Here is a 64,428-nt window from a genome sequence, read left to right on the forward strand (position 1 = left end):
TCACATACACATGCATCTCTCTCTCCCCTTTTAACCATCCCTTTCTGCCATCCTCTAGAGTTGAGAGACTAAAAGATCAGGGCTGCCTCATTCATTCTCCTGCCTCTGGGGAGATGGACAGACCGAGAAAAGAGAGGGGGAGGGAGGGGTACGTTAGAGTGCGAGAGAGACCGACATGTTAGAGGGTGACAAAGAATAGAGGGAGGAGTAGGAGGGTGGAGAGTGAGACTGAGGGAGTGAGAAAGGAGAGTAAAGAAACAGGAGTAAAAATGATAGAGGGATGAAAGTGGGGGAGAAAATAGAGGGGGAACAAACAAAGACAGGAAAGAAGAGAGCCGGGGAACAGAGACAGGAAAGAAGAGAGCCGGGGAACAGAGACAGGAAGAAGGGAACGGAAAGAAGAGAGCCGGGAAGAGAGCCGGGACAGAGACAGGAAAGAAGAGAGCCGGGGAACAGAGACAGGAAAGAAGAGAGCCGGGGAACAGAGACAGGAAAGAAGAGAGCCGGGGAACAGAGACATGGAAAACTGATTGAAGTCTGTTTTTTTCAGTATTATTTGTGATGAAATTACATTCGCGGTATTGAATTTTGCATGGTAGAGAAAACGACACAGACAAGACTAGCTTTTAATGAACACCTTTTCAGCTTTTGATCAACAAATACAGAAGCGAAGGTCTTGCCAAGGTCTCGCTAGGCTAGATTAAAAACATTTTCTTCCAATATTTCTTTTGTTACGACTTTATGAAACATTTTCAATTAATATTTCTTCTCTGAAATTCCTGGTGGTCCACTTAGAGAAATCCCAGATAGCCGAAGGACACCTTAACGACACAAGTGATGGTTGTCATGGCTACGTAGCGAGAGCTAGACCTTTAGACAAGGATTGTAATGCGACTGTAAGGACTATTGAATAGGGCTCTCACTATCAAATTTTCCAGTCTTTATGGGAGTTACAAGAGTGTTTTCATCCAAACATATCTTTACTATCGTGATACCACAGTCACACACCCATATAAATATAGACCTTTAGACTTATTTTCATAAATTGATGAAGCCAAATAATATATATGGATTGTGTTTTTTGGACTGGTGTCAGGTGACTGGTGTCAGGTGACTGGTGTCAGGTGACTGGTGACTGGTGTCAGGTGACTGGTGTCAGGTGACTGGTGTCAGGTGACTGGTGTCAGGTGACTGGTGTCAGGTGACTGATAGTGCTCGGTGTCTCCTCCCCCTCTAGGCGTGACACGTCTGGACGACCAGATCTTCATCAACCGTAACCCTGGCGTTCCCTCCGTGGTCAAGTTCCACCCCTTCAACCCCTGCATTGCCGTGGCAGACAAAGACAGCATCTGGTGAGAGACGTATGCGCAACGCCTCAGCTATATTTGTAGCACATTATTGACTGTCTCATATGATTCTGTCCCTGTACATAATGCTTTACTTTGGCCAGAGACAAACAGCGCCTTCAGAAACTATTCACACAAGGAGCACTGCAGTATATGAGAAATAGGAAGCCATTCGAGATGTGTCCATTGACTGTGTTTGTTTGCTGATCTGAGAGGACTGGATATGTGGGAACAAGCCATATGGTGTGGGTTATTTGTGTTCAGAACCAGGTCATTCAGACACATGCTGTAGTGGCAGCCCTGAGAAAAGTCTGTCCCCTATCAGGGCCATGACAGTCCAGTGACACACATAGAGACATAGCTGGCAGTGCTACAGACACTTGGTTTGATATATAGTGCCAGAAGTGGCTGAAGTGGCTGAAGTGCTGGAAGTGCTGGAAGTGCTGGAAGTGCCTGGAAGTGCCTGAAGTGCCTGGAAGTGACAAGTGCTGGAAGTGACTGAAGTGTATGTGTGTTCTGTAGTTTCTGGGACTGGGAGAAGGCGGAGAGGTTGGACTATTTCTACAACGGGAACCCTCGCTACACCCGCATCACAGCTATGGAGTACCTCAACGGACATGACTACTCCCTGCTGCTCACTGCTACAGGTCAGACACACACACACCTATACACTGTACACACAGGCAGGTAGCCTAGCGGTTAAAGAGTGTTGGGCCAGTAACCAAAAAGTTGCCGGTTTGAATCACCGAGCCGAAAATCTGCCGCCGTGCCCTTGAGCAAGGCACTTAACCCAAATTGCTCCTTTAAGTTGCTGTGGATAAAGTATAATATAAATACACACACATGCGATCATCTCAAAAATACGCACATACACCCAGACTCAATTATCTTGCACAAACATATGCAAGCACACACACGTAAAAAAAAAAAATTGAACAAACTCCCAAACAGTCAATCACTTCAGCATCACCCAATCGAATTAAATGCAGAAACTAAATAGACCCTAGTTGCCTCAATTCAAGGACACCATCATTTTGCAGTAAATAAATGTGCATGTTTTCTCTCTCCTGGACATTGAAGTCTTAATAAGCCAGCCTCAAACGCCTGACTCACATCCTCAGACAGGAACGCGCACGCACACATTGTTCCCTGGGTGAAAAATGCAGTCTTAAATAATTCTAAAAGGAATTAAGTCGGCAGCATTATGTTGAATTGCTGGAGAGCGCCATTCTGTTCACTTTATTTCTCTCGTGTGAAACCAATTATCGCAGGGCTGTGTTAAAATGCTTTGCGGCTCCAAAGTCATATACAGTCATGTGGTTTTGTCTGTCATTTTAAACATTGTCATTCATTCACCCTGGTTTGCAGCCCTGTCTGAATACTTTCAAAATACATCCGTATTTGAAGTTCTTCCCTACCGTGACGTGAAGGATCGAGCACGATCAGTCATTACTTCTAGGAAGAAAGGAGTGTACATAAGTGGTTCAATACTGAATGTTCTGGGATTCTTTGGCAGTCTGTTCAGGAGGACAAGAGAAACAAGACCCTGTTAACACGACCTTGAACTTAGTTTCAGTTTAGTTTGCGGTGCCTTTGTGCAATGAGTGGCAGGGAGCATGGTATTATATTTGTGTGTGTAGGCTTGAAAGCATTGGGAAGGTACCAGGCTTGTAGGAGAGGCACAAGCGCGTTGTATTGTACATATGAGTTTGTAAAGCTGGAGGCTGTAGAGACGAGGTCAAATTGCTTGAAAGTTGCTTTGTGTCGACCCGACGTAAGAACTTGTCCGTTATCTCTTTTGTTCAGAGATTTGTTCAGAGACGTATGTTATGGGATAGGATACCTCCCAAATAGCACCCTATTCCCTGTATAGTGCACCCATAGGGCTCTGGTCAAAAGTAGTGCACTATGTAGGGAATAGGGTGCCGTTTGGGATACTGCCATAGACTGTGCTCCTGTTGTGTTCTTTCAGCACTCTTAGGTCACGGACGCGCTCGAGGCCGTAGCGATTAATGTTAATCCATGTGCACACGCTTTGTCTCTCATGGGCACAGAGGGGGGGGACGTGTTTCTGCAAGTGTAAATGTGGAAGTTGTTTGTGACCTCTAACCTTGTATGATATCTGTTTTTTTCTCTTTACTTTTCCTTCCTTCTCTGTCACCCCCCTTCCTTTCTTTCTCCAACCATCCTCTCTCCCCCTCCCTCCCTCTAGATGACGGGGCGCTGCGTATCTGGAAGAACTTTGCGGACCAGCGGAACCCCGAGATGGTGACGGCGTGGCAGGGCCTGTCCGACATGCTCCCCACCACCCGAGGTCAGCCCTCCTCCAGCGCCCACAGTAAAGACCACGCTATTTACCCCCTCTAGACCCCCTCCGTTTATCAGCCTAGACCCTCAGTGTACCTCCCCGTCGGCTTCAGTTTTACCTCCCCCCGTCCCACCACCACCACACAATACAACTTTTACCCCATTCCCATCCACCCCTCTACCCCAAACCCTCAATCCACCTAGTTCTAGTGTCCACAATCATTCAAGTCCCCCCTCCTCCCCACCTGCTCAGAATTCAGACCACCATCTCCCCACGTCCCCTTTCCACCAACTCTCCAACCCCCGCATATTTCCCACTCTACATCTGCCAATTGCTTGTCTATGTTCCTCTCCTGTACTTCTCTGACGTGTGACCGTTCAGAGAACTATAGGCTATGCTTATGGATGGCAGGTGCAGGAAATTGGCTACTTCATACTGAATTCATTCATTCATTTGAGATTGTATCAAATCAACGCTTATTGGTCGCATACACAGTTTAGCAGATGTTATAGCGGGTGCCGTGAAATGCTTATGGTTACTAGCTCCTAACAATGCAGTAAAAGGTAAAGACAGAAAGAAATGAATACACGTCGGGATGAATCTAATTAACAACCCAAAAAGCGCTGTAACAGTAATCCAAATGCAATCTATACGTATGTACACCGGATGGATTTACACCAGATATACGAAGAATGCTATGTACAGCACTAGATATATTAAGAGTGAGTCAGGAATCCAGTATATAAATAAATATGCGGTGAGTATAAACAGTGTAACTAAAATGTACAGTAGAAGAAAAGTGTGTGAGTACATACAGGTCAAGGATGTGCTGTTGTATGACATTCAATACATAGCTGAATCACTTTCAATTACTATCTGTGCTGGGTGTGAAGGAGGACAGGCAAGGGAGCTAGCTAGCAGGATGTTAGCTCTGACAGCTCTGTGTAGAATCATGGAATGAGACACACTCATTCTATTCTAATGAGTGTATGTGTGCTCTGACTGACAGTACAGCGGACCACCAGCTGTGTGTGTCCCACCTTAACAAAGATGAGCAGCGTCCCTGCTCAGGGTGCCTGCTGAGAGGTGACACAGTTAACTAGCGTCACAGGGAGAGCTGTCATACACACACACATCCCTGAAGATTTCAGAGTAGGGCAGATGTCACAGTCAACAACAAGGTATTCAGCAATCAGGATTTACCAGGGTAACGAACCACCACTTCACCTTGGAGGTAGAGAGGGGGCTAGAGATGGTCTGCACAGCTCAAGCTTGCGTTGATACAGCTAGCGCACTTCAAATGAACAGATGCCATCGTGAGATCATTGTTGGCACCGATTGTAACTGCTTCAGAAGCACACACACACATTCCAAATCTCCCCTATCTCCATAACACGCGCTCTCCCCTCCATCCAGTAACGACTTGTTGGGTGCAATTCCTCCTCATTTTGTCTCATTTCATTGAGATCCTCCAACTCTGTCTTGCTACTTTGCTGCTACGTTGACTTTGGTTGGTTTTATGTTCATCTTCCTCTAGCAGAACAAGGCTGCCAGCTCCCCTACACTGTAATAGTTGGTGTTAATTGTATCACTATGCTATATGCAGTTATAAACTGTGTACAAAACATGCTCTTTCCACGACATAGACTGACCAGGTGAATCCAGATGAAAGCTATGATCCCTTATTGATGTCACTTTGTTAAATCCACTTCAATCAGTGTAGATGAAGGGGAGGAGTCAGGTTAAAGAAGGATTTTTAAACCTTGAGAGAATTGAGACATGGATTGTGTGTGTGTCATTCGGAGGGTGAATGGGCAAAACCAAATGATATAAGTGCCTTTGAACGGGGTATGGTTGTAGGTGCCAAGCGCACTGGTTTGAGTGTGTCAAGAACTGCAATGCTGCTGGGTTTTTCACACTCAACAGTTTCCTGTGTGTATCAAGAATGGTCCACCACCCAAAGGACATCCAGCCAACTTGACACAACTGTGGGAAGCATTAGAGTCAACATGGGCCAGCATCCATGTGGAACGCTTCCAACACCTTGTAGAGTCCATGCCCCGACGAATTTAGGCTGTTCTGAGGGTAAAAGGGACTGAAACGCAATATTTGGAAGGTGTTCCTAATGTTTTGTACACTTGGTATACATACATGCGTACGTACACACACACTCGTCTTCCCTGTGGTACAGGGGATTTAGACTCCTCTGCCCTCTAGGCTTTTAGATGAGATATGCATTGCCTCCCAAATGGAACCCTATTCCCTATATAGTGCACTACTTTTGGCCAAGGCCGTAGGGTGCATATATGATTTAAGATGGAGTGTAGCTATCTGGAGCCTGTTTTTAAATGCACAGCCAGTAGTTGAMTAGTGGAATATCTCTCTTAGTTTTTGATCGGGGCGTATCAGCGGTATTCATTTGGAAGATGTCATGCTGGGGAAACTGCAGCCTTGTTCTTCCGCTGCTCATTGTGTGTGTGGCTGTGTGCGCTTATGTGTCTATCTGTCTGTGTGTCTGTCTGTGTGGGAGTCAGACTCACACAAACAAATACACAGAGAGCGTGCGTGTGCGAGACTGCATGTATGCGTCAGAGAGTGAGTGAGTGAGTGTGTGTGACCATGCATGCGGGGGGTACTTGCTAACAGTGTGAGGTGCTGGGGCTGATGTGCTTCTGACTCTCCCTCCCCCATCTCCCTGCCTCCTCCTTTCTGCTCCTCCCCTCGCAGGTCTGGCCAGGCGGGTCTCCATCTGTCTTGACAGGAGTAAGGGACAGGGAGGTGAGTGCTGCCGTCGTCTTTTCCTCTCGTCTGACTCAGTGTGCTGCACAAACTCCAGCAGTCTGCCCCTGCGCTACTACTTCCTCCTGTAACCTGACCCGTCCATCCCTCCATTCGATGATGCTTCCTCACCCCCCCCCCCCGGCCTCCCTTTCGTCAGTAACCCTCTCTCCACGGGACAAAGCTGGTACCGTGTCTTCCTACCAGTGGTCATGTACAAAATAGACATGGAGGGGGACAAACTCTGCCCAGACAACTCTCTAGTTTTAACTGTAAGCTTTCACAAATATATTAATATATATATTATTATATTAAAAACTCAGATTTGTCATTTTAGTTTATATGAATTGGTTACTTGTTTTACCCTGATGAATAAATGARAATAAAAACAGTTTGTGTCGACGTAGTTAGAGCAATGCTTCAACTCRGATGTGAACGTGTCGTTTCTGGGTCTATCGGCTCAGTATCGTTGCAGGGTTGGAATTACAGGAGTTCCAGTGGGAGTACTGCACTAATCAGGGAACCCCCATTAGTCTTACAACTGTCAACACGGCACCCGCTATATTATTTTTCACGGCATCCTCAATCATCTACAGTGTATAATTAGAGGCCTGCTGGTAATGTGGGATGTTGATAGTAGAAATAATGGACCTCCTTCCTCTAGCCCTGAGGCCCTTACTCCAGACTCTACAGTACCAATGATTAGTTCCCTCCACAGCCAAGCAAGGGGCCTTAAAACTGTCTTCATCCAGACTTGGGTTTTTCCTCTGCAGCTGAATTAGCATGTAATGTGTGTCAGAGAGAAGACTAGAGATTGGGAAGGAGGGTATAGAGAGAGATGGAAGGGATAGGGAGAGAAAGAGAGGCGAGAGAAAGAGGAGAGAAAGTGATGGATTGACCGAGAGAGATGAGAGAGGGGGGAGAGGGGGGGAGAGAGAGCCTGCCTGCCTGTTTGGGTGCTGTTTATTTTCTATCTGTTGTGGAGCAGCGCCGTCTCCCTCTCAGCCCTCATTACACCCTATGGAGTTATCATTAGTGTTTGTTTAGCATTCCGGAGAGGGAGACCCACATCGACTGCCCGTCCACACAGACAGAGCGCAGACCTAATTAAGTTTTCATGCAAATGTCGTTTATAACATCTTGCGCTCCCCCCCCCTCTCTTTCTCTCTCTCATTCTCTCTCGTCTATCGCTCCCCTCAACTCTCACTCTCATTCTCCTGCAGCAGCTTGAGGAAGTTTTCTTTTTCTCTGACTAGACTGGGGAAGTTTGAGTGAAAGTAGGGCAGTCCTGGGGCTGTCCTACTCCACATACGCTGGATGGCTGGAGGCTTGTTAAAAAGGCCTCTGGGAGCTAGTGGCTGGGAGATGTAGGACTAAAAGAGGATACGTACACAGAGAGAGAGGAACAGAGGGGGGCGGACAGCTAGACAGAGAGAGAGACTAGGAGAGGAACATACAGAGGGGGACAAACTAAAACAGAGACTGAATATGAGAGAAGGCTCAGATGTCTCAGCGACTCAGGACCCAACCAAAATAACTGTGCCAAAGTTTTTAGTCATCACTGCTCTAATACTCAGACTCCCTTAGCCTGTAATACAGGTTAAATACAGGCTCCACTCTAGAGTTTTATATCTCTCGTCAGCTCACAGGTCAAGTAGCCTAGCGCCAGAAGCCTCATAAACTACCGGTGTCCGTGTCCATCAAATCAACCCCATCCATGGTGACGCCCTCATCGTTAACTACAGGCTTGTGCAGCGTAGTCCTAGTTAATTCCATCACCGTGGTCCTGGAGGACACTTTCAAAGCAAACACGATTTAAGGGAATCAAAGAGAGAGAGGAGGGAAGTTGAAGTCGGGGCGCAGTCTTTAATAAACTGCGGCGTGTGTGAGAGCCAGTCCATCAACAGGTGATAATGGTGTGGAATGAGAATGCAGAGGCAGTGCTGGTCTCCTAGAGAGAAATAATGAGTGATGGGAATATAAAGTGAGACTGAGGGATATGTAGGGAGAGCTATAGAGAGAAGGGTATTAGGGAAGAGAGCCAGGGGCAAAATGAATAGTGGAATGGGGCTATCGTAGCCACTGGAGACCGCTAACGCTAGTTTATGCGAACGCTAGCTATAGGGATAACCTAATTGCGCTAGCAGCTAGCACCTATACGCAACACCCACGCACAGGCAGCCCCGAATATCCATTCCATTATGCAGTATGCTAATGCTAACTAAATCATTAGCCGCCTTTGTAGTCGTTATTAAGGAGAACAATGGGCCTCCAGCACTACCTCACATCCACTCCCTCAGTCAGGCATCTCCATCTATAATGTCGCTATTGTTTTATGTGTGGACTTGTAAGATCCCTGGTTATGCTGCTGATTCTCTCATTTTAGGGAAGTTGACTAGTAACATTTTGAGTCTGTGTAAGAACTCAATGCATTGACCCTGATGTGACCTAAAGCAAAGGAAATCTTTAAACTTCTGAGAAATGTTTTTGATTGGAGTTGGTTCGGGATGAACTGTATGGAGTGGGAGAAGAAAAAAGATGGGATGGGAAGAATGAGAGATGGGGTGGACCATTTTGTTCTCTTATTGTCCTGAGCAACAAAAAAATGGTGCTTCTGTTCAGAACGAAACGATTGGAAATTTTTGGGATTTCCAACCCTTGCTTGTGAGCATTGACTTTAGTACTATCTGCCTGGAATAGTTAAAGTTCTAATAAACAAGATTAGGGTTTCTCTGCTGCACTCTCTTCCTCTCCCTCTCTCCTCATCAACAAGAGATGGGAATTTCTCACTAACACAGAGCTCCATACTTCAAAGGAATGCCTCATCTCCCTCAGTCTCTGAATGGGGCCAGTCGTTCTGTTTGTGTCCACGCGTGTGTTTGAATGTTGTTTCTGTGTGTGTGTAACGGGGGAATCACAGATGTTCGTGTGTGTGTGTGAGGGTCCCAGCTCTGTGCGTAGCTGAGTACACTCTGAAGTGTTCCCCCACGCGTCTGCATGTGAGCCAGAGCTAGCTAACAGCCCGCGTAGCTGTGACGCCAGAGCTAGCTAACAGCCCGCGTAGCTGTGACGCCAAAGCTAGCTAACAGCCCGCGTAGCTGTGACGCCAGAGCTAGCTAACAGCACGCGTAGCTGTGACGCCAGAGCTAGCTAACGCCCGCATAGCTGTGACTCCGGAGCTAGCCACGCTGGGGCTTAGCCTCAAGGTTAGGCTACGCCCCCGGCCCTCTGCCAGGTGTCACAGAGCGATTTATCAAGTACGGTTGAGACGCGACCACAGTTTAGCTCTGTGACTCCCACTCTCAGTAGCAGCATATGGAGTTGCCGAGGGCTTCTCGCGCTTTCTCTAATCTCTCGCTCTCTCTATCTTTCTCTCTCGCTCTCTCTAATCTTTCTCGAATCTGTTTTTCTATCTCTCATCTCTCTCTCTTTCTCTCTACTCTCTCTTTTGCTCTCTTTCGCTAGATTCTCTCTAATCTGTCTTTCTCTTTCTAATCTCGCTCTCTGTCTTATTCTCTCTCTCTCGCTGTTTCTCTCTCTAAATTCTCTCTCTCGCTGTTTTTCTCTCTCTAAATTCTCTCTCTCATCTCTCTAACCTCTCGCTGTCTTTATCTCTCTTTATAATCTCTCTGTTTTATTCTCTCTCATCTCTCGCCGTCTTTCTCTCTCTCTAATCTCTCTCGCTCTCTCATCTCTCTAATCTGTTTTTCTCTCTAATCTCTCGCTGTCTTTCTCTCTCATCTCTCTCTCTCGCTGTCTTTCTCTCCAATTTCTCTCTCGCCAATCTCTGTCTTTCTCTCTCATCTCTCTCTCTCGCTGTCTTTCTCTCTCTCTGTCTTTCTCTCTCTCTCATCTCTCTCTCGCTGTCTTTCTCTCTAATCTCTCGCCAATCTTTCTCTCTCTCTAATCTCTCTCGCTCTCTCATCTCTCTAATCTGTTTTTCTCTCTCTAATCTCTCGCTGTCTTTCTCTCCAATTTCTCTCTCGCCAATCTCTGTCTTTCTCTCTCATCTCTCTCTCTCGCTGTCTCTCTCATCTCTCTCTCGCTGTCTTTCTCTCTAATCTTTCTCGCCAATCTGTCTTTCTCTCTCATCTCTCTCTCTCTCGCTGTCTTTCTCTCTCTCTCGCTGTCTTTCTCTTTCTCTCTCTAATCTCTTTCTCTCTCTCTCTCTGTCTTTCTTTCAATTTAATTCGATTTGCTTAATTGGCATGCTGTAACTAAAGCTTACTTTGGATATTTACAATATGAAAATAATAAGAACCAAATTGTCAACGGGACATCTTTCTCTCTAATCTCTCTCTGTCTTTCTCTGTCTTTCTCTCTCTAATCTCTCTGTCTCTCTCTCTCTCTGGGTGTGACACCCTGTCACTGCAGCCTGCCAGTAGTAACATCTGGTAGAGGAGTTGGTATTTTTGTTTGTTTGTTTTTTGACCCCCATTTTTCCCCTCCCAATTTTGATCTTGTCTCATCGCTGAAACTCCCCAACGGGCTCGGGAGGCGAAGGTCGAGTCATGCGTCCACCGAAACCTGACCCACCAAACCGCGCTCCTTAACACCCGCCTGCTAAACCTGAAAGCCAGCCGCACCAATGTGTCGGAGGAAACACCGTTCACCTGACGACCAAGGTCAGCCCGCAGGCGCCCGGCCTGCCACAAGGAGACGATAGCGTGCAATGAGCCCCCCCCCACACCGCCGAACTCTTCCCTAACCTGGACGACGCTGGGCCAATCGTGCGCCGCCCTAGAGGAGTGGGTCTTTTAACCTCAGCCTGTTGCGAGTCACAGGGTTGGCAACCGTTTCAAAGGCTTTTGTCCACTTCCAAATCGACCCCTAGCACCCTAGGGTATTAGTGATATCCTGACGGCTGATGACAGTGACCCTTCATTAGACCCACAATTGACTCAGATGGTGTGTTTCCTGTTTACATCCGCCAGTCTGAGTGTGTCAGAACTTTTGGCAGATGCTACCAGAACCCATGCTCAGCTGGTAGATCATGCCCCCGAGTCCCAGGCATTGACAGCTGGGTCTTTGTCAATGATGTTTCCGCCTGTGTGTGTTCCCTTGTATCTTTCTGTCTGTGTGTGTTACTAACCAGCGTCCTCTCTTAGGTGCAGGCATGGTGGTGGACTGGGAGCAGGAGACGGGGCTACTGATGACATCTGGAGACGTGAGGGTCATCAGGATCTGGGACACGGAGAGGGAGATGAAGGTCCAGGTGAAGAGAAACACACTGAACATAACTAACCTGTTTATCAATGACGTTGTTTTGAAATGTCACAGGTGCCTCTGCACATCCATGATTTCTCAGGTGACAATTCTCAAATCCTTTCTACAAGTTTTGACCAATAGGTCCATTGGGAGCATTATGACAATCTATGGAACTGTGGGTACTTTCCCCTTCTTTCTTGCATGTCGGTTTACATACTTCAGAAAGTATTCACACCCCTTGACTTTTTCAAAAAAAAAATGGTGACGTCCTGAATTTAAAATGCATTTAAATTGAGATTTTGTGTCACTAGCCAATGTCAAAGTGGATGTTTTTTTTTGAATTTTTTACAAATTTGTCTTGAGTCTAATTATTCAACTTATTTAGGCTTGCCCTTTGTTGTGGCAAGCCTAAATAAGTTCAGGAGTACAATGTGCTGAAGTCAAATAATAAGTTGCATCGACTCTGTGCAATAATAGTGTTTTACATGATTTTTGAATGACTGCGTTATCTCTGTACCCCACACGTACAATTATCAGTCGAGCAGTGAATTTCAAACACATATTCAACCACAAAGACCAGGGAAGTCTTCCAATGCCTCGCGAAGAAGGGCACCTATTGGTAGGTGGGTAAAAAAACAAAAGCAGACCTATCCCTTTGATTATGGTGAAATTATTAATTACACTTTGGATGGTGTACCAATAAACCCAGTCACTACAAAGATACAGGCTAACTTCCTAACTCAGTTGCCGGAGAGGAAGGAAACCGCACAGGGATTTCACCGTGAGTCCAATAGTGACTTTAAAACAGTTAGTTGAATAGTTGTAATAGGAGAAAACTGAGAATGGATCAACAACATTGTAGTTACTCCACAATACTAACCTAAATGAAAGTGAAAAGGAAGCCTGTACAGAGTAATGGGTGAGAAAAAAAAATATTTAATTTAATTTAATATTTAATTTGAATTCAGGCTGTAACATAACAAAATGCGAAATATGGCCAGGGGTATGAATACTTTCTGAAGGCACCGTATGCATCCTGGTATTCAACACCTGGCTCAACATTATCGGTTGTATTTCCATTCAACCTGTTAACCCTTTATTTGAGAGACAGTAGTATGGGAAGTATGCGAGCCCTGCCCTGTCTCTGGCTGTATTGACGGCAGAGCCCAGACGGCATTCTCCATCAGTCAGCTGTAGACGTGATTGATCGAGTTGTTAGCCAGTTACTCAATGTTTAATGAGCGCCGTGACAACCACAACGTTCGTTATGTCACGGCAACGACTATGTAATTACGTTTTTTTCCCTCCACATTGCTTGAACTAATTGTGTGTGTGTGTGTGTGTGTGTGTGTCTACCAGGACATCCCAACGGGGGCAGACAGCTGTGTGACTTGCCTATCATGTGACTCACAGCGGTCCCTCATCGCAGCGGGGCTGGGCGACGGCTCGGTCCGCCTCTATGACAGGAGAATGGGCGCCAACGAGTGGTGAGTTGTCTCACGCGCACACACGCAAACGCACACACGCTCGTGTGCTCACCCAAATGCAGACACACACTTTTAATGCTGCCTCCACACCTTGACTTTCATAAAGGCTTCAACAATGAGTCATCCCTGCACGCACACGTACCTCGTCACATTATTCTGTCTAAAATGTGACTTGAGGTTAACGTGAATGGGCTTCTAATCTTCCTAATTCATTACTAATCATATGGTTTCTTATTCCCAGTAGCACAAAGAGAAGCTGTGTGTCTTAATGTTTTATGAAACTCTCATTAGCATCAGATATGTTTTATCCCCTTAATTATCATCAGACACAATGTAAAATCGTATGTGCAAAGCAAAATAGGTAAAGCTATTAATATTTTTTTTTCTTACGTCATCTCATATACACTTACCGGACAGTTTATTAGGTACACCAATCTAGTACTGGGTTGGACTCTACTTTGCCTCCAAAACAACCTAAATTCTTCGGGGCATTCTCCAAGATGTCGGAAAACGCTCCACACGCAGATTGGACATCGGTACGTTCTGATGCTGTATTGGGTTGAGGTCTGGGAACTACGCAGGCCACTCAAGTAAACTGAACTTGCTGTCATGCTCCAGGCAATGTTTTTCCACTCCTCGATTGTCCAGTGTTGGTGATCACGTTCCCACTGGAGCCACTTCTTCTTGTTTTTAGCTGATAGGAGTGGAACCCGGTGTTGTCGTCTGCTGCAATAGCCCATCCGTGACAAGGATTGACGAGTTGTGTGTTCTGAGATGCTGTTTGGCACACCGCTGCTGTACTGCGCCTGTTAGCTTGCACGATTCTTGCCATTCTCATTCGAACTCTCTCATCAACAAGCTGTTTTCGCCAACAGGACTGCCATAGAATGGATGTTTTTTGTTTGACGCACCATTCTCAGTAAACCCTAGACACTGTTGTGTGTGAAAAGCCCAGGAAGGCGGCCGTTTCTGAGATACAGGAGCGTCTGGCACCGACGATCATAACATGCTTAAAGTCGCTTAGGTCACTCGTTTTCCCCCATTCTGATGTTCAACCAAACTGTAACTGAATGCCTTGATGCCTGTCTGCCTGCTTTATATAGCGAGTCACAGCCACGTTGACTGACTGTCTGTAGGAGCGATCTAGTTTCATGAACGGCGTGGTGTACCTAATAAACTGGCTGTTTATTTGAAGACTCATATCAGTGATTTCTGCTGTATTCTCACCTGGGAGCTCCCAGCTCTCCTGCCACATCCTGTGTCTACACGGTCGTGCGCATCTTCAAATGCCCCCCCCCAGCCAAACATTATTTTAGTTCACCCCAAAGAGAAAACAGGGCAATTAAGCCGTAGTGTCCCATAAATCTTTAACTAATGTTCATTTAAGAGCTTTCCCTCAGGCACTGAGACTGTAGAACCCTTTCCCTTTGTGCTCTCCTTTAAAACCAGTAGGGGGCTAAGCAAACACACGCATCGCATACACACTCAGGCGAACACACAATCATGCACACTCTTACAGAGTTTGTAACTATTTTCGCCAAGGGAACAGGGATAGGTTTTGGTCCTCACTTTGGCTTTCTGATTGCTTCTTACTGCTGGCCCAGAGTCAGGTTTGTTTTCTGCGTCTTAAAGCTAGGATTTGAGGTTAGGTCATCTAGAGCCTAGATCTGTGCTTAGGGGTCAACTTCCTCCTCAATCTTCAATCACAGTGTCTTGTCACTCAAGGATGCTGTTACCATGGAGACGGGCTGTCCAATAGTGCTTATACCCATGTACTTATGGTGACACCCAGTGGCCATATACACACAATACAGCCTTGCTTACTGTTTGGGGTTTTAGGCTGGGTTTCAGTATAGTACTTTGTGACATCTGCTGATGTAAAAAGGGCTTTATAAATACATTTGATTGATTGATAACTTAGACTCTGTTCAACACAACGGCACTGCTTTAAATTCTCATACACCGGTCACTTTTACACTGTGTGGCGTCTTGCATGTTGATGAACTGCGTTGGAGTCCATCCACTCACGCCGCTTACTTTTCACATCTGCCTCTGTCTCTCCTGTGAACAACAACATGGTTGTGGGTGGACTGAAGTTGATGATGCTTTTCCTCTGTGTCTCCCCACAGTCGTGTGATGACGTACCGGGAACACTCGTCCTGGGTGGTCAAGGCCCACCTGCAGAAGCAGACGGACGGCAAAATCATTAGTGTCAGGTAGTGCTCGTTGATGACTGATTGAATGGTTGGTTGATGGATGGATTATTTCTGTGACGGTCGGGTGTCCAGATTTGGTCAATCTACTATTCTTGACTCTCACACGCTCTAGTTCCCTCGCTGTCTGTGGCTCGGTCCAAGACCAGCGGCCCTACTTCCTGTAGATCTAAATGGATGTGATGACATGTCATGTACTGTTTGGACTCCTTCATCCTCCTCCCCAGTGTCGATGGAGACGTGCGGTTCTTCGAGCTGCGGTCGCCGGACTCTGTGAACGTGCTGCAGACGGTGAAGGGGTTAACGGCGCTGGACATCCATCCGCAGGCCAACCTGTTTGCCTGGTGAGTTCACAGGTTTACGGCACGTGGCAGAAAGGGCCTTCATAATTGGTCTAAACCATAGAGTTCGATAGAGGACTCCAGATGGATATAACCCATTTTTTTAACCCTCTATCAAACTCTATGGTCTAAACTCACTTTGAGGAATTAAATGTGGTCAATACTATATCAACGGATAAAGGTGGGGGACGGTCTGACGATTTCAACGTTTGCTACATTTGGTATAGCAGCTATGAAACTAATTTCTCACTCTTTCCTTCATTCTCTCGTTCTCTCCATCCTCTCCCAGTGGATCGATGAACCAGTTCATAGCCGTGTACAACTCCAACGGTGACGTGATCAGCAACATCAAGTATTATGACGGTTTCATGGGCCAAAGGATCGGGGCTATCAGCTGTTTGGCCTTCCATCCCTACTGGGTACTATGCCATTCTTACTCTCTTCATAGTAGTCTGAATCTCAACTGGATAACGTAACATGGGAACTACGATTTGGGTGAATAATGCATTAAAGTGAATAAGTTGCGTGGGTACAAGGAGTTATCCCTATGTCTCTTAAACTATACTCTGCAAAACCTGTCTTTTCATCACACCTAATTACACTAAATGGTTTGGGAAATGAATGTTTTTACACCTGTCTTTAGGAGTCCATTATATTCTTTCTCTCTCCCTGTGTCCCAACAGCCCCACCTGGCGGTGGGCAGTAACGACTACTACATGTCCATCTACTCAGCGGAGAAGAGGCTCAGATAACCCCTCAGCGTTAACCCCCCCGAACTTTACCTTTGACCCCTGACCTCTCACCCTCGGAGCCAGGATGTAAATTACTTCTAATGTACATATGCAATTGTTACTACCCCTGAATGTTCTATAGTGATGGCTGCTGAAACACTCGTGTTATGATGTTGACTTATCTGATTATTCTTGATCGTTTTATTCATATTCTTATTATGAAGCTATTGATTGTAGACTTGGCAGTGCTGAGGAGCGTGTATATTTAATTGCGTGTATACAGAGATGAATAATAGGTCTATTTTAAAGGTTCCAGCCTTGGCTGGGGGAGACAGGCGGTGTCGCTACCTGAATGAACTCGGAATGACCTCTACATTACCTTTCTATGACCTCTATGCATCGGGGTCAAGAGGCTATCGAGAGATGGACAATTCCCTCTCTCACACACGACTCTGGACATGAAAGGCGTGGCTCACGGACGCCCGCACGACCCTTATTAAAAGCCCCCCCCCCGCTGTAGCTAATAGACTTTCTCTCACTGTTCGCGTACAAGATGGTGGACTACAGGCGCTTCCTCTGAAACGGCCAGGCACTTTGACAGACGGGGCACGTCTGGTGTGAGAGAAAGTGAAATGTAGAACAGAGCACAGATGAGCCCAAAGTGGGCCCACAGCCTTGGACACAAACCGATGCCCATACAGATGTCCACTACCATGCTATACTGTAGGACTAACCAGACCTTGCATCCATGCACCCTCACCCAATTGTGCTAAACTCACCAACCTCACCAACCAAGCCATTCATCTCCATTGTCCTATGCCCAAAGGCTGACCCCATGTCCATAGCGCAATGGGTGACTACTGCTCAGCTCTAATCCCAAGACTGATGCTACTTGTCTGCCCTACCTGCAAAGCAATAATGAATTAGCTAGGAGCTCTACAGCCTCCAAGCTTCTGCTGCTCCAGCTCCAGACCCCCCCCCACTCATCAGCTGAGCCATACCCGCCTGTGGAGCCTGAAGTATCAGTTCCAGAGCTCTGGCTGAGGCCCGCTTGACCCATGCCCATCCCCAGCCAGAAGCACCCCGAGGCTGGACGAGAAGAAACACAGCGCCCACTGCATCCCCTCGTCCCCATTGACACCAATGGGGAAGAGGGAATGGGGTTCTGCTGCTACTTTGCTGCATCCTCGCACACAGGCTTATGAGGACTTTATAAACTGTGTATGGACTGTCCCCAGAATCACACACACCAGCCCTAGGCAGCCCTTTCCCCTGTGTGCCAACTACCAACCTCCACCCTGCTATCCGTTACCCTTTTTGGAGAAAAGTCTGCGGCAATTTTCTTCTATTTTTGTTTTATTTCTTTTAACCTTGGTTTTATTTGCCAGTCGTGTTTGGTTTCTTTAGCAGAAAGGGAGTTTCAAGAAGATTGGGATAGAGAAGTTGGGTCAAAAAACAGGAGTGACTTCAGACCTCACTTTGTGTAATACAGTGCACTGGTAAATACACAGTAACGCTCCATAGCACTTCTTCAGTTCAGTGTCCTTGTTGTCAAAAGCCACAGCTCTCCTGTCAACCTCCAACACTAGCTCAGGTACCTCATGAGCCACGATATACCACATAATACCGCGGCGTCTCTGCATGGTAGACTCACAGAGGTCTGACGTTACTCTTGATATGACGAACTAAGATGGTCAAAATACGTTCTGTGAGTCCTGAGGTGCCTTTTTTTTTAAACAAGGGTTACCCCTCTGGTCAACACTCGCTACAAGTGCGGTATCGCCATTAATGTGCCTCTATTAGGGGTCGCRTTTTTGGTTTGCTCTGCATTACCTTCCTGTTTTTCTTTGAAACTTTTTTTTTGCTCAGTTTTTTGTAATTAATTTTTTTAATTTGCTGGTGTTTGTTTGCCTTGGACCTCAGTGGGATGGAGAGATGGGAGAGGACTGTTTCTCCCCCTTTCACAGACGCTCTCACCCACACGGTGTCTCTCCTCATACAGTACTCCCCCCTACCCTCACCTTTTTGCCTCTAAAGTCCTCAGCTTGGCTATCACCCTAGAAAGGAATGGACAATAATGCTTTGCCTGTGGACTGAACCGGGCAGGGTAACCGGTAACACATGCCATGCATTCTGTAGAAGCGGCTGCACTCGCGGTCATAACCAAGCCCCACTACGCTCAGTAGCTCACCCTCTAGGGTACGGAGGAGGTACTGCAGCCTCCACTGCTTTCACTGACACCTACAGCAAAACCCCACAACGCTGTCTGTCAGCCATGCTCAGAATCACATCTCTAGATATCCTGCTTTGAGTTTTAACATTTTAGATATGGAAACAAAAATAAACTTTGAATACTTAGGAGAAATGAAAGCAATCGGGTGTTTCTCTGTGACGGAAGACTGCTTTGCTGACTAGTTTATAGGACAGGAGATGAAGTCAGTAAAATAAACCAAATACACAACAGCGCTGGTTTTCCTGGTGTTTTTTTGTTTTTGGTGTGTGTTTTCATGTTTGTGTTAATGTTCATGCTCTCATTATGAAGTTCTACATGTATTGTGTAAGACAAATGTATCTGCTATTGCGTCACAATATTCATGTCATCATTACCATATCGATTCATCTGGAATTAAWWWTTTTTTTWWAAAGTACACTTTTTTCATCAGGCATATTATCCTTCTCACCAGACCGCTTCAAAAAGAATCCCCTGAGGAGTGAGTGTCTGTGATGTGAAAATCAGTCCTGGTATGAATTTCATAGCAAGGAGATGATTCAAATATTTTTCATGGACTTAATTAAGCCTGATATTCGAGGTGCTGCTTGCTACATTTTGTTTTAGTTTTTCATCCGGAATCCTTGTATTTATTCTTTGTTTGGTATTTTGTGAATGTTCTGAATAAAAGCAGATTTAGGGCTCTATCCAATCCGTATCGTGGAAGTTACAGAGCGATTGATATTATATGGCAATTTTTCTACTTTAGCGGACACTGCGTTCACCATAAATGCTGCATATCTCGGCTCAATAGGAAATGACCTTCACATGTCTATCGTACAATCTGTAACACTTCAGCGAGACGCATTGAATAGAAGGCCTTTGTTAACTGTTTCTCTGTTTGCCGTGACATTGGTTTGTCTATGGTTAAATGTCAACAAAGCCTCAGTATAAAGAGAGACAGTTTAATTGATAACAACCAATGACACTTGCCAACTAGCAGTCCCCTATCTGAGTTTAGACATGGAATAGAATCCTACTGGTCTGGAAGTACAGATAAGTTTACCTTAACTGGAGCCAGGGCAGGAGCTAAGATAAGTCCAGTCTCACACTGTCTTGTCCAGTTGGATATCAGGCAAAAATTGTAAAGTAATCTGATTATAATAATTTTGCTGGTAGTGTAAAATATTAGTTTGTTTTGTAATCAAATTACATGTAATCAGTTAGTCCCCAACCCTGCTTAAGGGGGTATAAAGAGTTTGCTGGTTCTTAAGTGAAAAAATACAAGGACACCTTTCTGTTTTCTCAATGACATTCAAGTCAGCATTGAAAAAAATGCAAGTTTATTCAACCTGAGCGAGTCAGAGACCACTATGATGACATACCAAATGCGTTTGATGTATCCTTTTTGTCTTCGAATGCCTCTTAAAGGGAAAGTAATCCGAAAGTAAGTAATACGATTACGTTAGTTATGGTAATCCAAAAATGTAGTTACTTTTTACAATTTTGGACAGGTAACTAGTAACCATAATGGATTACATTTTGAAAGTAACTTACCCTGCCCTTAAGAAATGTACATTTACATTTTTGTCATTTAGCAGATGCTCTTAACCAGAGCCGATTTACAGTAGTGAGTGCATACATTCTAATATTATTTTTTATTTCATATTGGTACAAAGGTAAGAGTGGTATATCATAGTCAAACTGTTTATTTTGCTCTAATAAGTTCATCCAATAAGGTATAATATGTCTGGCGGTAGGTAGCTCAGTAGAAGTTAAAACAAACAAAATCGTAACTAGGAGCTTAAGCTAACAGTAGTTTGACAGCTTTGAAGGGCATGCTGGGATTTACGACGGTGTAAACTGTAACGAACGAGCACAATGTGATATCCTATCCTCAGGAAACAGGTTCTCCTGAGCACAAAAGCAAGGGTGCCCCACTCCATGTTACCCCATAGTACCTGTAGAGGCCCAGACACTTGGGGGGGCAAAGGTTGGCTCCTTCCTACTGCACCCTAAGCATGCTGAGCAGTGTCTATGACTACACACACAGCCCAGAAAGAGAACGTTCCAAAACAGCAAAGCGCCAGCAGCTCACACATCCTGAGGAAACAACAGTCTCTAACTGGAAAATAAAGCCAAGTCGAGGGCTCTGCTCGCTGTGATAACCAGCGGCCCACTCTGTGGCTGAGGTAGAGCACCTCCCCTGTCCTCTCCCCCCCCAAGTCAGTCTTCAGCCTCCTAACCTCCAGTCGCATCAGCCCAGGACAGCCACCACCGATGTGGGAGCTCCAGCAGCCCTCAGTCAGGATGGTCACCCAACTACTACTGCTAACCTCTGTACTCCTCTCCACCTGTAAGGAAGTTTGATGATAATCTACCTCTGGGAGGGTTTTGGGTTGGGTGGGGAAATAAGGAAGTATGGATTTTCTTTTCGTTGATGTAGTGTGATTTTTTTTTTCCCCTCCTGTTCCATCCAGGCCAAGTGGCGGAATCGCAGGCGCGTATGTATTAAAGTGTTTTTGAAGAGATTCTTAAAATAGGATAGTCAAGAGTGCAGTGAATGCAGTTTGCAAAACCGGGGAACTCGGTGTATTTCAGGTTTTTCTTTTGGAGTGGTATGTATTATACTGAGAGGTGACTGATTTACCCTAATTGTAGTATTAACACAGCTAAAACTGTATTGACACACAGGAAATCCTATGAGAATGGTTCCTGGATCTTGTTGTCTTATCAGTGTTTTCACACTTTTGGAGTCCGAGACACTGGAAAAGTTGTGGAAGGCTTTGGGAACTCATGTGTTAGCAGTGTCACACGCCGCCGCCTCCTGTTAGGATAGGGGAGTAAAAACCTGGCACTGGGCAGAGGAATGAGTCCAGCTAGCCAGTGGTTGATGAGTGCCTTATCCTGACCATACCGAGATTAGCAATTCTGTGCTTGGAATAGCAGAATACCACTATTCTAAGCAGGAAAGTTGACTCATTGGCTTTGCCAAGACTGGTCAGGGTTCACACACCCTTTCTATGGGGGTCCGCTATGGCTCCATACCGTCTGCCCCCCCGTCAGTGGTTTTCCCCTTGATGGCGCTGGGCCCTGCTGTGTGACATTGGGTGGGGACGGCAGTGTCTAAAATAGCGATGGGTCCCCTGGGAGGGCATCTGTTTGCCTGTTTAACAAAATGTCTTTCCTTCCTCTGGTTGGCGGGGGCCTGTTTACTGGGACGTTCCCCTTGGGACGGGAGCCCCCCGGACTGGGGGTCTCAACCTGACAGAACTGTCCGCTCCGCACTAGACCCCACTGGGAGGCCCCTTTATCTAAAGAAGCACTCTGTGGAGGACAAACGTGGGGAAACAGTTCGCGATCAGCATGCACTGAATCAAAATACCTCTTGTGTTGTTTTTGTTGAGGGTCTGTGTTTCTGTCCAATTCATTGGTGTGAGTGATTTCATCTCCTGTGTATCTTGGAGCTGGAAGATGACTAGCTATATAGCACTGTGATTTACTGCACTGTTCTCTTACTATGGGGATGGCCTCGGTGAAAAGATTAATGCCACTACCAAGTGTGAATTCACAAAATAATGTGCTTTGGTACAAGTTCACAAAGGCTGGTTTTCTAGAACTTTTGTTATACAGAGCGTTTGATCAGTCGGAGCATTGACGTTGAGTTCTTTCTCCAGTGTTCACAATCCGAAGTGTCGAGCCCAGCAACGCCGTCTCCCAAGGTACCAACGTGACGGTACGCTGCCAGGCCTTAGTCAGCAGCTCTGGGTTCCTGAACCGTGAATACACCATCTACAAGGACAACACCGTGGTGTACACGAAGAGTACCACCACCACAGAGGACCTCCTCTACTCTCTGCGTATGGCCAGAGTGGCCAACACTGGGAAGTACGAATGCAAGGTGAACATACAGGGCAAGGAGCCAAGCACCAACTCTGAAAAACTGACTGTGACAGGTTAGTACTCTGTCAACTCTTCTCTATTGTGGACTGAAAAGCTTGCAAGTTAAGCATAACTCTGTGTCTATGGCATGTGATTTTTATCTGTGTGACCGCGTGCTTTCACTCGTACTCGTGTCCYTCCAGGCCTGCAGACGCCAGTCCTCAGCGTCGACAAGCGTGTGTTCAGCGAGGGAGAGGAGGTGACCGTTTGGTGTAAGGCCCCCGAGGAGTCCGGCGCTATCGTCTTCTACTTCTACAAGGACTCCAAGGACCTTTGAGGAGAAGGTCAAAGTCAACCATGTGTGTTAACCTTAGCAAGAACACCCAATATTTTTTTACCCCCACTACAACTTATTTCACAAACATCAATACTTCAAGTAGCAAGCGCACACGTTTACTTTTCTAGTTAACATTGTTGTATTATTATGACCAACCAGGTGGAGACTAGGCTGTGATTCAAAAACGCTTGCGTCCAAAAGCTACACTGTGACTAGAGGGTCATACTGCTGCCAGGCTCGGTCCCGTCCCCTGCCAGCAACAATGTGGTGGTCACTGTAAAAGGTGAGTGGAGCCCAAAAACAGAACATGGTGGTGAACATCTAGGGCAGGTTTCCAAGACACAGGTTAAACCTAGTCTTGGACTGAAACACACATTCAGTGGAGATTCTCAGTTGAAATACCTTTTTAGTCCAGGACCCTACTGTTGTTCTCAATCTCAATTCATCTCTAATCATTTTAACCATGTCCGAAACTTAATAGAATGTGTCTGGGGGAAAGTCTCTTGATTTCAACCTTCAGCTTCCAGACCAATTTTCCTCGTTTTGTCCTCCAGAGCTGCATCACACCTGTAATCTCTGTCCAACCACACGGATCAATGATCATCGAAGGGGAAAATCTGGACATCTGCAGTGTCATTGGTAACAGCTCCGGGCTCAAAGTCTACCTGAGCAAGGAAGGGACTGATTCTGCTGAGTACTGGTCAAAGTAAAGCCAACCACAGCATGAGAGCCCTGGCCGAGCACTCTGGGGAGTTTGAGTCCAGTTTGGAGATGGGAAATGTTGTCAAGCAAGCAATGGAAAACGTGAACGATTACAGGTGAGTGAATGGATTTTCAAGGAATCTGAAATGTACGGTAGAATGTGGTGTTGAAAAAAGCTTATCAAAAAAGCTATTATCTGTTCTATCAGTGTATAACCAAGTCCAGGCTAGGGTTAAATTCTGGTGAACTTTCCGTTAAATTCCTAGGTTTTCCAGAAATCCTGGTTGGAAGTTTCCTGGAATCAGGAGCGAATAAACAGGAAATCCAGAATCCTCCAACCAGGATTTCTGAAAAACCTGGGCAAGCCTATTCACATCTATTACCTTATCAATGTTCATCACAACATTCCTCGTGAATGTTCTTACATGTACTCAGCCTCCAAGAGTGTTGAGTAATCAATGTTGGTTTTTTTATCCACCAAACAGAACTGTTTTCCCAGCCAGTTCTGACCATGTATCCGACAGAGGTGTTGTAAAGCAGACGCCAGGATGATCTCCAAGTACAGTGCAACGCTACCTGTCCAAGCAAAAGGTACTACTACAGCCCATAAGGCTTTTATGTGTGACCCAAAGTAAGTCAATCTCGCTTGTCTTTGAATAAATTCATTTAGTTAATCACCAGCAGCATAACACTCCACATCCCACTGCTGGTTTGCCTCTAAAGCTAAGCAGGGTTGGTCCTGATCGGTCCCTGGAATATGAGACCAGATGCTGCTGGAAGTGGTGTTTGAGGGACAGTAGGAGGCACTCTTTCCTTTGGTCTAAAGAAAAATATCCCAATGCCCCAGGGCAGTTATTGGGGACATTGCCCTGTGTAGGGTGCCGTCTTTCAGATGGGACGTTAAACGGGTGTCCTGACTCTCTGTGGTCATTAAAGATCCCATGGCACTTATCATAAGAGTAGGGGTGTTAACCGCGGTGTTCTGGCTAAATTACCAATCTGACCCTCATACCATCATGGCCATCTAATCATCCCCAGCTTCCAATTGTTTCATTAATCTCCTCTCCTATGAACTATTCCCCAGGTTGTTGCTGTAAATGAGAATGTGTTCTCAGTCAARTTACCTGGTAAAATAAGGATATTCATAAGGATATGCTGAGAACATGTATGGATGCAGTATCTGTCACAACAATATGATATTAAAGGGGAACTCCAATCAAAAATGTTAATGTGGGAAATTGTTCTTTTAGGTGAAGAACACCTGTTTTAAATGGCATTCTTGACTCAGATACAACCTTTGAGTCGAAGTGTAGTCATACTTGTAGCTGTTAAGTGTGGTCATACGGGTAGCTGCTAAGTGTAGCTGCTAAATGTAGTCATACGTGTAGCTGCTAAGTGTAGTCATACGTGTAGCTACCGCTAAGCTGTAGTACTACGCGATTAGCCTGATCAAGTCACATGCTAAGCTGCTAAAAATAGATCTTATCGTCGTCGCGCTGCTAAGTGTAGTCATACATGTAGCTGCTTAGTGTAGCTTGGTGGCTAGCTTGCTAAGTGGTTGTAGTCATACGGTAGCTGCTAAGTGTACTGCTAAAGAATAGTAACCGTGTAGCTGCTAAGTGTAGTCATACGTGGTAAGCTGCTAAGTGTAGTCATTACGTGTAGCTGCTAAGTGTAGTCATACGGGTAGCTGCTAAGTGTAGTCTGCTAAGTGTAGTCATACGTAGTAGCCTGCTACAGTGTAGTCATACGTGTAGCTGCTAGTGTATCTATACGTGTAGCTGCTAAGTGTAGTCATAGGGGGGTAGCTGCTAAGTGTAGCTGCTAAAATAGTCATACGTGTAGCTGCTAAGTGTAGTCATACCTGTAGCTGCTAAGTGTAGTCATATGTGTAGCTGCTAAGTGTGTCATACGGGTAGCTGCTAAGTGTAGCTGCTAAAAATAGTCATACGTTGTAGCTGCTAAGTGTAGTCATACATGTAGCTGCTAAGTGTAGTCATACGTGTAGCTGCTAAGTGTAGTCATACGGGTAGCTGCTAAGTGTAGCTGCTAAAGTGTAGTCATACGTGTAGCTGCTAAGGTGTAGTCATACGTGTAGCTGCTAAGTGTAGTCATACGTGTAGCTGCTAAGTGTAGTCATACGTGTAGCTGCTAGTGTAGTCTACGGGTAGTGCTAAGTGTAGCTGCTAAGTGTAGTCATACGTGGTTAGCTGCTAAGTGTAGTGCTAAGTGTAGTCATTAGTGTAGCTGCTAAGTGTAGTCATAAGTGTAGCTGCTAAGTGTAGTCATACGTGTAGCTGCTAAGTGTAGTCATACGTGTAGCTGCTACGTGTAGTCATACGGGTAGCTGCTAAGTGTAGCTGCTAAAAATAGTCATACGTGTAGCTGCTAAGTGTAGTCATACGTGTAGCTGCAAGTGTAGTCATACATGTAGCTGCTAAGTGTAGTCATACGTGTAGCTGCTAAGTGTAGTCATCGGTTAGCTGCTAAGTGTAGCTGCTAAAAATAGTCATACGTGTAGCTGCTAAGTGTAGTCATACGTGTAGCTGCTAAGTGTAGTCATACGTGTAGCTGCTAAGTGTAGTCATACGTGTAGCTGCAAGTGTAGCCTAAGTGTGTCATGCTGTAGCCGCTAAGTGTAGTCATACGTGTAGCCGCTAAGTTGAGTCATACGTGTAGCTGCTAAGTGTAGTCATACGTGTAGCTGCTAAGTGTAGTCATACGTGTAGCTGCTAAGTGTAGTCATACGTGTAGCTGCGCTAAGTGTAGTCATACGTGTAGCTGCTAAGTGTAGTCATACGTGTAGTGCTTAAGTGTAGTCATACGTGTCTATCTAGTTGTAGCGTTCTAAGTGTAGGCTTCATGCTGTGTAGCTGCTAAAGATATGAGTTTGTTGATGTGATGATAGGTACCTGTCTTCGACTATTACAGTCCATTGAATTGTAATTTCACGTCTCACTTTGCTCCATTGTATCTATTACATTTAATCGTCTCGGTTTTCATTTGATTCAGTAAACCTGGATGTAACGGCCATTGGGCAGCAGAAATGGTTGTGGGAAAAGCCCTTCCAGGTACGCTGATCACTCAGACCGAGGCAGCCTACCCATCGACGTACACCTATGTGGAAGAACGTATTCTGAGGTTAACTCGACCACCGTGCAGCAGCGCACCATCAGGCCCATTTCCCTATCACCGTCCAGCACTACAGCGACACACAGGACTATAACATACGAGGCAGAACAACCCAAAGTCGATGCGTTGGTCAGCCAACAAACACTGCAGTCATAGCTGCGCTGTTCAAAAGTGATGGAATGGTATACAACTTAAGCACATTCATGGCATGATTGTAGGCATTATGTGCACACTTAATTTAATCATCAGAACTACCCCTCTCCCAGTGCCTCTGTCCAATCCAGGACTCCATCACCCCACCAGACCTCGGGGGTCGCAGGAGAAGGAGATGAGATGTACCTGATCTGTGGAGGTGGAAGGTTCCCGCCCGATCACCAATTTAAAGTCGGATACCGAAAGTGGTAACCGTCCGCCGCTGTTCACCACCTCAACCCAATGCCAGCGCGTCACACACCGATCACAGGGAGGGGGAATGACGCCACAGTGGCACCAAAATACTACTGGCAAGGCCTTCAACAACTAGCCATGGATCCAGAGTCAGCACCATGTCACGTAGATGGGGAGAGTTACACACACACACACACACACACACACACACACACACACACACACACACACACACACTCTGAGAAGATCGAGCAAGGCCCTGCTGTACTTATCACAATAGGTTGAGAGACAAACAGGCAAACAGCACACACAGCGGGAGTCCACACACTCCACCATAGACACACATTTGTTTACTGCTCTTACTGGATGCACCAGTCTAGTTTAGTTTGTGTTCTCAGTACCACTTGTGTAGAAACGAAAGACCCTCCTCTTTGGACCAGCAGCGACAGTTTTGCTCTTCTCACAACAACTGCTTCAGTGACATCTGACAAGTTTACTTCCATCTGATCTGATCCCTCCTCCCCAGTGCCTGCCAGCAAGGTTATCTGACCCCACTATTAACGAACCCCAATGAGCTCCTCTGCTGTGGCGTTGATTAGCATGAGCCACGCTAAATTCCCCGCCGCTAAGCTAACCTTTGCCCGTAGCCACTGCCCTCTATGTCCTGTGGTGTGGTTAGTGCCGACGGCTAACGCGAGAGCACAGTCAATCCGGATGCTAGTGGCAACGCAATAACCTCCCATGGGTTGTGACTCCTCAGCACGACGTGGCTAGCACTCATCAGCCAGAGCAATTAGACCCAGCCTGCTTCCCCCCCATATTGGCACTACGGCAGCTACAGTGGCAAGGCAGAAGATAGGGGGATGAGGAGGAGAGGGGGAATGAAGGGGACACTTAAGTTCAGACCCCAAGAGGAGGAAGCAGATGGACATTTGACTCTGAACTTTAAGATTGACTTTCTCTCTCTCTTTCAACCATCCTTCTCTGTCCCCTCTCTCCGCTCTGTCCTCATCTCCACCCACCCTAACTGTCTTTCAACCTTTACCATTTTCCTCTCACAAACACCCTGCCTACCTCTCCTCTCTCCCTACCTCTCCCACTCTTCCTCCCTTCCTCTATCTCTCTACAGTGAAGATGGCAATGTGGAAGAAATGTTTGATCGTGGCCTGCTGTCTGCTAGTGGTGGCTGTCCTGGTCCTCGCCTGTGTGCTGCGCTACAATTCCAAGAGAGGTAGAGAGACCTACAGTCCCCCAGTAACACAGGCCTTTGCTGGTGTCTGACTATGAATGAACAACATCTTCTCTCTCTCATCCCCTTCTTCTTATTGTATAGGTAAAAGAGAGAACGCAACTGAACTGTCAGTGTGAGTTGGCTTGCCTATTCCCTAAGTAGTTTTCTGTGATAGTGGCTATCTAGGATGAGTGGTCTATTGACGAGATTCAACCATGTCCCATGGTATCTGTTATGTAGATCCGGCCATATGCCTCAATCCCAAATAAATGTGAACGATAAGCACCATTTCATTTTAAGTGTGATCTGAAAAAAATTGAACAACCTTTGATTGTCCCTTTAATAAGCTTTAAGGGTCCTAGAATTAAGAAATGATCTCCTGTTGTGTCACTGCCAACGTTGACTTTATGTTCACCATTTCTCAGAAAGCCTTCGAGCCCTAAATCAGATGACTCTAACAGTGAGTCTTACCCACAGCACTATGGAGGTTTATAACCCACCCGAAGGTAGCCCGTTCTCCTACTCTCTCCTGTGTGTTCCATCTTGACCTATCGTCATGCTTCGAACCATAACCAACATTCAACTGCCACCGTCTGTCTCACCCCCCATTCATGTGTTCCATTTCATGCTAGCCGTTAGCATGCTAGCTGCTTGTAGCATGTTGGTGTCAGAAGTCGTCATCCTAAGGTCAGTCCATACCATGACACCCATACGGTGTGCATGTAGGGGTCTCTGAGGTGACCTTAGGTGACTTCTTAAATCTCTGCATCTCCTCTCATATTTTCCTGTTAGAGGAACAAAAATTAATTGTCTTACCGTCCAGCTGTAGATATGTGTGTGTGTGCGCGTGTTTAGACAGGAAAAGTAGCTTAGTTCCTTATATACAAATCGATACAGGTCTTAACAATTGATGTTTTACTTCAGCAAACATGCCTCATTAGATGTGCAGATTCTGCAGTGGTTTGCAGGATGTAGCTGGCTACAGGGCAGCTGTGTTCAGTAGTGATTGTGTCAGGTGTTGAGTGTTTGTTGAGTGGCCATATCATCTTATTACAGACGCAGCGCCACCCTTTGACGGCATGGAGGGGAGAGCGACCAATGGGACGCGAGATAGTGTGGCATCACTTCCTGCTGGCATCAGCAACAGGAGCAGCTACAGTCTCCCAGCAACAGTGTAGAGAAACCCCACAGAGGGAGGGACTTTTTTGGTTTGAAAAAAAAAAGAACATTTTGCACCACTTGGTTGAATAAAGGGATATATGGGATGAAAACCAAGGATAACAATTGGAACAATGGCTCAAACAAACAAAATCCCCACTGACATTTTAGAGAGGGAAGAATGGCCAAAAATGTCTTCCTTTTGAGAAAATATGACTTATTTGTTATGTGTTGTAGATGTAATATCAGAGGGTACAGGTGTAGTGGACTCAAGATGGCTGACACCAAGGGGCTTGTTGCCAACATCAGTCCCAGTGACAGACAGTTGAACTGGCCCCATTGCTCCCTCTCCTCTCCTGCTGCTGTCTGGAAGAGCTGTACTTTCCTGTCATTATCAACATACTGTCTTTGTCCTGTGTTCTCACCTCACTGTGTCTGTCTGCCTGTCTGACTGCAMGTCTATCGAATGATGGAACTAGCCCATTTGTCTAATAGTCTGTTTGTCCAAAAACAATGTGTGCGTGTCTAAATGCATAGATCTGATTCTGTATATACAGTACACTAGTCTATCATCAATAGAAATGTGTGTATATATTTTGGGTTTGGTTAATTGATTGATTTTAAAGAGGCACTTTTACAATAAAACTGTTTTTTTAGCAATGTGTCAATAGCGAAAATTTTGTTTTATGAGATACCAATGAATGTCTATAATGCTGTATAGCTACACTGAGTATACCAAATATTACCACCTGTTCTTTCTGTGACATAGACTGACCAGGTGAATCATGGTGAAAGCTATGATCCACTTCAAATCAGAGTAGATCAGGGGTTCTTACTTCTTCAGCCTGGGACCCAAATGAGAAAATCTATGTTTTCCTGGGACCCAAGATTAGGAAAATATGCAACTATACGTACATTTCATTGCCCTTATGCCTAAAACAAATGCAATATAGACTAAAACAAATAACAATTAAATTAAATATCCATATAAATATGTATTAATGTTTATTTTCCCCCATTAAAAACATACAGTGGGGAGAAGAAGTATTTGATACACTGCCGATTTTGCAGGTTTTCCTACTTACAAAGCATGTAGAGGTCTGTAATTTTTATCCTAGGTACACTTCATCTGTGAAAATCCAGAAAATCACATTGTATGATTTTTAAGTAATTAATTTGCATTTTATTGCATGACATAAGTATTTGATACATCAGAAAAGCAGAACTTAATATTTGGTACAGAAAGCAGGGATTTTGGCCCACTCCTCCATACAGACCTTCTCCAGATCCTTCAGGTTTCGGGCTGTCGCTGGGCAATACGGACTTTCAGCTCCCTCCAAAGATTTTCTATTGGGTTCAGGTCTGGAGACTGGCTAGGCCACTCCAGGTCCTTGAGATGCTTCTTACGGAGCCACTCCTTAGTTGCTCTGGCTGTGTGTTTCGGGTCGTTGTCATGCTGGAAGACCCAGCCACGACCCATCTTCAATGCTCTTACTGAGGGAAGGAGGTTGTTGGCCAAGATCTCGCGATACCATGGCCCCATTCCATCCTCCCTCAATACGGTGCAGTCGTCCTGTCCCTTTGCAGAAAAGCATCCCCAAGAATGAGTTTCCACCTCCATGCTTCACGGTTGGATGGTGTTCTTGGGGTTGTACTCATCCTTCTTCTTCCTCCAAACACGGCGAGTGGAGTTTAGACCAAAAAGCTCTATTTTTGTCTCATCAGACCACATGGACCTTCTCCATTCCTCCTCTGGATCATCCAGATGGTTCATTGGCAAACTTCAGACGGCCTGGACATGCGCTGGCTTTTGACAGGGGGACCTTGCGTGCGCGGCAGGATTTTAATCCATGACGGCGTAGTGTGTTACTAACGGTTTCTTTAAAGACTGTGGTCCCAGCTCTCGTCAGGTCATTGACCAGGTCCTGCCGTGTTAGTCTTGGCTGATCCTTACCTTCCTCATGATCTTGATGCCCCACGAGGTGAGATCTTGCATGGAAGCCCCAGACCGAGGGTGATTGACCGTCATCTTGAACTTCTTCCATTTTCTAATAATTGCGCCAACAGTTGTTGCCTTCTCATGCAAGCTGCTTGCCTATTGTCCTGTAGCCCATTCCAGCCTTGTGCAGGTCTACAATTATCCCTGATGTCCTTACACAGCTCTCTGGTCTTGGCCATTGTGGAGAGGTTGGAGTGCTTTTTATTGAGTGTGTGGACAGGTGTCTTTATACAGGTAACGAGTTCAAACAGGTGCAGTTACTACAGGTAATGAGTGGAGAACAGGAGGGCTTCTTAAGAAAAACTAAGAGGTCTGTGAGAGCCGGATTTCTTACTGTTGGTAGGTGATCAAATACTTATGTCATGCAATAAAATGCAAATTAATTACTTAAAAAATCATACAATGTGATTCTCTGGATTTTTGTTTTAGATTCCGTCTCTCACAGTTGAAGTGTACCTATGATAAAAATGACAGACCTCTACATGCTTTGTAAGTAGGAAAACCTGCAAAATCGGCAGTGTATCAAATACTTGTTCTCCCCACTGTATCTGTCTAGGTTGGAACTGTTGCTGTTAAAATACAATAAATATTTTTTATTCTGAACTGGAATAAAGTGATTGATCACATCTGTAGACCAGAAAACAGACACAGTCCTAATGAGAGCAGGTCTATTCTGGGCTCTGTTTTTGACAGTACAACACTGAGGTCATGCTCAGCCTTGAAACAGTTTCTGTACATGTTTGTTAAGTATGTCAGAGTTGAGAACCCTGACTCACATAGATATGTAGTGACAAACTGGACCAGAACATCTACTGCTTTCTCAGTCAGGCAGGAGACCGCTTCCTGCTGTAGATGATCAACCCAGAACTGTGTGTTTGCCCCAAAAAAACATCTTGCTTCAATCAGTTTATTCCAGATAAGAATAACAATTATTATTGTATTTTAACAGCAACAGTTCCAACCTAGACTAGTTTTCAACAATTTCTACAGTAGGCCTGATCATTTTTCATCTGTACTGTTACTAGGGTTACACTATCAGTAGCTAGCTTGCTTTGGCGAATGTTAGCTATTATCTATGTACAAGGCCAGGGGATTGTTTGAAAGAGAAACTCACATCCACTACTATGAGAGTTAGTTAGTACTCCCTTATTACTGCTTATCGCCTGTGATGGGGAGAGCAGTGCAGTGTCTAATAATGAGCCTGATGTGGAGTACACTGAAGTGGTACACTGTCAACCTGTGGACCCTGCCAGAGGTGACTACACACACACACATCAGTTTTTCACTCCGGCTACCTCTCCCTCATATTCCCTTGATCTTGCTCCCCTTTTCTCCCTCCCTCTCATAGCTCTTTCTCTACCTCTTCCCTCTCTCATTCTGTCCCTGCACTCATAGCGAATCATCACAAAAGAGTTTGCTTTGCCGTCATTATTTCAGCTTATAAGACTCAGCGCCATTTCCTGGGGGGGGTCTAATTGGCCACAATTAAGCCGTCTCCACAGTAACCTGTGTGATAACCATGGTGATCAGGCTTCCAGAAACCTCTTCTGGCGAATAAACAGGAAGGGCTGAACTAATTGCCAGGTTACTCTCTATGGTACCAACCCCCCTCGATTAGTATACTCTGTTGGCCCCCATGGGTTTGCTATGGCAGTTGGTTGAGCTTATCGTTAAGCAGGGGCGCAACTTTGGTTTTAGAAGTGGGGGGGACATAATATTTATTTAATTATTATCCAGTTGGATAAACACTAAACAGCCTACGCGACCGCTCGGAGACGTCCACATGGTCCTAAAGCACACCTTTGCCTCCTTTTGTATCGCATACCAATGATAAAACTGGTGGAAAAATAATGCAATTTCAGAATGTGGGGGGGGGGGGGACATGCCCCCCCTCCCCATCCCCAGTGAAGGTTACTCCCCTGTCCTTAAGTATCCAGTACAATGATTTGCCAAGAGATGGAGCATCTGCTAAGAGACTAACAAGTAAATGTTCGTAACAAACAGTTGTAATGAAGGGATATGTGATGATGGTTATCTAATGTGTGTGTGCCCATGAGCAATGTTTAAGTGGTACAATTATGTAACAATTAAACATATTACAATTATGTAACAAACATTGTTACATTAATTTGTTTCTATGTTTTGCAGTTCCTCTGAGAAAAGGCACAGAATCGGTGTACAGTGAAGTCCAGAACTCCCCATCCGGTGAGCCCAACACCTTGTAAATATGGGTTACATTTATAAAGTGCTTTAAACTAGGTCTCAAAACACTTGATGTTGCCATGGGGATAACTCACCTCATCCACCAGCAGTGAGTAAAAGGAGGTAGAAGGTGAGGTATTCATTATTGTATCCAGACCTGCCGGACCAGCGGGGTCTGTTTGAAGGTGACTATTTCCTCTTGCTGTTAGCAGGAAGTTCCTGTTTTTAGACACCATCCAAGTTGAATTTGTCAGTGAAGCAGTCCATGTGGAAATGTACCTTTTATCAACCCAAATTTAACATAAAACCCGTAACATACCTTTTGTTTGTAACTCTCATCTCTGGTGAATTGGTGAGTGTTAAGGATAAGGGTGCGTGTTTAGGATAAGGGTGAGTGTTTAGGATAAGGGTGAGTGTTTAGGAAGAGGGCAGGGACTGCACTTGTTGCTTTTTGGCATAGTTATACCCCTGCTGTGATAAAAAAAAAGGGGCTCTGCTTCAAGGGAACCAATGAGTCAGCAACTAGGCCTGGGTGTCATAACTGTCAAATGAGTCATCATGATGAATACATTCAGAGAATGATTATTATTCAATGCCCTCCGAATGTGGTCTAATGAAAGAGGAAAGGGAGGGTGATATGCACATCCTGAACTTGAGAATACTGGTGCTGGGATGAGAAACAATACACATAATGGGAGTCCCTCATTCCTTTATCAAATGAAAGAGTACACACACAGAGACACAGGTTATACACTATGTCATCTCTGTAATGGACTAGAGGTTGTCCTTCTTCCCTGATCCTGTGTCTTGTTTTCCCAGGTGCACCTGGTGACCATTATAACTATGTAAGTAGTTTGAGTCTCCGTGTCTTACATTTTACTGTCTGTGACTGAGGCACTGTGAAAACAAACGCACACGGCTAACACACTCAGTAACAGCAACTGACCTTTCCTCCAGCCGACAAAAAAGGCTGAGGAGTGACATAATCAAGGCCACAGGGCACACCTTCTCCTTCCCTCTTTCCCTCCCTCCTTCCCTTTCCCAACCAGCCCCAGTCACTCTGTGGGCTGAGGCTCTTGGGTACTAGTAATTTCCCTGTGCAGGAGAGGGAAGCTGTGGTCAGAGTTTCCAGGCAAGAACAAAGGGAATTTGGGCTAGGGCTTCCTTCCCAGTGAGATCAGCAGCCAAAAGGCCCAGTCAAATTATACCTCCATGCACAGCTCAAACTCAACCACCACGCTGTCCTCCTCTGGCTACTCACCAAGACACATCAGTGATTTACAGACAGCTCGTTACAGTCCACACTGTTTTCTCTTACTTGGAGCTGAGGGACTAAGGCCGGGTTATCTGTTTTGAAGGGGAATTTGACATAATGAGTCAGGATATGACATGATGGTCTAAACTTAATTCACTCCTTGATGGGAAAGGAGGAGCAGCCAAGATTGTGGTGAGGTGTTTTTTAGCGATAAAGGCATTTCATTGTGTGTTTTTGAATGTATGCAGCTACCCCTGGAGAAATATCGTTTCGTATTCTGTGAAGCCTTGGTGAAGTACGGTGTAGTATTCTGTGAGGACCACTTTCAACAGTTGCGGATGGATTTTTCGCCTGCCTTGAGAGAATCGGATTGTGTTCCAATGTGATGGTATAGAGTTGTGCTGTAATAGTTTTGATTTGGGTTGCGTTACGGTGTAGACTTTTCTGTGTGTGATGGTATTGAGGCTAGTTACGCTGTTGACTTTGGTTGTGACCGTGTTTACATAATTGACACTGTTGAGCAGTGCAGTGTGTCAATATTCAGTAGGATGGATCTCTGTCTCAGCAGGGTTCAGTGGAGTACGCCTATCTCAACGGTGACCAAACCGGAGGTCAACCAGGACATGCTGGAGGTCAATCACCAGGACCACCATGACCTGGAGTAAAGGTTACCTCTGATCCCTCGCGACCCCTCACACTAGGACCACAAACTAAATTCTCCCCACCTCTGCCCCCGACCTTAACCACAGTCCTTATTTTCATATTGTTCTTGTATTCTGTACCTTTTCCCTACAAGGAAAATTGTTGACTCGTGTAAGCTGTAGATATTTTGCATAATTTTATAGCCAAGTAAAATCACAAATCCTAATTAGGACTTGCTGTATAGTTCTAACATACCTTGTAGACTCTTATCTTTGTTTACCTTTTCATCATGTCTCATAACCATAGAGGTTGGTACAGAGTTCAGTTAGCCTGGCCCCTCCCTCGAACGCAGTTCTCTTTGATCTCCTAAATGGACAGCATGACAGTTATGCTCTGTCATGATGGCWAAAAAAATCCCCCTTTCAGACTTCCGTTGCAGGGCAGTGTGAGTGGGCTGATAACCTCTCTACTGTCACTAGACTGGGTCCACACCCAAACCAGGGCACACTCCTGAATCACACTATGGCAATAACTATGGGGGAAAAAGAGTGAATGTAAACAGAGGATCTGCCTGTCACCAGCTGCTCAGCCTGATGGTATATGGTGTTTGTGATGTCACATCCTGACAGGCTGTGTCGAAAGTTGGAGGTAGAACAGTGTCAGGCCTGAAGTGACTCAGACATACAGAATTGTACATGGTTATAAATTACCTTCTTACTGCAGTAACTGTTTTTCTAACACACAAAATTATCCAAGTAAAGTCAAGGTAATGTTAAAAAAAATAATAATAATCTATTGTGTTATGCAATACGTTATATTAATAGAGAATGGTTACAATCGTCCTGTAAATTACAACACCATTGTAAGGGCTCCCGAATGGCGCAGCAGTCTAAGGCACTGCATGTCAGTGCTAGAGGCATCACTACAGACCCTGGTTCGATTCCAGGCTGTATCACAACCGGCTGTGATTGGGAGTCCAATTGACCCAGCGTCATCCGGGTTAGGGTTTGGCTGGGGTAGGACGTCATTGGAAATAAGAATTTGTTCTCAACTGACTTGCCTAGTTAAATAAAGGTTAAATAAAAAAGTAACCAATATCTAATATAGTGGTCTATGATTGTTGTAATATTCAGCATGGCCAATAGAGGGCAGCATCCTCTTAAAAATACAGTGACGTGTATACAAGAAAGTTACTGCTGCCTTATCCTCCACACAGACATTCGCTGTGGGGAGTTATTGTTGTGTGGGTTCCGCCATCTTGTGACTAAAAGTAGTATGTGTCAGATAGTTTTGAATCATAAGAGCGATAAGAACACATATCTCCAATTCTCAGCTTAGTAGTGCTGATCTAGGGTGTCCATAATGTTATTTATTATGATTTTAAAAAGCTATAACTGATCCCAGATCAGACATCACTCCTACTCTGAGACGCGTTTCAAATACATAACCCTGATTCTGTTTTTGTTTATTTTGGAGAGGAGAATCCTATTTGGTTGTTTTTGTGAAACTATAATAAATGTAGGCCTATGCCATCTTAAACTTAGAGCACTTGCAGAGTAACTAACTGTCTTCTTAGAAACAGATAAACACAATTTTCACACCTTAAAAACGCGTTCATACAACTGTGACGTCTTCGTAGCCCTCCCTCCACTGAGTGTTGCTTCCTCGAGGATGGTGCATAATGTCTATCCTGCGTTGTTTACGAACATGTCAGCTAACACCGAGACATACCCTCGTAATCATCTCTCGTTGTCTCGACAACAGAACCTACCGTCAATTATCTATCTAAATGGTCATTTCCTCTCTTTGATAACCTCAAGGCCATTGTGGAACTGTAATGGCAGCATTGGCATGACAACCACAAATAAACTCTCTTCGATCTAAGGGCCATTTACATAATGTCCCCAGTTATCTCTCTCCCACTCTCACACTCACTCGCTCACTCACATATATATATATCGTGGTCAGAAGCCTGTTAAAGACTAATTAAAGGAAATTACCGGAATGGCCGTAACATCGCTTGAGTGCTTCGATTGTTGGCCTGTGTTAATGGAATCATGACGCTGTGCTTTTGGATGAATAAATTCGGTTAATTTGTGCGCACCATTTTTCACATCTAGAATGGGAAGTGGAATAATATGTTTTGCTGGATCAGACAAGATGAGAGTAGCCTATAATATGATAGTAATATAACTGTTATGTAGCCAAATAGCATTGTTTTATAGCTCAAACATATAGTATCATTGGCCTAATGAAATGTCGGGGACCAGGGTAACAGTTAGTGCTCATACATCCTTCTATTTGAAATATAATTCGCATATTGACTTACAGATCAAATAAAACAATAGATAAACATCCTGCCACCCTTCACGCCCAATTCTATTGTTCCTGCCCTGCAGGCACTGTGAGTGTTGCTAATACGGGCATGTGGTGATTGGGTGTGGAGAGAAACCTGTATATTTGTTTTGTCTATCTGTCATTACAGAGTAGCCGACTTAGTACTTAGTGTGTTTATATTAATGGAGGGAGATTGGACTGACTGTGAAAACAGCGCGGAAAATAATTAACTCGCATGACAGTAGTTGAGATGGTGTGGACAAACCAAGTGTGAGCGGAGCAACTGTCAAATCAGTTCATCAGCCAATCGTGTGACAGATTAGATGACTGTGAGAAGAGCTGGCACCCTTTAATGCGATGTTAGTCATGACACCTACTAGTATTTGTACATAAGCAGAAAAGTTGTGAATTTGTGTTATCTGTCTGTGTTTGGAAGGAAAACACATCTATGTAAACAGCATTATGGTGCCAAACATTTAAGAATTCTATTATCTGAAATTAAGCAAGGGAATGCAATTAAACGGCCTATCGTGCACTGTAACTAATAGACAGGTGTGAATTACACCTCTTAGATCATGCACGTTATTTCTTTGAAAGGGTGATGAAAAGTCTTGTCATCTGGGTTCAAAATAAAATTCTGGGCAATAGCAATGAATACAAGAACTTAACATAGGCTGAAACCTGTCTGAAAGAAGTGCCCTGTCTGCTCTTGCCCATAGGGCAGAGAAAGAATACCAGTTTGTCACTGGTATGCTGGCACTTAGATTGTTTGCACGTCCTTATCTGGTCTATTGGCCTTTATGCAGCTCAGCTGTTAAAATGGACTTTGTGTACGCTTTATTTGCCCTAAACCATCTTTATTAAATATATGCTGAAAATGCACAGTTTATGACTGACTCGGTTGTAGAGTATGTATGTCATCAGTGTTTCAGTATTGACCAATACTGTGACCAGCTTTTAGTGCACTCAAGGACGATACATAGCCAATTAGCCGCAGAGGTTCTGTTAGTCATCACCAGCACACTGTCACATTCATGCCTAAAAGATCACAAGAAAATCTAGGTCTAAAAGGCTTAGTGTAGTGTATTTGTCGAAAATCAAAGGTGAGGAATAAAAAATAAATAAAAGGTGTCCCTTTGATAAGAGAGGTCAAGGAGCACACAGCACTTGTCTGTGGATATAGAACATTTGACCTATCACGGGAAATATTCATCCAAAATCAGTTAAATAAAACATTTCAATTCCAATAGCCTACTATGGACGAGGAGACACATCTCGGAACACGCAACTTATATAGCTACTGCTGTGTACAGCTTTTCAAGTTTGAATGTCACGTGCACAAGTACAGTGAAATGCCTTTCTTGCAAGCACCAAACCCAGCAATGCAGTAATCAATATGATTTAGCACTAAAAATAACATAAGGTAGAACAAAAACACAAAAATAGGAAATAAYAACAAGAAAGTAAGAAGCTATACAGGGTCAATTATCTATTCATATACTGTCCATATTGTCTATACACACCATTATATATGCTCTATATTCATATTCTGGTCTCTGACATTGTTCGTTCTGATATTTCTTAATTTAAAGAAAATGACGTGTGTATTCTTTTTTGTTGTTGTTTATTGCTAGGTATTACTGACTGTACTGTTGGAGCTAGAAACACAAGCATTTCACTGCACCTGCTGTACCATCTGCAAATCTGTGTAGACAWCAAATAAACTTTGATTTGAAGTCTAAGAAACAGGTTTACAATGACAGTATCAAAAATAGTGTAAAAGGTTTTATGCTAGTTTACCGTAAATGTAAACAATATAATACTATATTATATGTTACCTCATTTTATATTGTACTGTATAACATCAAATGTCAGGGTTACTGAATGGAAACACCATGTATGAATTAGAKATTTTTTCATTATTTTCAATTCATGAAATTGAAACTGACAGTGTTGAGTTAAGTTTAATTAATTACAACATTGCTGGCCATAATACCAACCTGGTATGAGTAAGTGTTGTGTGACGTGTTCAGGAAATACTGTACAAAGTCTGCGACGGTTAGGTCACAGGAGCTAGCTCATCCCAAATAAGGAGCCATCAGCACACATCATAATTATTTTTTCCTATTCATGGMTATCACTATGCTGACGCTGCACTGAATACGTTGATGAACCAGTTGTCATGGCTATTTCCCAATAGACCTTTCCTCCATATAGAATTTTTCTAGATCCTTAATATCCTTCGTCTGCATGTATGGACTGCCCTCTTCAATTCAAACCACAGGAGACTGAGCCGGCCATTGCAAAAATAGAGATTTTCTGGTAAAGTTACCATATATTTGTGGATTTTGATGTGTGCTTGGGGTTATTGTCTTGCTGGAAGACCCACTTGCGGCCAGGTTTCAGGGGACAGGAGCTGATCTATGCTACTATGCCCATCAATGGGGCGCTGGCAAAGACCTCACCTCGTGCCAGCTCACCAATGGTCATCAATGGGGAGAACAGAATTAGGTAGGTTTAGAATGACCTGTTCAAACTTCAACATAGTATATGTTTGTGTGTCAGATATCACCCATCCCTAGCTTCCATTGGTAATAGAACATTGACTGTGTGTACTGTATGTGTTCACAGAAACATGTATGGAGCCAGCACATGGGGACTTGCAAGATGATGTGATGAGGCCCCTACGGGCTTGATACTGATGTCTCTGAATGGAGAGAGACCTGGCACTCCACATAAACATTTTACTTGACAAAACTTTTACTTGTATTGTCTTTTTTATTATGGAATGGGGAGGAAGAAACCCTGTTATTCTGCATCAGGATCAGGGAATTACTGATAGGGGACACACCACACAGGAAGGTATGACCTCTCTGATATGTTTGCCAAAGTAGCCCCATTACCACCAGACAAAATGCCGATAGGCACATTGTCTGTATTGGCTGGGAATGACAATGAAAGGTGAAATGTGCACATTGTTATATTAGCAGAACACCGCTTCTATGGTATTATGTAAAGCAGGTGTCAAGCTCATTCCATGGAGGGCCAAGTGTCTGCGGGTTTTCGCTCCACCCTTGTACTTGATTGAGGAACTCCCCTAACCTGGTTGTGAAAGTCTTAATTGAAAGGAAAAAACTAAAACCCGCAGACACTGCACTCCGTGGAATGAGTTTGACACCCCTGATGTAAAAGGTTGTTTATTTTACATGGACCTGTTACTATGTTTGAAAGTTATCAAAACACTTAGTTTAGAATATCTACAGAAATTCAGCAATTGCATTCCTCTCATATTACTCTGTAAGCTACTGACCTATTCAAAGCCTCTTCCGGAATTCAACCTGCAGGAGGTTTGTTTGTTTGACTGAGTSGGGGAAAACACCTGCGGACAAGGTTCCGACAGATGGGTGTGTCTTGGTGGTACCAAGGACACACCCATGAAACACCCACATCAAACCACACCCCCAATCCAACTCATGTTTGGCTTCTGTCATGGCCAGGGATGTTGCTGTAAAATGTATTCTGATCAATTCTAAATAAATGATATTTAATTACCATAAATACTCTATGGTAGAATGACAAACGAAATACGTATGTAGGCAAAAGCAGCCTCTAGGTAGGTAAATGGTGGTTTCTTCCTTGTCTTCTCTCTGGTGGTGGCGCGAATGATGAATAACTGTAGGCGTGTGTGCAGAGGTCGGAGGCTTGCCCACTTTGAGCGGGCCAAATGCAACGTAATAAGAACAGCCGCAGACATAAAAATATACCAGGGGTTGCTAGAATGGCTGTCCTCAAAACAGTTTATGGGTTTAGGGCTCATGTACGATGCACTTTAACCCTACTGTCAGAGTGCTACAGAAACAAACTGATACACCGCGTGAACCTTATCACACCAGCAAGATCTAGGTTCCAAATTCACCGCGTGTGGGCCTCCCGAGTGTCCCAGGCTGTGTCACAGCCGGGCCGTGACCAGGAGAGCCATGAGGTGGCGCGCAATTGGCCCAGCGTCGTCCAGGTTAGGAGAGGGTTTGGCCGGCCGCGATTTCCTTTTCCCATCGCGCCCTTTTCCCAGCGACTCCTTGGGGTGGGCCGGGTGCCTGCAAGCTGACTTCGGTCGCCAGCTGTACGGTGTTTCCTCCGACACATTGGTGCGGCTGACTTCCGGGTTAAGCGAGCAGTGTGTCAAGAAGCAGTGCGGCTTGGCAGGGARGTGTTTTGGAAGACYCATGGCTCTCACATGGCTCTCTCCCAAGTCCATAGGGGAGTTGCAGTGATGGGAACAGACTGTAACTACCAATTGGATATCACAAAATTGGGGCGAAAAAGGAGTAAAAGTACAACAACAAAAATATAAGAAAATAAAATCACTGGGTGTAGGCCTTGATGTTCATTAAACTCCACGGACCCATAGCCTCGGAAAGTAATTTGGGGGTGCTATGTCATCACTGTAGATGGCTATATCAGTCTGCTAATACAGGAATATTGAAGGCCCAGTGCACAACTTTTGTGAAAAATTTAATTAAAAAATATATATTTTTCAGGGGGTGCTTCAGCGCCCCTACTTCCCGCAGCTATGCATGGACCCCTCTTGCCAGTGGAACCCAGAACAGTAGAGTATGTGACCACTTGGTTAGGGTGCTGTCCTTTCAGTGCCGCAATTCGAAGGGTGCTCAAATCGCTTAAAATAACCCTCATCTAGATCTGAATCTGTTGTCTACTCATCACTTATTATTATTAGAAATAGATTCACTTCTCACAATGGTGCTAATTGAATTTATTGAACCTTTATTGAACCTAACAAGGCAAGTCAGTTAAGAACAAATTCTTATTTACAACGAAGGCCTAGGAACAGAACTGCCCTGTTCAGGTTTTTACCTTGTCAGTTTGGGGATTCGATCTAGCAACCTTCCGGTTACTGGCTCAACGCTCTAAATACTAGGCTACCTGCCATCCCAGATAGGCCTACTATATTACAGTATATGATATTATATTCAGTTCTGTTATGTCAAATACTTATTAATCATTATGTGATCTTGTGAGACATTGATTCAGCTTTGATCTAACTTTACCCTCTTAGGCCTCACTCCCCCCTATCTGAGATATCTACTGCAGCTCTCATCCTCCACATACAACACCCGTTCTGCTAGTCACATTCTGTTAAATGTCCTCAAAGCACACACATAAATGTCGCTCCTCTTTTCAGTTCGRTGCAGCTAGCGACTGGAACAAGCTGCAACAAACACTCAAACTGGACAGTTTTATCTCAGTCTCTTCATTCAAAGACTCAATCATGGATACTCTTACTGACAGTTGTGGCTGCTTTGTGTGATGTATTGTTGTCTCTACCTTCTTGCCCTTTGTGCTGTTGTCTGTGCTCAACAATGTTTGTACCATGTTTTGTGCTGCTACCATGTTGTCATGTAGTGTTGCTACCATGCTGTGTTATGTGTTGATGCCTCGCTATGTTGTCGTCTTAGGTCTCGCTTTGTGTAGTGCTGTCTCTCTTGTTGTGATGTGTGTTTTGTACTATATTTATATTGTATTTATTTTTAGTCCCCACAGGAGGCCTTTTGCCTTTTGGTAGGCCGTCATTGTAAATAAGAATTTGTTCTTAACTGACTTGCCTAGTTAAATAAAGTTTAAATAAAACGAATATGTTACACCAAAAACACCTCAGTCATTTCTTGTCTGAAAATGAATAGTCACGTTTTTCCTCATGTGGCCAAAACTGAACAGCGCACACTACTATGTAGGAAAAATACTTTGACAATAGGCCTACAAGAAAGGCTTATAGCTCAACACTATCTGCTTTAATTTGCTGATGAAAGAGTAATTCAAGAAGATCTAAATGCATATTCCCATGAAACTGATTGAGATCAAATGATTGGCATGCAGTTTGGACATTTTCACCGGTAAAACGGGAAGAATTATTCTTGGCCTATTTTGAAATGAGGTACAGTGGGAAGAAAAAGTATGTGGACCCTTTAGAATTACCTGGATTTCAGCATAAATTGGTCATAAAATGTTATCTGATCTTCATCTAAGCCACAACAATAGACAAGCACAGTCTGCTTAAACTAATAACACACAAACAATTACTTTTCATGTCTTTATTGAACACACGGTGTAAACATTCACAGTGCAGGTTGGGAAAAGTATGTGAACCCTTGGATTTAATAACCGGTTGGCCCTCCTTTGGCAACAATAACCTCAACCAAACGTTTTCTYTAGTTGCGGATCAGACCTGAATTTTGGACCACTCCTCTTTACAAAACTGTTTCAGTTCCACAATATTCTTGGGATGTCTGGTGTGAACCGCTCTCTTGAGGTCATGCCACAGCATCTCAATCGGGTTGAGGTTACTTTTGTAACCCTTTCCAGCTTTAGGGAAGACAACAATTCTTAATCTTAGGTCTTCTGAGATCTCTTTTGTTCGAGGCATGGTTCACATCAGGCAATGCTTCTTGTGAATAGCCAACTAAAATTTTGTGAGTTTTTTATGGGGCAGGGCAGCTCAAACCAAAATCTCCAATCTCGTGTCATTGATTTGACTCCTGACTCCAATTAGCTACACTGTGAATGTTTAAATGATGTATTCAATAAGACAAGAAAAATACAATCATTTGTGTGTTATTAGTTTAAGCACACTGAGTTTGTCTATTGTTGCGACTTAGATGAAGATCAAATTTATGCAGAAATACAGGTAATTTCAAAGGGTTCCCATACTTTTTCTTGCCACTGTATGCCTAACTTGGTGTTTGAGGGTATTAAAAACTGAACATTTTATTGAGATAATAGGCCTGTGTGGGCATAGGCAGACATTGCAATTGGAGGATGCATTTTATGCCTATTCTACATCGATATTCAATAGGCCACATCTGTCAATACAAACTTTGAGGAATTAAAAATATTTAAAAAAATATTTTTTTWAAATTACAAATATTGCTCTCATTTAGGCTCCCGAGTGGCGCAGTGGTCTAAGGCACTGCATCTCAGTGCTAGAGGCATGCGTCACTGCAGACATCCTGGTTCGATTCCGGGCTGWATCACAACTGGCCGTGATTGGGAGTCCCAAAGGGCGGCGCACAACTGGCCCAGCATCGTCCGGGTTTGGCGGGTGTAGGCCGTCATTGTAAATAAGAATTTGTTCTTAACTGATTTGACTAGTTAAATAAAGGTTACATGTTTTAATTGCACTACACCACTGGTCATGGCCGCCAGGATTTCTTGAGGAGCAAGCCAAAAAACGAGGCCAAATCAGCATGTGCAGTAACCCCTTCAGCAAGAGTCCCAGGACCAGTGGAAGCAAAATAGCCCCCATAACATCAAAGATCCACTACCATATTTTACAGTAGGTATGAGGTAATCACTGGTGTGTGTGACCAAAGAGCTCTATTTTATGTCATCGGACCATAGCACCGGCTGGAGTATGCTAAACGGCATTGGCACTTGAATTGGAACTGGTGCTATGGTCAGAAAAGTACCTCCTACCTACTGTAAAATATAGTGTGGATCTTTGATATTTTGGGGCTATTTAGCTTCCACTGGTCCTGGGGTCCTTGTTAAGGTCAACGGCATCATTAACTTTGCRAAGTACTGGGACATTTTAGTCAAAAACCTGGTTGCCTCTGCCAGGAGGCTGAAACTTGGCCAGAAGTGGATCTTCCAGCAAGACAATAACCCCAAGCACACAAAAAAAATCCACAAATATATGGTAAATTGACCACAAAATAAACATTTTGCAATGGCCATCTCAGTCTCCGGACTTGAACCTCATTGAAAACTTGTGGTTTGAATTGAAGCGCAGATGAAGGATATCAAGGATATGGAAAGGTTATGTATGGAGGAATGGTCTAAGAGTGTTTCTACACTTGGTCCCTTTCAGCCATTTTTTGTGTACTCTGTGCAGTTTACATAATGTTTTTTGTGCAGCGTAAACACTCCAAAGGAGCCCCTGAAGCTAACTGTTCTGGTTACCTTTTTTAGGGCAATGTGAATACAAAGCTCCCTATGTTCGCTTTTCATTATTCCCGCACCACACACTAGTCTACTGCAACACCGTTTCCCCTGCCATAATCCAGGTTTGCCCGAAAAAAACGTGTGCTGTTTTTGGATATTGAGTAGTGATTGTTAAGGATGAACAGAAATGTCAAAATATGTGTGGAGTTTTTAGTTCAGATTATTTGTTTGAAATATGTGATAGATAGGCTGAGAGCTTCATAAGCTGTTTATTCAATTGTGGGGTTTCAATAGTGTGAGAAGGTGACGTATTTGGTGAGAATCACAACATAGGGTACAAAATGTCTCTTAAAGGGCCAGCAGCCTACATTGGATTTATTCTGTTACTGATAATATTTACTTTAATAGTATCTTCTGATTACAATTATTATGTCATCTTTTAACTAAATGTGATTTATTAGTTATTTGTAGGCATATTTAGCTGTCCGATAACACGTTCTGATGGAATGGCTTGTCCTGCACTTTGTAAAAACCCAGAGTGCATTGAGTAAATGTTGGAKAAAGATCTTGGTTCTTTAGTAAAAGTAGCAATGTGAATGCAAAAAGTACTCGGACRACATAATAGGTGAACTGGCAAGTGTCGAGTCCTCATTCAAAGGCAAGGGCAGTGTGAATACAAAGAAAATTTCCCKAAATCTTTTAGCATTRGCTATACACTCACCGGACAGTTTATTAGGTACACCACCCGTTCACAAATGGATCYTTCCTACAGACAGTGAGTCACGTGGACGTAACTTGATATARAAAGCAGGCAGACAGGCATCAAGGCARTCAGTTACTYTTCAATTGAACATTAGAATGGGCAAAACAAGTGACCTAAGCGACTCTGAGTGTGGTATGATCATCGGTSCCAGGCGCGCCGGTTCCAGTATCTCAGAAACGGCTGCCCTCCTGTGCTTTTCTCACARGACGGTGTCTAGGGTTTACCGACAAACCAGTCATCGGCAGTCCTGTGGGCGAAAACAGRTTGTTGATGCGAGAGGTCGAAGGAGAATGGCAATTAATGAGTAAGCTAACAGGCYGGCCACAAACAGACATAACAGTGCAGTACAACAGTGGTGTGGCATCTCAGAACGCACAACTCGTTGATCCTTGCCACGGATGGGCTATTGCAGCAGATGACCACACCGGGTTCCGCTCCTGTCAGCTAAAAACAAGAAGCGGCTCCAGTGGGCACACGATCACCAACACCGGACAATTGAGGAGTGGAAAAACGTAGACTGGAACATGACAGCGAGTTCAGTTTACTTGAGTGGCCTGCACAGTCCCCAGACCTCAACCTAATAGAGCAGCTTTGGGATGAGATGAAATGGGCTGTTAACAGAATTAATGTTCTGCTGTCCAATCTGCAGCAACTGCGTGATGCCATCGCGTCAGCATGGACCAACATCTCCGTGGAACTTTCCCGACATCTTGTAGAATCCCCTGAATAATTCAGGCTGTTCTAGTGGCAAAAGGGTGTCAGACCCAGTACTAGATGGGTGTACCTAATAAACTGGTGACTATGTTAAATATGTATAATATTGGAAAGGGAAAGGGGATACCCTAGTCAGTTGTACAACTGAATGCATTCAACTGAAATGTGTCTTCCGCATTTAACCCAACCCCTCTGAATCAGAGAGTATTTTCAGTTAGATTTCAGAACCATCTGGACATAKAAGTAGATCTGTTTGTGACTTAGTAACRAAAGCYGTAATCTMAAAAAAATATTTCCAGTAGGACCAAGGGCAGGAATATTTATTGTAAGTGTACCATTGATAAGAAAGGTCAGGGAACTTGTCTGTAGACTTGTAGCTCATATGGATAGGAAGGTACTGAAAATTAGACATCACAGGAAATATGAATGTGAAATCAGTTAGATAAAAAATGTACAATTCTAATGATAAATATAATTTTGGAAATCAAAGGGGGGGAACATTGGGGGGCGGGGCCAAGGAACCAACCACATTTGTCTAGATCTATAGCTCATATGGACAGTGAGCTATTGAAATTTAGACCTATCACAAGAAATATTAATGTAAAATCATTAAAAAATCGAATTGTTGTGGGGGGGGGGGGACTAAGATCTCTAGATCATTTGAGACAATTAAGTGTTTCTGTAAACACCAAGTTTGGCTGATTGCAGTTTTAAGACGGCCCCTTAAAGGCGCTCCATGCTCAACCTGACATCTGCATTATTAAGGGGATACAGCCTGTCGAGTTCATGGCATTCTTAAAGCCAATTTATGCTTGATCTGAAAAATGTGGTTGTGGAGGGTGAGACGCAATTCGGAGCCTCCAAAGGCAAGCATTGACATGATTGGTTGACTGTAGGTGGGGGCGGGAAGTCCTGTATAAAGACAAAATCACTTCCTTGACTACTTCCTTCACAACAGCTCCATGCTGCTCTGCAAAGCGCAAGAAGTATGAATGTCCTGACTTTTGCAGAGGCCGTATCACCGTAAATGCTGCATGGCGAATGCAGATGACGAATTGACRATATAGCGCCCTTAATATTTCCCCATTGAAGGAATAAATTCTGTACCTTGCTCTCTATCACCATAATCATCCTAGAACCTTATGTCGAAGAGGTATTGTCGAGCAAACTCCGAATATCAAAACAATATGCAAACTGAAAACAAATGTACTGCAGTCTTTAATAACCGGCAAGGTATCATTCGCCATTCCATCTGCCATCTCCTCCCAGAATATTATACTGTTTCAACACCTTTTCTGCATAAAACCTTAAGCCTTCATTCTAAGGCATTTTAGTTATTTGTGTTAACAATTCTGAAATATCAMCAAGAATGTGACCGCAAAGAATTGCAATCGATTTCAATACACATCCATTGKCAAATTGGATTCACTTCCAGGTACCTTCAGCTGTGGTCCAGTCACAATTCAACACGAGCAGCTTTCAAGCTGATAAATGCGCCTGCGCACTACTGCTGACCCTTCTGGTTCCTGCGCGTAATGCCACGACGTTAGTAGCGGTAGACACAACATACAAGCTACAGTTCTAACTGTAAGACGAGAAAATACATAAATACACCACTTTCAGTCTGTAGCCCATTCACGTGTAGCACGAACACATTTTCTGTTAGAAACCGCAGTCTACAGCAACTATGTTGAAGTTGTTTCTACTATGCACACTGGCGGTTTTAAGCCGGGCTGATATCGGCGAAGAAGATGATGTTCTGGTGCTGAAGAAAAGTAATTTCGAGGAGGCTTTGAAAGCTCACCCAAACATCTTAGTTGAATTCTGTAAGTAAACTACCTGATCATATAAAGGCTTAGACAACATAACTTGTTTGCTTGCCTGCTAATTTGTTCACGCATCTATGCTAGCTAGCGGAGTTCGCTTGCAGCTGTGTTATCAGCTTCACTTCAGTTACGGCGAAGGTGGAATGGCATACCAACGTCTTCTAGCTAGCGTTCCTGATTTGTTATCTGGGCAAACGTTAGCGACCAATTTCACTAACTAACGTTAGGCCTGTCTCATACATTAACTGTTGATTGCACTGTTGGCCGTTGAATTTCAAGTAGTAACGTTACATATTTTGAAGGAATCTGAGGCAATGTCATTCCCAGCTAGCTAACTGTAACTAGTGACGGTAACTAGTTAATGCACATTTGATTAACCTTACTAGTACGGGACTTTGTTGCATTTAGCTAACTATCTAGCTAGTGTACCTGACACACAGGCAAATTGAACATTCAGTGAATCRGGTCTAGCCGTCACAGGACTGATAAATAAAAAACCGAGTATCATTCGTCTGTGACCTCTCTTGTTGGTGAAAGTGCCGGTTTCTTTACCAGCCTTGGTTGCTTCATAGATCTAGAAGTTTATAACGTGACTACAGCTTATTGTTTGTTTAGCTTACAAAGGATGGCTTGTGCTTCTGTGTACCCTCAAGAGAATACTTCATGCACGATTTAGATGTGCAACAGTGCAGGCAAAGCATCTCTTGAGTGATGACACCATTCAGTCGTTTGAATACATCAAGCAGACTCCATTAGTTGCAAGAGTGACGTGTATGGTTTGATTCATTCACCACTTGAGTTTCGATTGCTAGATATCGTTTCCTGGTCATGCAGACTTTCTACTCCGGTTTCAGTTAGGAGCTTTGAGTTTTGATTAGGAGTTTTGATGTACGTTTACTGACATTCACATAAATTGCTGCAGTGGTTTTGRGACACATTTGTTAAATGCTTATGAACTTGGTTGTTTCCACTTTTTCTTAAGTGCAATGGGTTTCTTTAATAAATAGTGTTGATGTTACCAGCAGGCTGGTCCTGCTACAACTGTCAAACTCTGAGCTATTCTGAACTTTTAGCTGACAAGCCTACAGACCAATCGGAGAACTCCACGACTCGGACATTCCAATGAGCGACGTGGGGGAGGGCTAAAAACTGTTCGCTCACGTGTCTCACGGACTGGCTGGACCTGAAGGGTTAGATGAGATGCTCAGTTGACGTGTACTTCAAAGTTCAATAATCTGTTCAACTTTTGTTTAACTCTCCTGGCTGATGGAACTTGGTTTTTCTCCACTGAAACTAAGAAACACTGCAATGAAAACGCACCAACCCATTTTTATTTAAGTTTTGAAACGATGATAAAAAAATATATTTTGTTAAAGTACTTGCTGTAGAACTGTTTTATAATTTGAGGAAATATCCTTTGGTCTTTGAACTTAAAACCAAGCTTAATAGACTTGTCAAGGTTATGGTGATATCTTGACATCTCAAGGCCCATTAATCACACCATCACAGGCAGTCAATAGGTTAAGTTTGTTCAAACTTTCATGGGTTTTTTCATAGGGTTCATACATTCAGAACCTTTACAAGCCATTCTATGTCCTCCATTAGAAGTCAGATTAGAAATCCACCTCTCTTCTCAGGCAACATTCTCACTATTTTAGTTATAGCCCAAGACTAGTCGTTTCAGTAAGCTCATTGAAAACTAACTTGCCGGATTAGGTTTTTCCACGCCCTCTAAATAGCCTACTGTAAGTAAATGTTTTGCTCACTTAACTGGAAATTCTAAATACGCAAGTCTCCCTCCATACAAACATTGTACCAATATTGGTGTTTATTTTGTAATTAGAAATCATCCCTTCGGCCCAAACGTAGCAACACTCACATGTTAACGTAGTATATCAACAGAGTCACTACAGTATTTGCATCTACTTCACCCGTCGGTGTGAATCTCTCAACTCTGAAGCTGTGTGGTCTAATTCTATTTCTATGATTTCCTTCTCGCTCCAGATGCCCCGTGGTGTGGCCACTGCAAGGCCCTGGTCCCGGAGTATGCCAAAGCTGCCAGCATGCTGAAGGCAGAGGGCTCAGAGATCCGCCTGGCCAAGGTGGATGCCACAGAGGAGGCAGAACTGGCCCAGGAGTACGGTGTCCGGGGGTACCCTACCATCAAGTTCTTCAAGGGGGGAGACAAGGAGTCGCCCAAAGAGTACTCTGGTGAGTTGTGGAGTGATGTATGTTACAGCTAGGGCTGGCACGATTGTCGTATAACCGCCAATAACTGTGAACTAAAGAAAGTACTAATCAGAATCGTCGTACCCCGTTAATTTCAGGAGAAGGGATGGGGTTCAACTTCATATTTAAGGAGATGTAGTTCACCCAATAGCAGTTCGTTTTTACATGAAGTGGATAAAGTTTATTCATTTTATGAGCAGAATGTCACGTCCGGGATGAAGCTTTATTTCCAAAAGTTCCAAGCGGTCAAAACATTTGCTTTTCAGACTGGGGGGGTTCACGAAAGCTGTGTTTTCATTAGGTATGTTGTAACTCATTTTCCTATAATGCACTGGTCTATAAGCTACACTTTTTTTTTTTTTACAAAAAATTTAACTATGACAACTGTGTCTTTGCATGACAATTAATCGTTACCTAAAATTCCATAATCGTCACAGCCATTGTTACACCATATACTGCGCTTGACATGATCGTGGACTGAGTCCATAGGCAGAACTGGGCTATTTCTGTGTACTTGGATAGCCATTACAAATTTAGCCCAGTTTTTCACTTTCTCAATTCAATTGGACAAGGCTCTACCCTAAATTTCTTTTGAATTTCAAATAACCAATTATATCAAATAAGATTATCAACTGCTAAAGGATTCTATTGTAAGTTATTGATCTCAATGACTAAATCTGGAACAACCTAATTACTCAATGCCAAAGTACCTCAGGGACTGGGACAACTGTTACCAACAAAGTGATAAGCTGTGTCATGTAGTCCGGTTATGATCATCAGGCATAGATCATGTGTATGATCAGATAATTATTTTCTGAAGGATGGCTCAGACACTAAGTACTACCTTTTTTTATGCTGGTAATGTGATCTTATCAGCCAAGTGTGTGTTAGCCAATGGCCCATTCACTCTTCCCCATATAACTGTGACTAAATGAAGGGGCCCCTCCCTCCTCCACACATTCTATCCATGCTCTCTCCCTCCCATCCCCCCAGCCAGGCAATGTGCAGTTCCTCACGTTTGCTCACTGACTGGCTGCGTTTTCTTTTCTTTTTTAAGGGGGGGGCGGGGGGGGGACAGCCCTAACTTCCAGCACTCGCTCTCTCTGGGCTAAAAGCGGAGCACTCACAAGGCCACAGTATCCCTTCTCCAGCTGTGTCTGTCTGGCCTGGCTACAGCGTCACTCAGCGGTGTTGCTCCGCTGTTGCGTCATTGGCTCGTTTTGGAATTACGTGCAGGTTAATCATGAGTCAGTCCACTTAATTGGGACACGTTGGTTCTTAGAGAGCTTAAGTCTTCTCGGGTGGGGCAAACTAATCTAGCTACCTTTTTCCTTTGTCTACCAGTAACAAGGCTGGTGTGACCAAATCAGTTAAGAAATACTTTATTAAATGATAGGTCTTAAATGGTCCTTTGTCCCTCATAACGACTATTCAAGTAGTATAATGGTAGCAATACTTGTAGCTGTGTTTACTCAAGTACACCACTGTCGTGGCAGAGTAAATTTGCTTTTCTGCCTGTTCACCCTGAAGCATTGTTTGATCTGTCGGTGGCGGCCCGTAGCATTAGTTTCTATTCAGCCAGCCCTGCTCATGTGACCTGGGCCCTGTTCCAATATTCAAAATGCATCCTTGCGTCCGCCCTTGCCGTCATCTCTGATCTSTACATGATTAGGAAACATGAAGGCAGGCTTGCCATTCTCTTGTATTGTTTACCATGGGCAACCTTGTCTGCTCAGTGAATACATTACAGTACAATAAACAATGGAAGTAGGGAATCAATCTCATACATTATTAATGTTTGAACGCTGCCATAGTGACTTACTAGAACTGTTGTTCCCTTCCTGCAGCTGGCAGACAGGCTGATGACATCGTCAACTGGCTGAGGAAGCGCACTGGACCAGCCGCCACCACCCTGGGGGAGGTCGCCGAGGTGGAGTCCATGATCGCCGACAACGAGGTAGCAGTCATCGGCTTCTTCAAGGTGAGACGATGACCTCTGACCTACTACTCTGGCCTAGCTGCGCAAGGTCACTGTGCTACTACAAGGTCAATCTGTAGGAATTCTTTGAAGGAAAGTTTAGTGCCAACTAAGTCCCGTTTCCCACTAGACGGCTAGTTGTTTCACACTTTTTCAGTACTGATCAATGGGTTTGGCTTATTTTCAATAAAAATACATACAAATCATTCTCACAGTTCAAATGAGTTATTAAGGCGTAGATGGGCATGTGTTAATCATTAATGAGTCTTACGGTTCATGTATGATGGCATCTAAGCTAAGCGTCTCTTCGTCTTCCAGGATGTCGAGTCTGAGGGAGCCAAGGCTTTCCTGAATGCTGCAGATGCCGTCGATGATGTTCCGTTCGGCATCACCTCCAACGARGCCGTCTTCTCCAAGTACGAGGTGTCCAAGGATGGCGTGGTCCTCTTCAAGAAGGTACGGAGCGAATACTTAGATTCATTATGACGGAATCACGCAAATGTTTTCATCTCTTTCAAAATTACTACCCTGATCATGGTGTAATTATGATCATCGAGTTAGACATGCCTAGATGATCACTGATGGGTTAGTGGCAGCCACTGTATTAGGTCATAGGGTTTCCCTGCTAGTCTCATTGGCTGGTCTCTAAAATAAAGTGCAGTGCTTTACAGTTCAAAAGAAGGGGCAAGCTATTTTCTTTGATTTAGCCCCCCTGAGATTCTTCCTTCATACTCAAGTCTCTGTCTGAGGAATTTGAGCAAGGAATTTGAACAAGCATTTCCCCCGGTAATAGCAAGATGAGGGATTCCTCTTAATTCAGATTTTACAGGGAAGGTCAACTGGTCATTAAATTTGGCTCCGACATGTAATGGTCTTAACCTCTCCCCTCCCTCAAATGACAATGATACTTAAAAGGGCCAGATGTGGTAATTGGATATCTGTATTTCGAAGCCAAGCCACATCTTGTCAGATTAAACGGACCTGGGCTGAACTAGGTCACAGTCCACATGGACTTTCCATTAGTTGTTATGCGACATGTTATGGCCACATTCCTGCCTTTTCATAGATATCAGACGTTATGTCAAATACATTCTTCCTTTCACCTGATAAGTCATCACTGGTCAACAAGGAAAGAAGCCAGCCGCTAGTGGGGGTTTGGGTTGAGTAGTTGTAAACATGGTCTGAAAGTCTTCCAGTATGAGGCATATGGCTGAATATCAAACTTGAGAAATAAGGCACCGATGTCTATGGGAGAAAATGTGTGTTAGATCTCAAGTTAGGATTTGGCTCCTATTCAGCAGAAGTAAGATTCCATCTGACATTTGAAAACAGATGCCACCCATAAGCCTTTGGATTTTCATGGCTGGACAAGAGTAGACCAGACCACACTTGTCAACCTGTTTCCATCTCTATCTGCTGAGAATATTTTTTATCCTACTTTTTTATATCATTGCCCTTCAGTGGTCAGGGAGGGCCAGCTTAACGGCAGGCCTTTACACGTCGCAATTCATTAGATTTCTGCCTGTCATTTTAAAGGCTTAACCCTCCATCTCTAATGAGACATAGATGGGATTCCTCCGTCTTATCGCCCGGTAAGCCCCCTGCTCATCAGTCATCATACTACCCCACTATTGTCTGCTTTCTCTCTGTGTGTGTAATTCAACCTTGACACACACACTCCTGCTGTCTCCCAACTTTCCCTTTGTGTACCAGTAAGGGCTGACCGGCACTGTACTGCTATTCTTAACACTCAATAAAACCCCATTTAGCCTAACGTTGATTCCTTCAGCTGGGGTTACCAAAGGGATTCAAATGAGCTTGTTTGGTAAATCTGTTTGGGTTGTGGGGAGTTCACAGGCAGAATATAATAAAATGGGACTAAACTGGAAAGTTGGTYACGTATTAACGTGTTTGGCTTCCAACTAATGTTTCCTTCTTTCTTCTCCTCTACAGTTCGATGAGGGTCGTAACACCTTTGACGGAGAGCTGAGCAAGGCTGACCTGCTGGCCTTCATCAAGGCCAACCAGCTGCCCCTGGTTATCGAGTTTACCGAACAGGTAATGGCCGTGCTTCGTACCGATGTGCTCTCAAATATCCTCTCACTCACTGACTCACTCACTCAAGCACTCAGAAAAGACACCTTTTTCCAGATGAACTCCCTCTCCTCTGTCACACTAAGCTACAGAATCTATCGACAGCCTCATCCCCACCAAGGCCCTATGACGGCTGTCACGAGAACCTTCAGTGCCGTTCCCACAACTTTAATACAAGCGTTTTATATCCTGAGCTTTGTTCCCCGTGTATGACATTCGTGCTTCATGACATTGTTTTCTCCGCAGACCGCCCCCAAGATCTTCGGAGGAGAAATCAAGTCTCACATCCTCATGTTCGTGCCCAAGACTGCCGCCGACTTCGACGACAAAATGGTTGAGTTCAAGAAGGCATCAGAGGGATTCAAGGGCAAGGTGGGTGGACCAGACTGAACGGATTCAAAGTGACGACCTTCATTCATTGTCCCTTATCTCCAGTAAAGGCAGTGTGCTCGTTATTCCTGATCTATTTATTATGAGAAAGGGAGAGTTATTTTTTTTTTATCCAGCGCCTTTAAAGTCATTTACTGCATGTGCAGCACTGTCGGTATGTACCATTGAGACTGTACTGGAGTGTACATAGAATACCTACCTAGACTAAAGGCTAGATACATAAGCCTCGTATTTCATCCTCTTCCTCGCCTCCCCCAGATCCTGTTCATCTTCATCGACAGCGAGGTGGACGACAACCAGCGCATCCTGGAGTTCTTTGGGCTGAAGAAGGAGGAGTGTCCTGCCATCCGCCTCATCACGCTGGAGGATGAGATGACCAAGTACAGGCCCGAGAGCGAGGCCATCACTGCCGACAACATCGTCGCCTTCTGCACACTCTTCACCGAGGGAAAACTCAAGGTGTGTGTTGGCCTAACCGACTACAGACATTCCAAGTGTACATGCTCTGTGTGTGTGTTTTAGGACGTAGTGTTACTCAGATTACAGGGTTATGCTGTTACTGGGCTTTCTAGATCATTGGGGTGCCCTTGACTGCTGATAAGTTCAGTAGGCCACAGCCCAGCCTAGACGGTGAGAACAGCCGTGCCCTACTGTAGACATTGATGAACCAGTCTCTCTTACTGTTAGGTCACTGCAGTGCAGTCATCATGCCTCGATGGCTGTGCGTCAATGGCAGTGGCTTGAAAGTGCATATGTAGGCTAACATGCTGTGCCAGTTGTTAGGACTTTTAGGGAGACAGCCAATTGTGGGCCTGCATCACAAACCTGAACTAGCAAGTATTGGTTAGACTCCATATTTATTTTATTGGTGTGAGGGAGTATCTGCGCTGTGCAGGTTTTGCATCATTCCCATTCTATAGGAGATTGCCTCATGACTTGGGAATCAAGTGTTGCTTCGTTTGGAACTAACATAATTCAGCTCATTCTTAGTTTTGCAAAAGTCATGTAATCCATCGTAAATCTCTCCTCTTCGTGTCTCCCCCCCACAGCCCCACCTCATGAGCCAGGACATCCCTGAAGACTGGGACAAGAACCCCGTCAGAGTCCTGGTCGGCAAGAACTTTGAGGAGGTCGTCTTCGACCCCAAAAAGAACGTCTTCGTTGAGTTTTGTAAGTACTACCCTCTCTCATCAATACCATATGTAAGCCCCAGGTGGTCGACAGGCTCACTTTTCAGGGGTCGATGGCCCTGATATATTTTGAGGTGCGCTCTTTTGATTACACCGCCCACGTGGAGGGAGGACGGGAGGTGGGAAGCTGTCCTGAGTCTGAAACCGAAACCGGAGTCTTTCTCCTAGCCCTGGCGATGCACCTTTGCGCTAAGCCCCAGCAGATGTACAAGAGACCGGGATCTAAGATCATTCCATCAGCCCTCCACACGAATTGATGTGTAACCCAAGACTGAGTAAGGAAACATTGGGATAAATTTAGTCCCGGGAGGAGATTTTTATAGCTCACAACTACTAAACTTTCCTCCACTGTTGTGGTGAGCCAGAGTGAGGAATTTTCCATCCCTGGGCTTTAATATAATGTCGCTTACGGTCACTGACGTGGGGGGTAGTCAGGTTCTCGTACGACTGTGGAGGGTATTTCCTAGCCGGTTGAGGGGAGCGAGGGCGATTAGCTGGGGGTGCATGTGCCATGCTCTCTCTGCATGTTTGAAGTGTCCCAGTGTTTGGGTTGCCGGGGCAGGATGGCATTGTAGGGAGGCACAGCTGTCGTAAACCTAACTGCCAACCTCGGCAACTATAGCCCACAGGCTTGAATTAATGGGCCGTTGGCAAGCCATTCCCCTATTCCTGTCACTTTCCATTGTATAAATGATCCGATACAGCTGTGCATTATGCTTTCCACGCAGGTGTATCTGTGCATCAGTGAGTATTTATATTCATGCTGTTGCAATGTCGTGATACTTCTACTGTGGATACAAATGGAAGGCAAAGTAACATCATGCAATACAATAACCAGCCTAAGCATTCAGGTGATGATCAATGAGCTTGTATGGGACATGAAAATGTTCTTATCCCGGACTGCTCCTCTGCTCACCCCACTGCAGATGCACCCTGGTGCGGCCACTGCAAACAGCTTGACCCCATCTGGACCAAACTGGGAGAGAAGTACCAGGACAGCGCCGATATCGTCGTGGCCAAGATGGACTCCACAGCCAACGAGATCGAGACAGTCAAAGTACACAGCTTCCCCACACTCAAGTTCTTCCCCGCAGGCGATGAGCACAAGGTAAGTCTACTGAAAAGAGGTGGAATGTCTGTCAGTGTTAGCAGCCATTTGTAACTGTTGGCAGTTGACTCCCAAATGTATATCATGACAACGTTTTCATTGACATGGTCCTCGGCTGGTCAGTTCCTCTGTCCCACACTAGGGGATGGAGTTTGAGGTGAGACGGAGGGGCTCTGCTATATACCCAAATGTGATGAGATTATTGCATCACTACAACCCCCTTTTGGAATGGCCAAGGTCTAATTCCACTTTTGGATAACATGACCATTTATTTTTAATTGGCTCATTTCCCCAACATAGCCAGCGTTAAATTGCCTGGCATTTGAGCACGTGTCTCACTTTTGAAAACCAAGCCCTCGCAAGAGAAATATTGAATCCCCCGTCGGTTAGTAGCACAACCATTCTGGGCTTTGACTCTTTCGGTAAACATCTCAGAAGCATGGCTATTGGCCATCCATCCACCCTACTGAAATATCATCTTTCATTTCACAGCATTGCAGGTGGGTGTGCGGTTATTATGATCAGGTTAAGTAGCTGTCACACTCACTAGGAGGGTTGATTTAGCAGCGCCAGCCGCACATGCAGAAACCTAAGCCTGCTGGCCCTCTGAGTGACTCTGCCATTGTGGTGGTGTTTACCACTTCTACCCAACCCCTCTTTTTATGGCTGCCCGATAATGCCCTCGCGTTCTTGGGATCCTCTTGAGACCCTCACCCCAGCTCTTAAAGAGCAGGTTGGCATTTATTGTCATGAGTCTTGTCTTGGAGGCAGAGCTGAGCATTTCCCATTAGATAGGCCAGCTGAAATGTCAAAATTGGCTATATTTAAAAAAATGCTTTTTAATTTCAGGTTAGGCAATAGGTTTAGCAGTGTAGTTAGGGTTAAGATTTTACCACTTCAGAACACGATTCAAGCTGACAAAATGCACATCTGCTCTTAAAGACCACCCTGGCACTCACCCCCCCCAGAGGCATGCCAGCCACCCTACTGAACTATAGCCCATAGCAGTCAACTACAGAAAGCTTCCTGGAAAAGGTTGGCAGCCTTAATCGGGAGCTTTGTGTTGGTATTCCCCTTGCGAAGAGCCCTGGGGTTAACCSTGACCCTGAGCCATTCCTCCTTGTGACAGAGCCAGAGATGGCTAGGGAAGGGGGCAGCTGCACGAGTTGCCCCAGGCTCGGCCTCTGTCTGTTGGCTCACTATGCTCTGTATTAACTGACTGGCTAAGACTACATGGGTCTGGAGGCAGAGCTCTGCGACTGTCCTCAAGACCAGTCCTATAGTAACTGGTTCTATAAACGAGAAGGGCCATAAACAACACACCTTTGGCCTTCTCTCATCCATCAATAGTTGTGCATCGCCTCTTGACTGCTCATTGGTACAGATCTGAACATGGCTGGAGGCCTGAAAGGTTATTGGCTCCTGATTTAAATTAGCACGTGTTGTTGAGGGACCCCACAGGCTGATCTGATTAATTAGACATTTGGATAAGATTTCAGTAGTTATTTGACAAATGGACCACTGGACTTTCTTGGGGTTTTATAGCTCCAATTTTGCCACATTTGATAGTTGGTGGTGCATGCAGTCAGTCTTGCTTGGTTAGAGCATTTTCTTCTGATGGAAAAGCAAAGGAGAATTATCAATTTGTATTTGAATCCCTATAGAAATTTGATGCATGGGATTTTCTTCCATGCAGGTGGTCGACTACAATGGTGAGAGGACACTGGAGGGCTTCACCAAGTTCCTGGAGAGCGGAGGCAAGGATGGCGGAGCACCGGCTGGAGAGGAAGGAGAGGAGGATGAGGGGATTGATGTAAGTACACCCCTTGGATTGGTATGATAAACGGTTTGTCTTCATGCTTAAGCAGACACTACAATTATGTTTGCATAACAGATTTGCAGTAAACCGCAAGGCATTGCTATGCGGTCAAAATGAAATCGTGCAAACCGTTTCAAAGCCCATTCGTTTTACTTGCAGTTTTGATCTGAAAACGCCCACCTTTTTCACAATTACTTATTTTTTACACGGTCATATGCTAAGTGCACGCTGAAATGTGAATGTTGCTCAAGGCCGCTTTCAAACTGTCAAAAAAATGATGCGTTTGAATTATAGCCAACCCCTATCCAGTAAGAGTAATGCATTGCTGGACAGGGCAGGAGAATGCAGCAATGTTGGAGAAGGTGTAGCTTTTGGTGCAACGCATCCTGATCAATTGAATTCTCCCCAGAAACGTATTTATTTGTCAGTGTTGAAGTCTGGTGTCTTTCCCCATCTCACTTTCCAATCCAACCTGGAGGACACTGGGTCTAGTGGAGATGTAGGTCAAGCTGACGAAGACTTCCATGAACTCGGTCTTCAAGCACAGCAGGCAGCCAGACAGACATGCTCAATACATGACCCATTAAGGCAGAGACAGTCATTAGTCCAGCAGCCCATGTCTGTCATCAATGATGGAGATGACAAACCTTACCCACTCAAAATCCTGACCTGAGATTGTAATAATTCTGACTAATAGAATTTATACCAGGGTATTCCCTAATGCCCAGGTGTATGAAGTAATGCACGAAACGGAGTAAGATATTTTGAGAAATTGAATCATGTTCCTTATGATGCCATCATCCAAGACTTCTTGCACAAGGGAATGATGGGATTTTTCTCTCCATTTTGAAGCCAAATGACAAGAGCCAGTAATCTTTATCTAATGCTTCTAAAAAATAAAATAAAAAGCCTAGTGGCTTTTTGAGATGCGGTTGGGGTTTCACTCCTTCCCTGGCACCTAGCTGGGTGCTAAGACCAGGGCCTGCATCCAAAACCCACTGGAGATCCAGCTCAAACTAGTTGAATGGCCTCATCCCACTACCACACACCCCACCTACCACACCCCCTTCTCAGAAGTCTAATTGCAGACCATTCCCCGACTGCGGTCGCTAATGCCCACTGCAGCTGTCGCCGCTGTTTACCAGGCTCTCCCTTGGGACCAGACCTCATGTCCGAACGTGCAAGTCAATATCCTCAACCCCACCTTCCTCACCCCCACATCCTCAGTCAACAGTATCCCTCCCCCCGGCAGCTGTGACTGAATGGCTTCTTTGCAAGACTGTCATTTCAAATTTCTTTGGGTTGCATACACATATTTAACAGATGTTATTGCGAATGTAGTAAAATGCTTGTTCCCAGCTCCAACAGTGCAGTAATATCTAACAATACACACATCTAAAAGGTAAAATAATGGATTTAAGGAATCTATAAATATTAGGATGAGCAATGTCTGAGTCCGAAGTGTTTGTGTGATGTATAGACAATGTGGATAGAATGTGCAGTGCATTCAGAAAGAATTCAGACCCCTTGACTTTTCCACATTTTGTATCACTGCCTTATTCTAAAATAGATTACATAATTTCCCCCCCATAATGACAAAGCAAAAAACAGGTTTTTAGATATGTTTGCATGTTCTTTTTTAAATAAACTGAAATCCCATATGTAAGTATTCAGACCCTTTACTCAGTACTTTGTTGAAWTTTTTTTTTTTAATCCATTTTAGAATAAGGCTGTAATGTAACAAAATATAGTTAAAGGGGTTTGAATACTTTCTGAATGCACTGTGTGTAGATGGCTGGATAAATGGATATGTGAAGAATAGTATATGTACAGCACTAGTTAAATAGGATATGCCTTGTCTACAATGCAGTATATACATACGAAGTTAGAAAAACAGTAAGTGTTATTCATTTTTAATGACATACTGTTTGGGTTACCATGCTGTATTTGTTCATGCGGTCTGCCAAAAGTGATGAATGGGCATTTCAGTTAAACCTCAGTGCCCCACATATGTCTTGTACTTAGGTTGTTTTCATATGTACATATGTTTCGCCATAGATGGACATGGGTTTCTCCAACAACCTTTCAAGCATGTCATGTTGCCCATTTTTTTAAATTTGAGCATATATGGTTTGTGTCAGGACAGCCACACACAATGAGCTGCGTAGTATCCTCCCACCACAGTGTTCAGTATAGCATCCAAGCTTTCTACTCCCAAGAACTGCATGCCCAGTCAGGGCAGACTCGGAGAGCGGCTTCCTCCAGGCAGGTGTTAAAGACCCTCTCCTCTCTCCTCCTCCTAGGATATGGAAGACCTGGACGAACCGGACAGTGATTCTGACGCCGACGGTGGCGACCATGACGAGTTATAAGACCCGGTGAAGGAGAGACGAACCCCCACCCCTTTTACCAACCAACCACCATCACTTCCACCACTGTTCTGTGAACACTAATACTTCTCCTTTAACTGCTCCTCAGTCAGTCTGCAGATGTGTGCAGGACCCTCGGCCAGCCCCCCTCCTGAAGCCACTTCGACAACCTCTATCCCCTTTCTCCCTCCCGCTGGACCACATGGACTCGTCTGTCCCCTTGTCATGGGAACTCAACAGAGCAGAACGGCACCTCGTGGTCTTAACGGCTTTTTTCATTACCAACGTTCCACATCAATCAAACGATGGCGTTGTATTGCCAAAATGTTAAAAATGGCATTAAGATACTGTGCTTGACATATCCAGTTGGATCCACAAATTGGGTTATGTACCTGTCATTTCTTGTCGAATTACTTTCCCCCAGTCTGCCGCAGTGAGGATGGTGCAGTTTTGTGGTGTAGCTGGTTTTTAGGTTTGGGATTTGGGGGGGGGCCTACTTATGTTCTTGTTCCTCTGCTAGGCTTTCTGAGGGCCAGAGGTGTTATATGGTGGGATGTATGGACTGATCTCTCAGGGGACTTGGGGCCATCCTATTGTCTTTTTGTAAAGAGTAACAAAATAAAGAAGCAATGTGTTCCATGTAGCAGAGGCCCCTGGAAAGCAATATATGCATCTGTAGCTGAGACCAATCTTGAGGGTCACTGTATTCTTCTCTCTCTCTGCCTTCATTCCCTCTAAGTCTGCAAATCATGCTTTTCAGTTCAGTTTCCCTCATTTCAGCATGGCTACTGACTTACTTTTTTTAAAGAAAGAAAAAAGATACTTTGGAATTAGCTTGTTTTATTTAATTGTATTTTCATTCAATATATATTTTTTAAAATCTGTCATTAAATAATCTGTGTATACCAGTAATGCCCAGCTAAAGTTTTAAGCTGGGGTAGAGTTGGCCCTCTGACTCTGTTAAACCTGGGATTTGTGGGGAGGCCCAGGACGGTTTCTGTTTGTATCACTGTGTTCATAGCCTGGACCCAGATCTGTTTGTGCAGTCTCGCCAACTCCTATAGTCTTGACCAGACGACACAAATAGATCTGAGACCAGGCTACTGTGTTTATGCCGTCAGATTCCACATGGTTACTGTGGGAAGGGTTGGATACTTAAAAGGAACTGTGTTTTGGGACTCTTGAGAGCGGTCTCTGTCCTGGTTGTCTTTGGGGAGGTGGGGAACAGTGCAACAGCCCTACCCCCACCGTACCTGTACTGCCCCCATCCCTCTTGCTTTGGCTCTAACTGACGCTCTTGTCCCCATGGAGATGTTTGTGTGCCTGGTGGTGTGTAAGCGTGATTGCGTGAGTCTGCTTTTTTTTCTTCTTACGTCCAGGGACAAGGTTGTGAATGTTTTTGTGATGTTTGGCTGGGATGGGAGGGTTGAGTAGGGCAGACCGGGGTGAGGTTCAACAGCAGCTGTTCAAGGGGGTGGGGGAAATGACTTAGAAACAAACGCATTCCATCACATTGAATTTGACGTGGAAAAGTGAAAACTGGTGGCCAAATAAATAAAAATATGAAAAATAACTTGGCTTTTATTCTTGCACTTTTTTAGCACATTGCTTCAATATATCAATACCGTGGAGTTTTAAAGGGAGACTATCTCAACTGGATTGCCTACCATGATAACATATGTATGCCAGTAAATAGTACTTATGCTATTAAGATGGCGCTGACAGATAGGGCAGCCGTGCTTCTAGCTCCCACAAGTATTTCACTACACCCGCAATAACGTATGTAACCAATAAATGTATTTGAAATAGGCTGTAACTAGGGCCCAATGCTTCTAATGGTTATAACACATGGACAGTAAGTACTCCTGTCTGGAACTATGATTCAATGAAGAAAAAGTGCCAATTTTTAAGTCATGCTTACTGGATTAGTCTCTTGCATTAGATTTCTCACGACAACCAAACTAAAGCCAAATTGACTGATTTACACTTCTGTAATGTTAAAGGTATGCATAGTATATGACTGACAGATTCGATGACTGACAGGCCGAAGTCTAATTGAAACGCTTTATCAACATTGCTATTTTCAACAGCCCAGTCATTACACCCC

At 44.4% G+C, this 64,428-nt stretch overlaps 3 protein-coding genes across 10 annotated transcripts; all 3 read left to right on the top strand.

The window, feature by feature from the left end:
• Positions 1 to 1,207: 1,207 nt before the first annotated feature.
• On the top strand, positions 1,208 to 18,875 carry LOC112080951 (regulatory-associated protein of mTOR). 6 transcript variants are annotated; one of them, XR_011479581.1, is made up of 11 exons: positions 1,208 to 1,352; positions 1,869 to 1,993; positions 3,559 to 3,684; positions 6,382 to 6,432; positions 11,541 to 11,647; positions 13,000 to 13,127; positions 15,257 to 15,343; positions 15,568 to 15,684; positions 15,971 to 16,100; positions 16,365 to 16,515; positions 16,722 to 18,875. XR_011479581.1 is itself a non-coding variant. In XM_024146896.2 (10 exons), exons 2-10 carry the CDS (start codon positions 1,945 to 1,947, stop codon positions 16,431 to 16,433), a joined length of 864 nt encoding a protein of 287 aa, XP_024002664.2. In that variant the 5' UTR covers positions 1,208 to 1,352; positions 1,869 to 1,944; the 3' UTR covers positions 16,434 to 18,875. The 6 variants fall into 6 exon arrangements, 4 of the variants coding, with proteins under 4 accessions (XP_024002664.2, XP_070298869.1, XP_070298870.1 ...); XR_011479582.1 differs by having other exon boundaries at positions 16,365 to 16,499; XM_024146896.2 differs by having other exon boundaries at positions 16,365 to 18,875.
• Positions 18,876 to 20,756: 1,881 nt separating this feature from the next.
• Positions 20,757 to 24,742, top strand: LOC112080952 (platelet endothelial cell adhesion molecule-like). Of its 3 annotated transcripts, none has more exons than XM_024146898.2 (7): positions 20,757 to 20,977; positions 21,102 to 21,125; positions 22,299 to 22,577; positions 22,707 to 22,847; positions 23,000 to 23,123; positions 23,395 to 23,658; positions 24,028 to 24,742. In XM_024146898.2, the coding sequence occupies exons 1-4, from the start codon at positions 20,902 to 20,904 to the stop codon at positions 22,838 to 22,840; spliced, it is 513 nt and encodes a 170-aa protein (XP_024002666.1). In that variant the 5' UTR covers positions 20,757 to 20,901; the 3' UTR covers positions 22,841 to 22,847; positions 23,000 to 23,123; positions 23,395 to 23,658; positions 24,028 to 24,742. The 3 variants fall into 3 exon arrangements, with proteins under 3 accessions (XP_024002666.1, XP_024002665.1, XP_024002667.1); XM_024146897.2 differs by having other exon boundaries at positions 20,758 to 20,977; positions 22,707 to 22,862; XM_024146899.2 differs by lacking the exon at positions 21,102 to 21,125 and having other exon boundaries at positions 20,761 to 20,977; positions 22,707 to 22,862; positions 24,028 to 24,740.
• A 24,090-nt stretch (positions 24,743 to 48,832) lies between these two features.
• LOC112080953 (protein disulfide-isomerase) lies at positions 48,833 to 62,964 on the top strand. The gene is made up of 11 exons (XM_024146900.2): positions 48,833 to 49,144; positions 51,149 to 51,355; positions 53,221 to 53,354; positions 53,670 to 53,807; positions 55,305 to 55,409; positions 55,692 to 55,817; positions 56,094 to 56,294; positions 56,885 to 57,005; positions 57,952 to 58,133; positions 59,830 to 59,946; positions 62,256 to 62,964. The coding sequence occupies exons 1-11, from the start codon at positions 49,006 to 49,008 to the stop codon at positions 62,322 to 62,324; spliced, it is 1,539 nt and encodes a 512-aa protein (XP_024002668.1). The 5' UTR covers positions 48,833 to 49,005; the 3' UTR covers positions 62,325 to 62,964.
• Positions 62,965 to 64,428: the final 1,464 nt, after the last annotated feature.

This window comes from Salvelinus sp. IW2-2015, unplaced genomic scaffold (genome assembly GCF_002910315.2).
Source record: "Salvelinus sp. IW2-2015 unplaced genomic scaffold, ASM291031v2 Un_scaffold16609, whole genome shotgun sequence".
In the NCBI taxonomy this organism is placed as follows: domain Eukaryota; kingdom Metazoa; phylum Chordata; class Actinopteri; order Salmoniformes; family Salmonidae; genus Salvelinus; species Salvelinus sp. IW2-2015.

What these genes read in the sequence shown, in the direction of transcription:
- LOC112080951 (XM_024146896.2), top strand. Translation starts at nt 1,945, where the DNA reads ATGGAGTACCTCAACGGACATGACTACTCCCTGCTGCTCACTGCTACA. An exon ending in CAGGAGTAAGGGACAGGGAG is followed by an intron (nt 6,433 to 11,540) that starts GTGAGTGCTGCC and finishes GTCCTCTCTTAG; the next exon opens with GTGCAGGCATGGTGGTGGAC. An exon ending in AGAGGGAGATGAAGGTCCAG is followed by an intron (nt 11,648 to 12,999) that starts GTGAAGAGAAAC and finishes TGTGTCTACCAG; the next exon opens with GACATCCCAACGGGGGCAGA.
- LOC112080952 (XM_024146898.2), top strand. Translation starts at nt 20,902, where the DNA reads ATGTGGGAGCTCCAGCAGCCCTCAGTCAGGATGGTCACCCAACTACTA. An exon ending in CTCTGTACTCCTCTCCACCT is followed by an intron (nt 20,978 to 21,101) that starts GTAAGGAAGTTT and finishes TGTTCCATCCAG; the next exon opens with GCCAAGTGGCGGAATCGCAG. An exon ending in AGTGGCGGAATCGCAGGCGC is followed by an intron (nt 21,126 to 22,298) that starts GTATGTATTAAA and finishes TTCTTTCTCCAG; the next exon opens with TGTTCACAATCCGAAGTGTC.